Raw genomic sequence first — 72,089 nt, 5'->3', positions numbered from 1 at the left:
CTGCTTTGCAAGTCCTACATGACCCTGCATATCAGTGTGGTACCCTCAATGTTACTAGGGCATTAAATGCTCCTGGAACTCAGAAAGGGAGGGAGGTGTGCTGAAACGTGCATGCTCAGGGAACACAGTTTCTGGAAGACAGCTGGGGTCTGGACAAGGAGAACAGAGAGTCGCTGCATAGGGGCTGGAGTCCAAGCCCCCATCACACAGCAATGTTCACACCTCAAGGGGCATAAGGAGAGCAGAATAGGGTTCACAGGGAATGAAGCTTGCCTCCAAGCTTTGGGGAGCCCTGTGAGAAAAAAGAATATAATATGCTAAATACAATACTAAGAATGAAAGTAAATGTTTCTTTAAATATTTGAAAAAAGAGGGCTTCCCTGGTGGCGCAGTGGTTGAGAGTCCGCCTGCTGATGCAGGGGACGTGGGTTCGTGCCCCGGTCCGGGAAGATACCACATGCCGCGGAGCGGCTGGGCCCGTGAGCCATGGCCACTGAGCCTGCACGTCCGGAGCCTGTGCTCCACAACGGGAGAGGCCGCAACAGTGAGAGGCCCGCGTACCGCGAAAAAAAAAAAAAAAAATTGAGAAAAGAAAACAACAAATATATAAAAGCTAACATACAAATATCATAAAATCTAGATAATAGCAATGGTTTTATAAATTATTTGTTTATATCTCTATAAGACATTTTTCATACATTTGGGGCTGCACACTTTTTGATCACTTATTCATATGATAACTATTTTGCAACAGTTTCTGGAGAGAGAATAAAAAGGTAGATAATCCAGGTTTTCCTCGAGGATCGTTGATGGACATTTATTTATTTATTTATTTATTTATTTATTTATTTATTTTTTCTTCCTTTTTTGCGGTATGCGGGCCTCTCACTGTTGTGGCCTCCCCCGTCGCGGAGCACAGGCTCCGGACGCGCAGGCTCCGGACGCGCAGGCTCAGCGGCCATGGCTCACGGGCCCAGCCGCTCCGCGGCATATGGGATCCTCCCAGACCGGGGCACGAACCCGTATCCCCTGCATCGGCAGGCGGACTCTCAACCACTTGCGCCACCAGGGAGGCCCCATTTATTTTTTTATAACGATAGTTGGAGAGCAGGAATCACGTAGCCTCGCACATGGATGCACCTGCTCTCCATGCCTGTGCCTTACAAACACAGGAATTTTAAGTTCCATTTTGCATAATTTCTGCCAGAAAAAAATATATGTAGCATTTATAATTGCATATGCTACACTATTGAAATATTCCTGGCCTAAAAATATCTCTATGTCAAGCTGTCAAGGAGAATTAAATTTTCTGCTTACAATGTTACCCCTCTGGTAACTGGAAGAATCTCCCATAGGCTTTTTCCAAGCCTTTTCTCCTCCACTCCCCACATACTTCTAATGCCAGGCATCATAGGCGCTATATCCTGATATGACCCCAGCCTTCCACAGTTTTGAATTGCCACAGCAGGTGACAGGAATATTTCTAGAAGCCACTTCTAGCCAAGGTTGACCAGCCTATAACTTAACTATTCATAGAAGTGACTGTAAACCACATGAATCTATCACACTAAATACAAATTGAACATATCCCCATCTCAGCTTTTCCTTAATCAGGTCCCCCAAATTCCTACAGCCACTCCAAAGCTATTTCATATGAGGGAAAGTTTTGGTAGAGTGGAAATCAAGTGGCAAACAACAGTGGTCTTAATCAATTGCTGATAAAATATTTTACTTCCATAAATATTATAAAATCTATGACGATGTGAACCCATCACTGCTTCCCCTTCCAAGGGCTCAGAAGAAGCCCTGAAGTTGAAGCTTCGTTAACAGTACGGTAAATTCAACTCCAGGTATGAGATACTTCAGCCAAGACCAAGGAGGGCAGGAGGACAGGGCAAGGACCAGTGCCTTTCCCAGGGATCTAGAGCTTACCCTGGGGGCAGGAAAGGGGGCAGACACACTGACTTACTCTGGAAAAGACGAAGATTTAAAAATGAATAAGAAAACTTGAATGAGCAATCTAAGTTCTTCCCCATTCCTGACCAGAGCTGGGAGGGGCTCATGGACCAGTTGAGTTCAGTTACAGGAAATAAAATTACATTTCAGCATGTCTAAGTGGTGACATGAAATATATACCCCCTACATATGAAAAGAAAATGACTGAAACAGAGACAAGTCAAGGAATTTAACTCTCTGTCCTCAAAAGATTGTGAGTTAATATGAAATGCTAAAAAAAGGAAGAGATAGCAGCTTAGATAGCTTTAAATAACTTTCTGTGGTAACCTCTGAATCTCCACGGTTCTGGATGATTTTGACAGAGACCTGGACCCAGAATGGGTTTATCTTGTTTTGGTTTGAATGTGACACCGGTAATTCGGCCAGGTTTGGAAACACCACCTGGTGACTGGCAGTGAAGCTTACCCCTATTTTAACCCTGCTCTCACCAGAAAGAGTGAGGGATACAGCTGGAATAAACTACTCCATCAAAGATAATGTAAAGAATGAGTTCGGTTGGTCCTTGTTGTGGACTGAATTGTATTCTCCCCAAGCTCATATGTTGAAGCCCTACAGCCAGAACCTTACAATGTGACTGCATTTGGAGACAGGGCCTTGAAAGAGGTTAAAATGAAGGCATATGGGTGAGCTCTAGTCCAATATGACTGGTGTGCTTATAAAGAGAGGAGATGGGGACACAGACAACTTAGACAGAAGGAAGACCATGTGAGGACACAGTGAGAAGTCTTCTATCTGTGCACCAAGGAAAGAGGCCTTAGAAGAAACCAACACTGCAACTACCTTGATTTAGGACGTCCAGCCTCCAGAATTGTGAATAAATGAAGTTCTGTTGATTAAGTCACTCTGTCTATGGTACTTTGTGATAGCTGCCTTAGCAAACTAATACAACCCCAAACTGGGGTCTGGGTGGGGTAGAAGTTTCCCTTTATGCTCATAAATAACCATGATATTCATGAAAGTTTTTCTAATAGCTTCACACCTATATCTACCATATCTACTATTTTTTCCCCCATATCTACCAATCCCCTCTGGGCACTGAAGAGCCTTTTCAAAGGGGAAATATACCAAAAATTAATGTTGCAACAGGGCCTACACCTCCTTAAGACCTCCATTGGGTGTCTTAAGCACACACCGTGAATCCTGGGGACTCATGACAATTTCTATGTAAAAATTATTCTTTCCCTGTGATTTCTCTTCCTTTCTCTGGCAATTTAATATTTCTCTGGGAATTTAATATTTTTACCTTTGAACTAAATTGCTGAGCCTATATTTGAGATGGGTTTTTCCTCTATTATTTTGTAAAAAGTATATATATATCTGTATGTGTGTGTGTGTGTTTGTTATATAAAATATCAACACTTCATTTTAGTGCCAAAAAGAAAGTTGTCAGCATTTGAGGCCAGACACATGTTTTATAAATCAAATACGGGGAAAAGAGTTAACTCATTTTTTTTATATTTTGCAAGCTTTTGTGTAACATGAAATCTCCTTTCCAGTAGAGAGTCATCACTTAAACATAGTGCGAGATGTGGAAAGGCTAGACTGTTGACTGTGAAGATGGAGCAAGGGGCCAGTAGTCAAAGAACACAGCTAGAAAAGGCATGGAAGTGGATTTTCCCTAGGGTCTCCGGGAGGAACATAGCTCTACCCACCATTTTAGACTTCTGACCTCCTGAACTTTCAGATGACATATCTGTGTTGTCTGAAGCCCCTAAATCTGTGGTGATCTGTTACAGCAGTAATAGGAAGCTAATATTCAGTGTATACTGCAGTGCACCCCCAAAGCCCAAGCCCTTTCCTGGTCCTGAAAACATCATGAGAAGGCCAGGAAATGTATCAAAACTCTAAGTTCCACTCTCCATCAGAACATGAATTAAATGATGCCCTCAATCTGACCCAGTAAATAGCTCACTGAGGAGCAACACGGCAATTTTGTAGCCCTTGAACCCACATCACTTCCTGTCCACTTCTTCTTCCCCAATCTGTGTGGGCCTCTTCTGGACACTGAGCTCCTATCTGGACCCACACTGGTCCTATCTTGACAAAGGCTCCAGGCTTTCAGAAATACCACTACCCATAACTTGGGTAAACTCAGCCCCATGGGGAAGGAGGGCCCATACTGACACAGAGCAGGGTCCTAGCAAAGCAGAACAGAGAAGCAAAACCCTTTTAGGAAAGAATCAACATCCTAAGCCACAAGCCTGAGAGCAACTTCTTAAGATTCAGTCTAGCAGAAGGATATAATAATGGCTAATATTTCCTTGAGTGCTCAATTTGTGCAGGGGACTTTACAGGAATTATCTTATTTAATCCTCAGGGCAATGCCTATGAGGAGGTATTTTATTCCCCTCATTTTACAAATGAGAAAACCAAGTATTCACAAACACCATTACTTTGACTAATGTTACGCAGCTGGGCTTGAGCCCAGGCAGTCTGACTCAGAACATCTACAAAGACTTCTAGCCAGCAATGCAGTGAGGTTTGGGGCAATGTATTATATTTTAAAGCTACACAAGTAAGATTGTCAGCAGTCATCACTTCCTAGGATGCTTTAAGAAGCTAAGTGAGGAGGGGACGAGAGTTTTAGGGACCCAGGTCAAGGGGGCAGGGGTGGGGAGTCCTGTACTGGGCTCCAGTTCCAGAGATACGAAGAACAAACGCAGAAGGGGAAACAGCAGAAAGGCCACATCCCCAATAGGACCTGGAGAAGAGTGGAGCTGCGGGGAACCAGGTAAACTAAATTCCCAAACTGTGACTTGGGGTGGGGAGGGGTTGAGGAAGCAGGCACTTTTTCAGACTTCACTGACAAGAGAGAAGGACCATCTCATTACATCTTCAGGGCTGGTTTTCCTTGACTTGGGGCCCAAAAGGGGCTGAAACTTTTGGCCCTTTTGGCTAGCTACAGGAAAGGGGCTGGAGTAGGGAAAGGTGGATCATGCTGATGAGTGTGGGCAGTGGGGCCCCTCTTCCTGGGCTCAAATCCCACCCTGCTGCTTGAGCTGTGGGACCTCCAGCAAGTTACTGACTCAGTCCTCAGTTTCCTGACTACAAAATAGGGATAATAAAAAAAACCTACCTGGGGTTTCCCTGGTAGCGCAGTGGTTGAGAGTCCGCCTGCCGATGCAGGGGACACGGGTTCGTGCCCCGGTCCGGGAGGATCCCACGTGCCGCGGAGCCGCTGGGCCCATGAGTCATGGCCGCTGAGCCTGCGCGTCTGGAGCCTGTGCTCCGCAATGGGAGGGGCCACAAGAGTGAGAGGCCCGCGTACCGCAAAAAAAAAAAAAAAAACAACCTACCTGATAAAGCTTTGGAAGAATTAAATAGAAACTACAGGTAAAAGGCTTAAAACCATGTATAACTCATAATAAGCTTGCACTAAATATTAGCTATTATTATCATCTGCCTCTTGGAAGTTTCTTCCCTGCCCATCCCCCCTCGTTTACATGTGGAATTTCCTAACGAACAACCCCTTCCTCCCAGGTGCAGCATGTAAGCTCAGGTGGATTCTCTCACCGCCCCATGTCCCCATCGGGGTCTGGCTCAGCTAGGCCACGCCCAGTTTCCATCCATCCCAAACACCTGTGTTCACTGCAGGCCAGCAGCTCACACATCTTAGTTAGTTAGGAGCTCCCCCAGGCTCCTCAGGAGCAAGGCTGAGCCTGGACAACGGAACTGATCTGAATTCTCAGGTTTGGAAACTTGAGCCCAGGGTTTGATTGTCAAAGGGCAAACTCTTGCCAGCTCCCCAGTTCAGGATTATAGCACGTGCTAGGGCATCCCTACAAGACTTAGGGAACACTGGATCATCTATCGCTTTTAGGATCTCTGGGGGAGGAGGGTTGTTAATGTCCAGGAGAATTTCCTCCGTTTTTTTAAAAAAAAAATTCTGCATAGCAATACAGATTATCTGAAGTGCACTTGCCAAGATGATTCTCTGACATAAAATCCTTGCACTCTGCCCAGTAACACTGGAAAAAGGAAACCTCCTGGATAGGAGCCTCCTTAGAAGCTCATGAAAATCCTCTTCCAGAAAACACACTTACAAACGTGTGCTTGAAATTTTGTATAGAATCTCAGAAGGTTCACATCACCCCTGAAACTGCCCAAGGACCCCAGGTTAACTCCTAGTCGTCTGTTAAAAATCATTTTCTTTTTTATTATTCTCTAATTTTTCTTTCATTTTTCTCCCATCTCAATCACTTATACTTCCTGCCAATTTTGTAACAAGTAGACCACATACAAACATATCTGTACATATTCTGCATCTTGATTTCTAAACAAGTATCAATCCAAGAAATTCTTGAGCATCTGATTGTAGGCTTGGTACAGGGCTACTGGACAGATAAAATAGTGAATAAGAAACATTCCTTGCCATTAAGGAGCTTGCAGAGAATCTTACTTATCCGTAGCTGATATCCCTCTATAAGAAGGGGATTGAGAAGAGATAATAGGTTCAGAAGCATATCCATTTTGGCTAATTAAATGAAACTTGATTTAATGATGAGCAGCCAGGAAAGAACATCTTGAAATGATGCAGATTTCATGTTGGCAACTTTGCTAGTCTGACCTCACTTTGCCTTTGGTTTATGTTAAATTAAAATTAACTTCAACCAGCATCGATATATTTAAAAATATTGGAGTTTTCCTTTGAGCTGAATCAGTGAAAAGGCCTAATGACTTTAGAACAAATTGATCAAAATGTTATTTCAAGCCTGACATTAAAGCAGAACATGACAAGTAGCTTACTTGCCCTCAAGGAAAACTTAGACATAGAAGTGCTGTAATTTAAACTGTTCTTCCAACAGTGAGAAAGCTTGTTTATTGAAATAATGATAATGATGATGAGAAAATCTCTCATCCATTGAGCATCACGCATACACCAGACACCATGGTAGGTTCTCCACATGCATTATCTCTAGTCCCTGCAACAACTTGGAAAGGTAAGGTCTATTTATTTTATATATGAGAAATCTGAGATCAAGTAACTTGCTTAAAATCACATAGATAATATATGGAAGAATGCACATAAATGTGCAATATTTACATGAAAGATAAAAGTCATTTTGATTTATTCACGTATTTTATATTGTACATTATAGAAAGGCCACCTATTTCTGTTTTCTCTTACTCTTGCAACTTATATTTTTACTTTTAGATATTAAATCTCTATGTAGTATTTTCCAAAAATTCTGAGAAATGATAGACATCTGTTGTTTTTGCCTACTCAGCATTCACACATCCTTCAGATAATAGTACCTCTAACCACTTTCATTCCATGTGATTAGGTGGGCCTGACCCCATCACCTGGCTCCAGATTTAGGCATGTGAGTCATGTCTAGACAATCAAAGCACTGAATTACTCTGACTACAGGGTGTCTGCTTTTAAGATGGTCATATGACAAAATAGGGCAAATGAGAATTGTCCTCCAAATGTTTGTTGGAACTCTTGAGAAAGAAAACCTTTCTTTCTACTGGCATTGCTAGAATGATAAGGCAAAAACCTAGAGACAAAGAAACAACCTGCCTGAATTTGAAATTAGCACAGAGGAGTGAAGTGTCATGTGATAAAGAAAGGCAAATTCCTGGATCCATCTGTGCCTGAAGCCATCTGAACTTCTCCACTTAATAATTTAATGAATATCTTTTTTCCGCTTTATCTCAATTTCTTAATTCAATCAAAGTCATCTAATACAGAGCATAATTGCAGTCTGTAACTTTCTATTAGACACTAGTCATGTTTTTTGGTAACACTAATACAATAAGAATCAATAAGCAGATTCTGTGGCAAGCAAAATAATGACACCCCCCCCCCAAAGATATGCACGTCCTAATCTGTAGAATGTTATCTTACAAGGAAAACTATCTTTGCAGATGTGATTAAGGATAAGAACCTTGAGATTAGATGGCCCAATCTAATCATGTAAGTTCTTAAATGCAGATGTTGGAAGCAGAAGAAAGGTCAAAAAATGAGATGTAAGAAGAATAAGAGAAGAACCTAAGCATGAGAGGGACTCCACCTGCCATCATTAGCTTGAAAGACGGAGGAAGCAGGCCATGAGCCAAAGAATGTGGTGTGCTCTAGAAGCTGGAAATGACCACCAGAAGGCAGCAAGAAAACAAGAACCTCAGTTCTACAACCACAAGGAACTGAATTCTGCCAACAACGTAAGTAGGGAACATAATTTCCCCATAGCCTGCTGGCACCTTGATTTTAGTCTGATGAGACACACACCAGGCTTCTGACCTTCAAACTGTAAGATAATAAATTTGTGTTGTTTTAAGTCACCACATTTGTGGTCATTTGTTCCAGCAGGAATAGAAAACTAGTATGGATTCTGATCACTGTTTTTGCCTTGGAGAGTCTGGGGAATCAGACCATAACACCAAAGGTTCTATTAACAGGATCTCCTGGGTTTTGGGGGAGGAAACTTTGGGCCCAATCTTAGCATCCACACAAAAAGGGAGAGTAGGAGGAGAGGCCTTAGAATCAGAACATAGAGAAGGCAGAGATCTTAGGCTGATAAAACACATGCCTCATTTTGTGTAACTCAGCAATCACTGAAGAGAAATATATCTGCTGTGCTAACCTTGGGCTTTGGTAATCATATCCAAAATTCCTAATACAGAATTAGTAAGGAAAAAGCAGCCAAGTAGAGCCTTGGAGGCCTAGAAAGCCTTTACCAGTGATACAGAAACTTCTCTCCATCATTGTTAGTTCCAATGTCAGAAGTTTTGACAAGGGAAAATAACAATAGGAAGAGGATGCAACAAGAATATTGAATGGGGGTGGCAATAGCAGCAACACTTACAGGCCTGGAATGATCTAGGCATTGGCAGCAGCAAAGTTGTAGCAGCCACTGAGAAAGAATATGAAGTCCCCAGAACCCTTGAAGTGAGAGAGGAAAGAAAAGAAAGGGTGGGGTTTCCCATGAGAATTCTGGGGAGGGAGCAGAGAAATTAAGGAAATACTATTGCAATTATTGTACAAGACCTCAGTGGCCCCAAGACCCCACAGTCTGGCAACATATGGGTTACTGTGCACACAAGTTTATATTTTCAGAACCTTCTCAGAATATACTAAATGAGCTCATGCCAGCTTTTTCAAGGATGTTGCTGCCTTTGGGATGATGCTTTGGAGACTCTCTCAAGGTCCGCCATTCAAGGTTCACTAGTCTGTTCATGATGGTTTTACACTGCCATGGCAAAGGGTCCAAGGTTCCAAACTCACGACTCCCTTGTGCTGATTTGACACAATGAAGAGAAGGCTTAGGTACTTAAGGAAGAATGTTCCTTCCATTTCTCAGTATACCTGCCTCCTGATGTCTCCTGAAGGGAATTAATCAGGGAGTTCCTTAGTCATAAATCTCTGAAGATAGTACTCAAGAGAAAGAAACAAACCTTAGAAAGTGGAACTCTTAAGAAACATATTTTCTCCAGTCAACGAAAGTAGCATTTATAACTAAAGCATTGAAACCAACTTTCTCTCTTACATAAATCACCATTTTATTTTCTTTCTTTTTTGTAATGTGCTAGGATTATACTCTTAAAATGCAATGTTGTGTCATATGAAAGATTAGCCTATATTCAAAAAATCCTAAATATTTGAATTATTCGTTTAATTTTTCAAAAATATCCAAACACTATTTAAAGACACTTCTAGCTACTTGGACTTTGATATTACGTGGGTCAAGAAAAAAAAACAACCGAGAAAATAACAATAGTAATAGCGGCAAGAATTCATTAGGTCTATGCTACTTTGTACTGAGGAATCAAGGAATAAACACTATATTTTTTAAAGTTATGGCTAGAAGTTTTATCCATGTATTCTTTTACTTCTTTGCTCATATATAGCTACAAAGCCTTTATTCATTAATGACTCAGTTGGCTGATTCTAGAAAATCTATTACATGGGGGCCATTGGCCTCTCAAAATACACAACTTGGAAGAAAGCATTCTGGTTCATATTTCTTATAGTCGTCCGAGCTTGGGAAATTTTAAAGAAGACAACTGGAAAGAGTTTTTTCTGTAATACTATATTTAGTTTTATTTGTTTATCTTCCTTCCTGCTTAATTGAAATGTGAACATAAAATAATCTGATTTCTGGTTACCCAATCTATATCTACTAAACAGTAAACAACAGCATGTCCTTTCTAACCTCCAGGATTCTCAGAGTCGTCTTACAAGTTACCCAATGGTAAAGAGCAATGCACTGCCTTTCTTTGATAATTAAGATTCATTATTCTTCTTTTAAAAAAAAACATCTTTATTGGAGTATAATTGCTTTACAATCGTGTGTTAGTTTCTGCTATATAACAAAGTGAATCAGCTATACACATACATATATCCCCATATCTCCTCCCTCTTGTGTTTCCCCATTATTCTTTGTAATTCTCAGAAATGGCTATCTGTAAGGTTAGTAATATATAGTAGCACAATGTGGATTTTTCTGCTCTTTGTTTTTCTTAACAAAAAACATTAAACTCATGCACTGGATGCACTCAAACAAAAAACTATTTTGTGAAACCCTGTTTTCCTATGAATTTTGTTCCTGGGTTTATGAGAAGTCCTTCTACGTATCAGGAGATTGGATTTTAAAATTATTTTTAGGAACTCTGGGCAAGGAACATGCCTGGCTTTTTCTTCACTGAACTGCATTACAGAAGAGGAAGTTGAGGCCCAGTGACCATTATCACTCCACCAGCCATTAAGGGAGCAGGGCTCCTAACTTCCTGTCCAATTTTTATTTCCTGCATCCAGGGTCCCTGGAGGATGTGAAAGTTCAGAACAGTAATCAAAATAATGATGCTGATATGATATTAGAGCTAAAGGAATGTAGTCATCTAGTCCAACTCCCATATTTTCTAGCTGAAAAATACAAGACCCAGATAGATTGCAATTTGTCTGAGGTCATATGCTTTGTCAGAGGAAAAGCAGAACCCAATAGTGTTGCTTTCTGGCCCCCATCACCATCAGAAGTCAACATGTTCTTTGTAGTGGGACCTGGAAAAGTGAGACCAATTCCTGGGACCTCGATAGCTCTTTCATCTTTTTGTATCTCATAGATGAGTCCTGTGTAGGTGACTTTCTCCAAATGGAGTTAGTAAAACTACTTAAAATGCCAAAATAATGAAGAGCCTCAAGACATTCCTAAATACCTTGGGTGAATGATGCCATACAACTGGCCTTTGAAAAGAAACACGTTAACCTGCCTTTCACTCCACCCTTCTTGTTGTACAAGAACAGAGCCATCTTCTGCCCTAATTTGGGGCTGAACATCATAATTACATTCTGGATACTCTAATAGTAAATAGAGGTTTTCAGGTGCCATGGGAGCATAGATCCAACATGTCACATTTTTGCTAAAAGAGAAAACATGTCTTAGGGGAGGGGTAGTGTTTAATGGATCAAAAGAAGGAGACTGTTGCTTTTAATTGTACTTTTTACTTAACCTATTATAATGCAATGAATTGTACTTTTTACTTAACCTATTATAATGCATTGAATATTTGTTTCCCCCCGTGATTCATATGCTGCAGCCCTAACCCCCAATGTAATGGTACTAAGAGATGGTGCCTTTAGAAACTATTTGGGTCATGGGATATATCCCTCATGAATGGGATTAGTGCCCTTATACAAGGGACCTCAGAGAGCTCCCTTGCCCCCTTTCCATCATGTGAGGATACAGCAAGAAGACAACTGTCTATGAACCAGGAAGCAGGCTCTCACTAGACATCAAATCTCCTGGCACCTTAATCTTAGACTTTCCAGCCTCAGAACAGTGAGAAATAAATGTTTGTCATCTATGCCAATCTTAGATCTGGTACAGATCTTCTTCCACTTACGATGGGGTTACATCTGATAAACCCATTGTAAATTGAAAATATCACCAGTTGAAAATGTATTTAACACACCTAATGTACAGAACACCATAGCTTAGCCTAGTCTACCTTAAATGTTCTCAGAACACTTACATTAGCCTACTTTGGGGCAAAATCGTCTAACACAAAGCCTATTTTATAATAAAGCATTGAATATCTCATGCAATTTATTGAATACTGTACTGAAAGTGAAAAACAGAATGGTTGTAAGTGTATTGGTTGTTCACCCTCATGATCTCATGATTGGCTGAGAGCTGTGGTTCACTGCCACTGCCCAGCATCATGGGAGTATCGTGCTGCATGATGCTAGCCCAGGGAAAGGTCAAAATTCAACATTCAGAGTATAGTCTCTACTGAATGCATGTTGCTTTCATACCACCGTAAAGTCAAAAAATTGTAAGTTGAACCACTGTAAGTTAGGGACAGTCTGTATTTTTGTTATAGCAACCTATAACTAAGATAACTATTTACGTTTTCAATAGGAAGAACAGTGAAATCCACATTACTAGACTCTCAGATTTGGCAGGTCATTTGGGGACCTTGGTGAGGAAAGCATTGAGTGAGTTTCTTAGGGATGACTTTCTCACTGGATGAAGACAAATGTTGTCACAGCCAAGTTCTCTAGACTCCCTCTCTTATTTACTTGATACTCCAGAAGTATGTGTTTTCCACCATGGCTCTGAAAATTTTAACTGTTTCTTAATTCATTTATAAGCCCTGCTCTCTCTGAAGCAAAAAATAATAACAAAAACTGCCATTAAATGAGCTCTGCTTTTGTGTAGGTACTGTGCTATGTGCTTTAAATACATTATGCCCATTCTTATGATAAATTACAAGATAGATCTTATGACACTCCCTTTACAGATGGTAAATCTGAGAAGCCCAGAATTTTTTCTTTTTTAAAATTTATTTATTTATTTTTGGCTGCATTGGGTCTTCATTGCTGCTCGTGGGCTTTCTCTAGTTGCGGTGAGCAGGGGCTCCTCTTCGTTGCGGTGCGCGGGCTTCTCATTGTGGTGGCTTCTCTTGTTGCAGAGCATGGACTCTAGGCATGCGGGCTGCAGTAGTTGTGGCATGTGGGCTCAGTAGTTGTGGCTCATAGGCTCTAGAGCGCAGGCGTAGTAGTTGTGGCGCAAGGGCTTAGTTGCTCCGCGGCATGTGGGATCTTCCTGGCCCAGGGCTCAAACCCGTGTCCCCTGCATTGGCAGGTGGATTCTTAACCACTGCGCCACCAGGGAAGCCCCCAAAATTTTTTCAACAGGTAAGTTAAGGATATAGATTACTTCCACTTGTGTCTCACCTGATTCAGGTGTTCTTTACGGATTCTTCTTCTCCTCTAACTTAATTCTAGTTTATAATCTTCTAGATGTATTACACCTAAACTGAAGGTTTGGAAATGATGTACAGCCTTGGAGAGACTGCCCCTGCTCTGGCTTGCTTGCTTTCCGTTGTTAGGGTCTTAGTAACAAAGAGAAACCGGGGAAGCCCAAAATGAGAGACTGTTGATTTAGTTGTGCTTTTTACTTAACCTATAGTCTACATTTTCAACAGGAAGAACAGTGAAACCCACATTACTAGACTCTCCAACTCAGCAGGGCATTTGGGGACCCTGGTGAGATAAGATGTGAGTGGGTTTAAGGAGATGTTTGAGCAAAGGAAAATTTAGAGATTGAAGCTTGACACTTCTTAATCAGAATAATATTCAAATCCAAAAAAGTGGAGCAAAAATAAGTACTAACTATGGGATAGAGTGGGAGAAGGAAACAATAAGATTAAAAAGGTTTTAGAAATACTCAGTAAGATAGAAGGAATGTAGGAGGTGATGAGGGTGATAGTGTGGTTGGCAGGGGTGGAGTTTTGGCATAATTTTCAGTGTATACCTAATAAGATTTAAACGTGAGCTGTCAGAGGAGTAGTTTCTAGGTTAGAACAAGGTATATACAAAGACATGAAGGATCAGAGATTTATTACTGTCTCTTAACTTTTGTAAAATATTACATAATTATGTTGACTCCCCCAGCAATAAAAATTGACCTACCCTTCACATTAACATAGAAGTTAAATCCTGTCCAGAGTTATTCAACAATGTTGTAACATTGAGATATGGCCCAAGAGAACTTAGGCTTTATGTTTTCAGTAAGACTAATGATTGAGTTGTTTTATATATTAAATTTGTGCAAAAATAACTTTCCTGAATCCAGTGTCTTTCTTCTGTTCTAGTGATGAAGGGATCTCTCATCTGTACCCAAGTAGCAGTGGAATATTTATTCTCAAAGGCAATAGTGGACCATAACTGACTAAAGGTAAAGAGTACATGATTGTAACCCATAAATAAAGAGTGTATTGTCTCTTGTTTCCTAGGACTCAGATATGAAGCAACATATGAAAGAAGAAATCTTATTACTATTCACCCTAATGTGTACAGGTCTTATGTCTATGGTAATCATATTGCCAAAAACTTCTCTGAGCAATAGACATTGTTATAGAGCATCTAATCCATCTATAATCTAATAGGTAGGTAGGTAGATAGACAGACAGAGAAAGATATGCATATGTCTGTGTCTCTGTGTGATGTATATGTACTTAATTATTTTGATCAAATTTGGTTAATTGAAATATTTCTAGACTTCAAAAATTTAAATCCCCATTACTCAGCTTATATATGATTATTTGTAGTCTCTGGGGGTTTTGTTATTAGAAAATGTTATAAGTTACAAAATTAACCTATGTTGCCACAATCAGAGAAAACTACAAAAAAGAAAAGAAAACAAATACCCTTGCCCATAGCCCTCCATTCCCATAGACCATCCATACCCTGGGGTAACCTTCATTGTCTTTTCACCTCTTTGTGTGGTGGTGAGCTCAGGTTTGGGATGAGTCCATTTATCTCAATGTACCTGAGAGTTTTTAATGCTATTTTGTAGCCATTGGATGACAGAAATGTGTGGCACATATCCCCAGGTTTATGTGTGTGCATAAAGTTCCAAAATTTAACATCAAAGAATTCTCTTTACACTTCAGGAAGCTCTATGAAAGCTCAGATTTCTCTGTCCTCAGATCACTAGAGTATCTGAGGAATAGGTTCATCAATTTTAAGTCTTCCTCCAATGACACCCTAGGGTTAAGGAGGCCGATCTGGGGAGCCTCCTAAAAAGGAAACATTTTTAAATGTTTGATCTCAGCCATTTCAACCTCTGTGGGTTAGTAATGTCACTCAACCAGTCCAGAGTAAGACATGTCTTTCTTACCATTACTAAGTAAGGTTGTTTTAGACCCATTTTTATATTAGCCGTTTATATATTTTTATTTTTTTAGATAAGAGATGGAACATAAAGTGCCACTCCATGTTCCATAGATCTTCCTTTTCTTATTAATGATTTTGTTGCTAGACAGTATACTCTAAAATCATTAAAAGTGCTGTAGAAAATCAGTGGGTATTTTATTCTTATCCCTTCGCATACTTTTCTGTTTCCCATGATGCCATTTCTGGGCTTTTTGCCCACTCTGAAGACTCTCCTTTAATGAGCCCTGAAGCATTTACTTGTACAGAAGTTGCAGTTAAGAGGCAGGTAAATATCTTCCAAAGCCCTTTACGCTCTGCATAAAATACCTACAACAAAGTCTCCAGAGGTCACCTCTGTTATTCCTGATCTACGAAGAGTTCAACAACAAGGTGGCCCTTAGCATAAGGGAGGATCAAGGATAAGTTGTGGGAGAATCAGTGAGAAAAGTCCATATTTAAGAAAGCAATGTGGACAGAAATCTTTTCCATCCCAAGAGAGAACTTTGCTGGGCATCTTCACCTAAGTCAGCAGTTGGCAAACATTGTCTGTAAAGGCCAAGATGGCAAATATTTCAGGCTGTGCGGTCCACACAGTCTTTCACAGCTACTTATTAACTCTGCCACGTTCCAATTAAACTTTCAATTTACAAAAATAGGTGGCAGCCAGACTTGGCCTGAGGGCCATAGTTTGTTAACCCCTGATATAAATAATCACAGTTTCAAACTGATATCATTAATAGAGAAGAAAATAGAAGGGAAGATAGATTTCATGAGAAAAAATATGAGTTTGGTATTAATAAACATTTGATTGAATATGACAAATATTTCCTGAGTACTTACTATATTCTAGGTGTGGTATTAAGTGTAAGGGGTTAAAAAATGGACAAAATATGAACTCTGCTCTCAAGAAACTCACAATCAATCATACAGTGTGATAAGATCATATCATGGAGCCACAACGTCGGGGAAGTTCTGTGTCTTGAAATAAGCAAGCCATGAACACGGCCTCAATAAAGGGCCTCCATTCAAATCACATTAATCCTCAAAACATGCTCATGGCTCAGTGAGCTGGGCTGAAAAGGGCAAGTTGAAAAATTTGCCAGTGAGTGTTGGCTAAATGAAGATAGGAGTGTTTGATGACTTTTGAATCATGTGGATGGAAATGCGATTTAAAAATTCAGACAGACCAAGCCTAAATTGTTGCTGACAGCTGAAGTTACGCTTATTCCTTTAAGAGGAACAGTGGAAGCTGAAATGGAACATGACACTTTAAGTGTAATAATATCATAAGGATATGGACGAGTGATAGGTAAGCATATCATCTACTTTAAACAGGATGTGTTCTGTGTACCACAAACCACCATTATAAAAAGAGAAAAGGATGCACCACTGATGTCACCACAGGTTCTGAGTATTCACTCAAAAGAGTTTGCCTACATGTCAAGTTTGTGGATTTGATGGAGGAACCAATCCCACTCCTGGAGAAATTGAAAGAAAAAGGGAAGTACCATTATGATTATCTAGTACAATGATTTTTAGTATTTGACAAGTTTACAGACCCTTAGAAAATGTAATAAGAAATAGAGATAAGATTCCCCCTAAAAAAAAAAAGTGTGTTTATACATACAAACAAAATCTTGGATGTAAATCCAGAGGACCAGAGATTCATTGAATCCTATCTGTGGATCCCCTGGAAGTCTGTGTACCAGAAGTTGAGAAACCCTGCCTACAATAAGCCTAATGCTTTTCATATTTATCTCAGATGATCCTCAGACAACAGATAACAACACTTGACAAAGATCCTATTATCACCATTTTACAGAGATGAAAGAACGAAGGATCACAGATGCTGAGCAATTTGCCTGAGATCACAGGCTAGAAAGTGGTGAGGCTGAGTCTGTGAACACCCTGCTACCTAGTAAAATAGAACTCATGTGTGCCTTCTTGTTGTAGCAGCCTATCTGCCAATTGGAAGAGAGTAAATGAAATTTTTCTTTTATAAAACAACTTCTACGACACTCCAACTGAAGCTTACCCCAGAGGGAAATAAGTTCTTTGCCCTTAAATATTGAAAAAGTGTGATAGGGTGAAAACTTGCTCCCTACCTCCCCCAAAGATATTCACAGCCTAATCCCCAGAACCTGTGAATATGGTAGCTTATGTGGCAAAAGGGATTTTGCAGATGTGATTAAATAAATGATTTTGTGATGGTGAGATTATCCTGGATTATGCTTGTAGGCCCAATAAAATCACAAGAGTCCTAATAAGGGACTCAGGCAGATCAGAGGAGAAGAAACTGTGATGATAGAAGCAGGGGGTGGCGTGATTTGGCCACAAGCCAAGGAATGCCAGCAACCTCTGGAAGCTGGAAGAGACAAGAAACAGATTCTCCCCTAGAGCCTCCAGAAAGAACTAGCCCTGCCAATACCTTGATTTTAGCCCCATAAGTCTCATTTCAGAACTCTGACCTGCAGAACTAGAAGAGAATATATTTGTGTGGTTTTAAGCCACTAAATTTGTGTTACTTTCTTACCTTGGCAATTGGAAACCAGTACCAGAAGTAAAACCAAGCTAAGTTATATTATAATTTCATTTTTTTCCCTGAGCTCCATAAGGGCAGGGAGTTTTCTATCTTAGCACCTAGAACAGTGCCAGAAACAGAGTATATGCTCAATAAAAACACAATGAAGCAATGAATGTTCATAGTGGTATAATGTACACTTTACAAAGATAGGAGAATTAAAAGTGAACCTAGAGGAACATTCCTACAAGGAGAAAAAAATGTTTAAAACTACTGTTGGAAACTATAGTATAACTATATCTTTGCCATGTGTTTACACCCAAAAGGTACAGGTGCAAGAGAATTATTATATAAATTTTAAGGTGAATTGATTAATTATTCAGCCAAATTCCCTAACACGCCAGTCCTTTTCTCACATAATCTTTTGTTATTTATGAATGAGGTGGTCCAAACTTCAGTTCTGCTTAGTAAATAATTCTATTTGTCTTTTTCTGCACTCCTGCTCACTCTGGCTATTCTTGGAAGTGGGCAGGGAAAGAATTAGGGAATAATGAATCAGTTAGGAGTTGCTGTAGGGAGGAGGCTGAAGCTGGTGATTCCTACAAGCCTTGAACTTCATGTCCTTACCTCTCAGCATCACTAAGACAAAAGGTGATTATCCCCCTTCTCTTTAAAACAAAAGCCTTCAGATTGATCTTCTGTGGCCATTTTGCTTCTTTAAGGTTTTCCCTCCACAGGGGGGCTGATTGGGGGGGGGAGTATAGGATAAAGAATGAAGAAAAGAAAATGAACTCAAATATCAAATTCAATAGATGCCTCTTTTCAAGCCCCACCTACTAAAAACTTCATTAGAGTCACTGGCTGCTGGCAATGCCTGGAATTGTAGCCATTATAGGCAGCATCATTAGATAGATAGTGTGAGTGTGAAAGATTTCCAAGGGCAGGAGAGAAGAGGATGGGAGAGAATAATTCCAGATCTTGTGACTTAGCATAGTTAACTGTATTTTTTGTTTATACGAAGTACAGAGCAAATGTTCCTAGTCCATGAGCAGTCTTCCATGTGCTTAGTTAGGGACGCAGGACTGCTCAAGGCCTTGGAGTCCTCCATGAGACTGGAAATCAGAGAGAAGCGGTAATCATGCAGAACCTTTATGTAAGTAAGTCTGGGAGTAGTATACAGCATTTTTACCACATCCCAGGGGTTAGAACTCTTTCATATGGCTACACACCCCTACCTGCAAGGAATTCTGGGCAATATATAGTATAGCTCTGAATGAGAGAAAACAACTTTGGTAGAGATAAGTGTTCTATATAACTGGCCTCTGGCCACTTCTACCAACTCATTTCCTGTCATTCTTCCCCTCATTTACTGTACCCCAAACATTCTGGCCTCCTTGTTGACCTTTAAACATACTAAGCCAAGGTCCCTGTCTCAGAACCTTTGTACAGGCTATTCCTAGTAACTGAAGTGCCGTTCCACTAGATATTCACACAGCTGGCCCTCTAACTTTATTCCACTCAAAACCACTTCTTCAGAGAGGATTTCCCTGACATCCACCCCCATCTAAAAACAGCACCACCAGGGGCTTCCCTGGTGGCGCAGTGGTTGAGAATCCGCCTGCCGATGCAGGGGACCCGGGTTCGTGCCCCGGTCTGGGAAGATCCCACATGCCGCGGAGCGGCTGGGCCCGTGAGCCATGGCCGATGAGCCTGCGCATCTGGAGCCTGTGCTCTGCAACGGGAGAGGCCACAACAGTGAGAGGCCCGCGTACCGCAAAAATAAATAAATAAATAATTAAAAATAATAATAAAATAAAAATAGCACCCTGTCACTCTCTAGTCCCTCACCCTGCTTTTTTCCCTATATGTCATTCATCACTATCTGACGTTATAATATAATTTATTTGTTCATTCCATTTTTCTTGTTTTTCTCACTAGAATGTAGGCTCCTGAAAGGCAGAGACTTTTGTCTGTTTTGTTAGCTGCTGTATTTGCAGCACCTAGAACATTGCCCAATACATGATAAAACACTCAGGAAGCATTTTATTGAATGAACTGTGTTTCTTAATAAAGACATCAAATATGTAATAGTGCAATGGCTCTATTTTCTAATGACCCATTTTGAGCACAGCCCAGGATATCCTCTCACACAAATATCTCCTGTTCATTCCACTTCTTCATCTCATTAACTCCTATCCATCTTGGATTTAACTCGTTTCAAGGATCCTCTCTTTGCACAAAACTCCAGCTGCCCTGTACTCCACAGTGCCTCATGCATAACTCATTCTTATATGGAAATCAACTGATTATGTGTCTGTCTCCCCTACAGAACAATGAATTCCCCCTGGGCAGGTCTGTGTATTATTCAACTTTGTATCCTCGTTGCTTAGGGTAGTATCTGGCATTTGGTAAAATCTTAACAAATATGTGTTCATCAGAACTGTTCAATAATTTTGAAGACTACTTGCTGCAGGAAAACTTAACAAGAGAAAAAAATATCAACCACTCAAACTTCCCTAAGCAGTTTTAATAAGGATTTGGCAAAACATTATTCTTCTCAACTCCTTCCAAATTGTAAGGATGCAAACAAAATTGTTCTTTGAATCATATATAATTAATGCAATGGTTATTAGAGCTGGATTATTCATTTTAAGTAAGTCATTATGATACAGTACAGTTATAATAGTTTTATTATTATATATGTACTGTAGTACATTGAGATCCCATGAATAATTGATGTACACAACCTATTTATGTCATTTTATAAAATTTAGAACATAATCTTATTTTAACTGACTGTAGAGATTTTCGTATTTGTTAGTTTTTAACTTTGAGTCATTTTGTTGTTGAATTCATGATCAGAGAAGCCAGGCCTAATGGTAACATTATTGTTATAGGAAAAAAAGATCCATTTCACACTGACATGCTTTACGATATAACTTCCAGGAATGTCTTATAGAGAAGTGTGGAGATTGCTTATAGTAAATGGACAATTAGAGAGACAAATTAATCCTGGAAATAACAAACAGAAATAATAACCCATTAGATGATTAGGAAAATCAAGTCTTTTTCTTAACTAGAGAAGTCTTTTTTTGCATTCATCTTTCATGTGCATAAAAGGTTTCCAGAAAATATGGTAACATTTGGAAAAATGTAAATCTTGTCAGAGACACCTTCAATCTATAAAAAATAAAACATTATCTATGTATCTAGACTTTGTGGATCCCCTATGTACATGTATATATTTTCTGTGATACACACATATATTCATATACATCTATATTTGTACATAAAGCATTTTCTCTCTCTTCATATATACATATATATATATATATATTAATATTTATCATGGTTAATAACCATGCCTCTCAGGGTAGGGAATCATGACTTTTAGAAATCCTGTTCCACCATGTTATTTGCACTTCATGGACCGATTAGATGTTTGGTTCTGCCTTCACCCATGCCAAAAGAGCAGGGTTAAGACACAGCAGCCAAACTGGATGTGAGTTTACAAAATGCATTTGTCCCATTTCTATTTTGATACTCACCTAAAAATCAATCATGTCCCGGCTACCAGCTCGTGGTGAAGACCAGCCATAGGAAACTGAGCCAATTGGATGTCATAATATTAATACAGTTATCAATGCATATGAGTCTATAAGACCATAAAAACCAAATATAGCTTACATTTCTCTGGAATCTTGAGTAGGCATCAACCCCATTGACTCATCAGTAAAGTGTGCTGTAGTGATTTCAGTTTTCAGAAAGTAAAGTGAGACACCTGGTACAATTCTACCCTTGGGTGAAGGAAGGGGAAAGATAGGATATAAAGAACCACTTTTTCTTTGAGGTTCCAGGTTTTCCTACCATTCTAACAAATAAATCAGATTTTCCATTTTGTTCAAATTTGGAAAACACCATTTACATAGAATACAAGTTAAGTTGTATTCCTTGAGTTGTGCAATTTCATGATAACTAGATAAACTTAACCAGTCTGGGGCAAACAGGATACCTTCATTAATCTACAAACAATATTCTTATGACATGAGTTTATTCATTCATTAATTCAGTTCTGATGACTGATGTAGTGGTGATGTTGAAGGCCAAATCACTGTTTAGTCTTGCCATGGTTTCACATCCATTACAGAAGACAAAATCAAGAACTATATCTTATTTTTCATTTATTTTTGGTTTCTTTTTCTTTTGTGATATGATACTGCACATTCCCAGCAGGAATCTTTATAGTTCTGCACTGAAAAATAATATTCCATCTAATTTATTGTAGCTGAGACCTGTCAAAAAGAAAGAGCAAGAGGCCAGCTGGCTGACTGGTTAATGATTTTAGGGAGGGTCTCTTGGGGATTCAGTACCTGTGTGAGGCCAGGGGTTTAGCTTTGTGGTTTGCTAAAATTAATTCTATCAGTTCATCCCAAGTGTGATCAAACTCTGGGGAAATTATTTGGACTGGAAAAACTCACAAGAGATGGGCATGCAAACCAGAGTATCAGTTTATGTGCATGGTTGACATATTTGGCAGGGTAAGTATCATTGATTAGGATAAAGCACTAAGGAAACTGAATTAGAGGTGAAGTGGTTGTTTGTGTGCTCAGCCTTAGAATAATAGGAGTTAAGAATTCTCAAAAAGTATTCCATCAGTCTAAACTAGTTGTTAAAGTAATATTTTTAAACAGCTTTATTGACATATAATTTACATGCCATACAATTCACACCCTTTTAAAGTGTACAATTGAATGTTTTTAGTGTATTCACCCCTATCTAACTTTAGAACATTTCCATCACCTCAAAAAGAAATCCCATACCCATTGCCAGTCATTCCCCATTCTCTCCTCCCCTCAGCCGTACATCCCAAGGCAACAACTAATCTACTTTCTGTCTCTATTGATTTGCATATCCTGGATATTTTATATCAGTGGCATCCTACAATATGTGGTGTATTGTGGCTGGCTTCTTCACTTAGCTTGTTTTCTAGGTTTATCCATGCTGTAACGTGTATCAATACTTTGTTACTTTTTATTTCTGAATAAAATTATATTTTATGGATATACTGTAAATATAGAGTATATGTAAATATACATTTTATTTATCCCTTCATCAGTTGATGGATATTCGGGTTAATACTATTTTTTGGCTACTATGAATAATGCTGCCATGAACATTTACATACAAGTTTTTGTGTGAATAGATGTTTTAATTTCTCTTGGGTATATACTTAGGATGGAATTGCTGGGTCATAGGATAACTCTGTGTTTAACTTTTGGGGGACCTGACGAATTCTTTTCCAAAGGAGCTGCACCATATTTAATTCCCATCAGCAATTATAAGCATTCCGATTTCTCCACATCCTCACCAGCACTTGTTATTTTCTATTGTTTGTTAGTAGACATCCTAATGAGTGTGAGGTAGTTAGGATCTCATTGAGGTTTTGATTCGCATTTCCCTAATGACTAATGATAGTGAACATGTTTTCATGTGCTTATTGACCATTTTATATCTCCTTTGGAGAAACATCTGTTCAGATCCTTTGCCCACTTTTTAATTGGAGCATGTATGACTACTTCATTCATTTTATTGATGAGTAATATTATATTGTATGGATATACCACATTTTATGTATCCACTTATCAGTTGATGGACATTGTGGAATAATGTTTGTATTTTTATGGAGAATGTTGGTGATGTCAGCAGGATAGAGAACCAGAGAAATGTGTACTATGGAAATTAATTTGGTTTATAGGCCTAACTCAGAAAAAAGTAATAGTGCCTGGAAAGAACACAGCAAATTTATAACATACAGCCAACATCTTTAAGGTAGGGGGAAGGTGGAGTAGTCTTAGAAGTCTCTGCTCCCCTAAGAAGGTGGAATAGTCTTAGGCAAGGCAGCCAGTTTCTAGAGAGTGGTTATACCTGAAGCCACATGCTAGTTGCATTCTCTTTCCAGGAGGTCTATCCAATGTAGAGCTGAACTTTACCCAATTACTGGAGAAAGTTGCACCAAGTACCATTAGCCCACTGCCCTTGGAGAAGAAGGACTGGCAAGGGATAAGCAGGGTCGGGGCCTTAAACAAGCAGGCTGAAATGCCAGCAGATGAAGTATTACTGAGAAGTCAGGCAGAAGTGGGACCATATCCATATGAACCAGGAGAACATGGTGGAGAACAGAGATGAAGGTTGATCATCATTGTAGACATGGTGGCTCAGGGCCCACCTCAGTCATTTCACGTTCCATGTGGAAATTTAGTGAACTTACTTCCATACTCCACCAGCTGGAGGGTGAGAGTCTACTGCCTGTCTTTGTTAGACTTGGCTTTGGATCTGAAAACTTGAGTATATATGGCGAAAAGCCTGAGGTCTGTAGCAACATTGTACAAGAGAAAGGTAGGGACTTCCAAGCCTCTGCAATCAAAAGATATATTCAACACTAGCTCACCTACCTGTCTGTCAGGCTGTCTATCTATCAATCATCTATCAATTTTTCTCAGAAGAAAGTAGTATCTCCTCTTTTGAACCTTTTCTTCCAGCATTGGAACAGATGTCTGAACCTTTGGTCTAATACCAAAGCAAGTCATTGATTGTGTTCAGGTGCCATAATTTATGGGAATAAAAGGACCTTTAAACACCAGAATACTCCCCAGTCTGTCAAGAGAACTCTGCTATGAGAGCCTTACTGAGGGAACAGCAGGTTTTTGTCTCTTATCTCATGCTAACCCCGGGTCAAATGCTAAATTGTGGAATGTCATGCCCTAATACCTGTATCATATGAATTGTTATTGCTGTATTTCTCTCACCATCCCTCCCCAATACTATGTATTTATATTTACATAAGTTAAATGGTCATATGAACTTTCAACTCACGCTACACTTTTCTTTACATTAGTTGTATTCCAGTCCTTTTCCCGATGTTACACCTTGAATATGTTGAGTGAACTAATTTTGGAGATCCCTTGCTATTTTGGTCAATGGTATTTCTTTTTTTTTTTTTTTTTTTTTTTTTTTTTTGCGGTATGCGGGCCTCTCACTGCTGTGGCCTCCCCCGTTGCGGAGCACAGGCTCCGGACGCGCAGGCTCCGGACGCGCAGGCTCAGCGGCCATGGCTCACGGGCCCAGCCGCTCCGCGGCATATGGGATCCTCCCAGACCGGGGCACGAACCCGTATCCCCTGCATCGGCAGGCGGACTCTCAACCACTTGCGCCACCAGGGAGGCCCTCAATGGTATTTCTGATAGAGACTGGGGATACACCCTAATCTAACTGTCAATTATTTTATTCAATAGTTAACAAATATTGGTTTTTTGTATTGACTATGTGCTATGTACTACGCCAGATGCCACTCATAAACTAAGAAGAAAGTCCTGTCCTCGAAGAAATTACAGTCTAGGAGTTGTGGTAAAGAGGCAGACAAATCAATAGGCAATATAATACTAAGTGATGAACAGGTAGGTGCTTTAGGAACACAGAGGAGAAGTACTTAACCCAACCCCAGAGACTCAGATAGCCTTTTTAGAGGAAATGGCTTTACCTAAGACTTGAAAGATATGTAGACATTGGCCAAAAAAAGGGGGGGGGGGGAGAGGGGCAGATCTGGGGCAGGAAATCATGCCAGAGGGAACGACCTACAAGAAAGCACTTCAGAAAAAATCCAGGGACTTCTGGGGAAGATGGCAGAAGAGTAAGACGCGGAGATCACTTTCCTCCCCACAGATACACCAGAAATACAGCTACACGTGGAACAACTCCTACAGAACACCTACTGAACGCTGGCAGAAGACCTCAGACCTCCCAAAAGGCAAGAAACTCCCCACGTACCTGGGTAGGGCAAAGCGGAGAGATTCCCGCACAGAGGATCGGTGCCAACCGGCACTCACCAGCCTGAGAGGCTTGTCTGCTCGCCTGCCGTGACGGGCGGCGCTGGGAGCTGAGGCTCGGGCTTCGGTCGGAGCGCAGGGAGAGGACTGGGGCTGGCGGCGTGAACACAGCCTGAAGGGGCTAATGCGCCACAGCTAGCCGGGAGGGAGTCCGGGGAAAAGTCTGGACCTGCCGAAGAGGCAAGAGACTTTTTCTTCCCCCTTTGTTTCCTGTTGCGCGAGGAGAGGGGATTAAGAGCGCTGCTTAAAGGAGCTCAAGAGACGGGCGCGATCCGCAGCTGAAAGCGCGGACCCCAGAGACGGGCGTGGGACGCTGGGGCTGCTGCCGCCGCCGCGAGGCCTGTGTGCGAGCGAAGGTCACTGTCCACGACCCCCTTCCATGGCGCCTGTGCAGGCCGTCACTGCTGGGGTCCCGGAATCCAGGGACGGCTTCCCCGACAGAACGAACGGCGTGCCTTGGGCTGGTGCAACGTCACGCCGGCCTCTGACGCCGCAGGCTCGCCCCGCCTCCGTGCCCCTCCCTGCCCCCCGCCTGAGTGAGCCAGAGTCCCCGAAGACGCTGCTCCTTTAACCCTGTCCTGTCTGAGCGAAGAACAGACGCACTCCGGCGACCTACACGCAGAGGCGGGGCCAATTCCAAAGCTGAGCCCCGGGAGCTGTGAGAACAAAGAAGAGAAAGGGAAATCTCTCCCAGGAGCCTCAGAAGCAGAGGATGAAAGCTCCACAATCAACTTGATGTACCCTGCATCTGTGGAATACATGAATAGACAACGAATCATCCCAAATTGAGGAGCCAGGAGTCAGTGCTGTGCCTCTGAGGTGGGAGAGCCAACTTCAGGACAATGGTCCACAAGAGACCTCCCAGCTCCACATAATATCAAACGGCGAAAATCTTCCAGATCTCCATCTCAACACCAGCAGCCAGCTTCACTCAACGACCAGCAAGCTACAGTGCTGGACACCCTAAGCCAAACAACTAGCAAGACAGGAACACAACGCCACCCATTAGCAGAGAGGCTGCCTAAAATCATAATAAGTCCACAGACACCCCAAAACACACCACCAGACGTGGACCTGCCCACCAGAAAGACAAGATCCAGCCTCATCCACCAGAACACAAGCACTAGTTCCCTCCACCAGGAAGCCTACACAACCCACTGAACCAACCTTAGCCACTGGGGACAGACACCAAAACCAACGGGAACTACGAACCTGCAGCCTGCAAAAAGGAGCCCCAAACACAGTAAGATAAGCAACATGAGACGACAGAAAAACACACAGCAAGAGAAGGAGCAAGATAAAAACCCACCAGACCTAACAAATGAAGAGGAAATAGGCAGTCTACCTGAAAAAGAATTCAGAATAATGATAGGAAAGATGATCCAAAATCTTGGAAATAGAATAGACAAAATGCAAGAAACAGTTAACAAAGACCTAGAAGAACTAAAGATGAATCAAGCAATGATTCAAAACACAATAAATGAAATGAAAAATACTCTAGATGGGATCAATAGCAGAATAACTGAGGCAGAAGAACGGATAAGTGATGTGGAAGATAAAATAGTGGAAATAACTACTGCAGAGCAGAAGAAAGAAAAAAGAATGAAAAGAACTGAGGACAGTCTCAGAGACCTCTGGGACAACATTAAACACACCAACATTCGAATTATAGGGGTTCCAGAAGAAGAAGAGAAAAAGAAAGGGACTGAGAAAATATTTGAAGAGATTATAGTTGACAACTTCCCTAATATGGGAAAGGAAATAGTCAGTCACGTCCAGGAGGCACAGAGAGTCCCATACAGGATAAATCCAAGGAGAAATATGCCAAGACACATATTACTCAAACTGTCAAAAATTAAATACAAAGAAAACATTAAAAGCAGCAAGGGAAAAACAACAAATAACACACAGGGGAATCCCCATAAGGTTAACAGCTGATCTTTCAGCAGAAACTCTGCAAGCCAGAAGGGAGTGGCAGGACATATTTAAAGTGATGAAGGAGAAAAACCTGCAACCAAGATTACTCTACCCAGCAAGGATCTCATTCAGATTTGATGGAGAAATTAAAACGTTTACAGACAAGCAAAAGCTGAGAGAGTTCAGCACCACCAAACCAGCTTTACAACAAATGCTAAAGGAACTCCTCTAGGCAAGAAACACAACAGAAGGAAAAGACCTACAATAGTGAACCCAAAACAATTAAGGAAATGGGAATTGGAACATACATATCGATAATTACCTTAAATGTAAATGGACTAAATGCTCCCAAAAGACACAGATTGGCTGAATGGATACAAAAACAAGACCCATATTATGCTGTCTACAAGAGACCCACTTCAAACCTAGAGACACATACAGACTGAAAGTAAGGGGATGGAAAAAGATATTCCATGCACTGGAAACCAAAAGAAAGCTGGAGTAGCAATTCTCATATCGGACAAAATAGACTTTAAAATAAAGACTACTAGAAGAGACAAAGAAGGACACTACATAATGATCAAGGGATTGATCCAAGAAGAAGATATAACAATTGTAAATATTTATGCACTCAACATAGGAGCACCTCAATACATGAGGCAAATACTAAAGGCCATAAAAGGGGAAATCGACAGTAACACAATCATAGTAGGGGACTTTAACACCCCACTTTCACCAATGGAAAGATCATCCAAAATGAAAATAAATAAGGAAATACAAGCTTTAAATGATATATTAAACAAGATGGACTTAATTGATATTTATAGGACATTCCATCCAAAAACAACAGAATACACATTTTTCTCAAGTGCTCATGGAACATTCTCCAGGATAGATCATATCTTGGGTCACAAATCAAGCCTTGGTAAATTTAAGAAAATTGAAATTGTATCAAGTATCTTTTCTGACCACTATGCTATGAGACTAGATATCAATTACAGGAAAAGATCTGTAAAAAATACACACACATGGAGGCTAAACAATACACTACTTAATAACGAAGTGATCACTGAAGAAATCAAAGAGGAAATTAAAAAATACCTAGAAACAAATGACAATGGAGACACGACGACCCAAAACCTATGGGATGCAGTAAAAGCAGTTCTAAGAGGGAAGTTTGTAGCAATACAATCCCACCTTAAGAAACAGGAAACATCTCGAATAAACAACCTAACCTTGCACCTAAAGCAATTAGAGAAAGAGGAACAAAAACACCCCAAAGTAAGCAGAAGGAAAGAAATCATAAAAATCAGATCAGAAATAAATGAAAAACAAATGAAGGAAATGATAGCAAAGATCAATAAAACTAAAAGCTGGTTCTTTGAGAAGATAAACAAAATTGATAAACCATTAGCCAGCCTCATAAAGAAAAAAAGGGAGAAGACTCAAATCAATAGAATTAGAAATGAAAAAGGAGAAGTAACAACTGACACTGCAGAAATACAAAAGATCATGAGAGATTACTACAAGCAACTCTATGCCAATAAAATGGATAACCTGGAAGAAATGGACAAATTCTTAGAAATGCACAACCTGCCAAGACTGAATCAGGAAAAAATAGAAAATATGAACAGACCAATCACAAGCACTGAAATTGAAACTGTGATTAAAAATCTTCCAACAAACAAAAGCCCAGGACCAGATGGCTTCACAGGCGAATTATATCAAACATTTAGAGAAGAGCTAACACCTATCCTTCTCAAACTCTTCCAAAATATAGCAGAGGGAGGAACACTCCCAAACTCATTCTACGAGGCCACCATCACCTTGATACCAAAACCAGACAAGGATATCACAAAGAAAGAAAACTACAGGCCAATATCACTGATGAACATAGGTGCAAAAATCCTCAACAAAATACTAGCAAACAGAATCCAACAGCACATTAAAAGGATCATACACTATGATCAAGTGGGGTTTATTCAAGGAATGCAAGGATTCTTCAATATATGAAAATCAATCAACGTGATTCACCATATTAACAAATTGAAGGAGAAAAACCATATGATCATCTCAATAGATGCAGAGAAAGCTTTCGACAAAATTCAACACCCATTTATGATAAAAACCCTGCAAAAAGTAGGCATAGAGGGAACTTTCCTCAACATAATAAAGGCCATATATAACAAACCCACAGCCAATATCATCCTCAATGGTGGAAAACTGAAACCATTTCCATTAAGATCAGGAACAAGACAAGGTTGCCCACTCTCACCACTCTTATTCAACATAGTTTTGGAAGTTTTAGCCACAGCAATCAGAGAAGAAAAGGAAATAAAAGGAATCTAAATCGGAAAAGAAGAAGTAAAGCTGTCACTGTTTGCAGATGACATGATACTATACATAGAGAATCCTAAAGATGCTACCAGAAAACTACTAGAGCTAATCAGTGAATTTGGTAAAGTGGCAGGATACAAAATTAATGCACAGAAATCACTGGCATTCCTATATACTAATGATGAAAAATCTGAAAGCGAAATCAAGAAAACACTCCCATTTACCATTGCAACAAAAAGAATAAAATATCTAGGAATAAACGTACCTAAGGAGACAAAAGACCTGTATGCAGAAAATTATAAGACACTGATGAAAGAAATTAAAGATGATACAAATAGACGGAGAGATATACCATGTTCTTGGATTGGAAGAATCAACATTGTGAAAATGACTCTACTACCCAAAGCAATCTACAGATTCAATGCAATCCCTATCAAACTACCAATGGCATTTTTCACAGAACTAGAACAAAAAATTTCACAATTTGTATGGAAACACAAAAGACCCCGAATAGCCAAAGCAGCCTTGAGAATGAAAAATGGAGCTGGAGGAATCAGGCTCCCTGACTTCAGACTATACTACAAAGCTACAGTAATCAAGACAGTATGGTACTGGCACAAAAACAGAAAGATAGATTAATGGAACAGGATAGAAAGCCCAGAGATAAACCCACGCACATATGGTCACCTTATCTTTGATAAAGGAGGCAGGAATGTACAGTGGAGAAAGGAGAGTCTCTTCAATAAGTGGTGCTGGGAAAACTGGACAGGGACATGTAAAAGTATGAGATTAGATCACTCCCTAACACCATACACAAAAATAAGCTCAAAATGGATTAAAGACCTAACTGTAAGGCCAGACACTATCAAACTCTTAGAGGAAAACATAGGCAGAACACTCTATGACATAAATCACAGCAAGATCCTTTTTGACCCACCTCCTAGAGAAATGGAAATATAAACAAAAATAAACACATGGGACCTAATGAAACTTAAAAGCTTTTGCACAGCAAAGGAAACCATAAACAAGACCAAAGACAACCCTTAGAATGGGAGAAAATATTTGCAAATGAAGCAACTGACAAAGGATTAATCTCCAAAATTTATAAGCAGCTCATGCAGCTCAATAACAAAAAAACAAACAACCCAATCCAAAAATGGGCAGAAGACCTAAATAGACGTTTCTCCACAGAAGATATACAGACTGCCAACAAACACATGAAAGGATGCTCAACATCATTAATCATTAGAGAAATGCAAATCAAAACTACAATGAGATATCATCTCACACCAGTCAGAATGGCCATCATCAAAAAATCTAGAAACAATAAATGCTGGAGAGGGTGTGGAGAAAAGGGAACACTGTTGCACTGCTGGTGGGAATGTGAATTGGTACAGCCACTATGGAGAACAGTATGGAGGTTCCTTAAAAAACTACAAATAGAACTACCATATGACCCAGCAATCCCACTACTGGGCATATACCCTGAGAAAACCATGATTCAAAAAGAGTCATGTACCAAAATGTTCATAGCAGCCCTATTTACAATAGCCCAGAGATGGAAACAACCTAAGTGTCCATCATCGGATGAATGGATAAAGAAGATGTGGCATATATATACAATGGAATATTACTCAGCCATAAAAAGAAATGAACTTTAACTATCTGTAATGAGGTGCATGTACCTAGAGTCTGTCATACAGAGTGAAGTAAGTCAGAAAGAGAAAGACAAATACTGTATGCTGACACATATATATGGAATTTAAGGAAAAAAATGTCATGAAGAACATAGGGGTAAGACAGGAATAAAGACACAGACCTACTAGAGAGTGGACTTGAGGATATGGGGAGGGGGAAGGGTAAGCTGTGACAAAGTGAAAGAGAGGCATGGACATATATACACTACCAAACGTAAGGTAGATAGCTAGTGGGGAGCAGCCGCATAGCACAGGGAGATCAGCTCGGTGGTTTGTGACCGCCTGGAGGGGTGGGATAGGGAGGGTGGGAGGGAGACGCAAGAGAGAGGGGATATGGGAACATATGTATATGTATAACTGATTAATTTTGTTATAAAGCAGAAACTAACACCCCATTGTTAAGCAATTATACTCCAAAAAAGATGTACCAAAAAAAAATAAAAATCCAGTATTTTACATTAAGAAACATCTAACTAGTTTGAGATACTTAAAAAAAAAGAAAAGAAAGCACTTCATACATTTAAGGGAAAGTATCAAGTAGTCAATCAGATTCTCTTTCTTGGGAAGCTTGAACGCAAGTTGTGCAGAGAAAAAGAAGAATTCAGGGAATAGTGGTGTAAACAGAGAAACAGAAAGAAAGACAGTTACAAGGTCCTTTGCAGGCTTCAGAAAAAGAAGCAACAGCAAATGGCTTCTTCTTAAGGAATAGTGTGACTAAGTCACCAGAGCTTCTTGTTGGACCATAAGCACCATTGCCCATCACTGCGTCTGCTGCTCCATTCTGAGGGACATATGATGTCTTTCTGTGCCGCTGTTACAAGAGCCTATAAGAACTCTTCCCTTGCAGGAGACAAACCCACCTTGAAAATGACTGAGCAGTATAAAATTCAACAGTAGAACTTGAATTCAAGGATGGCTGAAGGTAGAGGTTTAAATGATATCACCAGAAATAGAACTCTATCTCTTTCTCTCCATCTCCCAGCCCTGCTTTCCTTTCTTTTGTCTTCATGTCTCCCTCATGCAAGCTTCTTCCAAGTGGTCCCCACTAGCAGCCTCAGTTTTCCATTTGACTAGGCAGGAGACCCCATCCTTCCCAAGAGTTCCAGCCATAGTTTGGCTCTTGCACATATCCGTGAACCGATCACTATGGCCAGGGACAGGTGGTCCTCCTATTGCTCTATCCTAGGTCCTATATGCACCCTGGATCAAGGTCAGCTCCACCTAATCACATGCACTGAGGTGTGGTTCCTCAGTGGATCCTCCTCAGTGGAAGTTTAGAAGACAGAAACAGCAGCTCTCTTCCATAAATGGGTCCCTGTGTGTCCTTTCCTCTCTGCATCTTTCAAACAAGTTCACAGTAGCTGATGTCAACTCAGCATATTTGTGTGTGTGTTGTGTGTGTGTGTGTGTGTGTGTGTGTGTGTGTGTGTGTTCTCCTCATAGCCTGAAAGTTCCTGGGAAAAATAATCACTTGAAAAAATGGTCCAGTGTGAAATAGATTTTGTACGTGTGTGACATGTAAGTTTTAAATGGAAGGTGATGGTTATCCTTAAAAGCATGTGGCAAAACTTGGCCAAGTACAAACCAAACACTGCCCCACTGTGGAGCCATGAAGATGGCGTCAGCACAACCACCGTTTTCAGAGCCTAAAGTAATTCAGGACTCCTCCTTTGTCTTAAAGTTAGCTGGATGTCTTTTGTTGTAAAAGGATCATTCCATCTTCTCTGACTTTAATTGAATAGAGTAATAAACTTTAAAATGCCTAGCACAACGACTGAAGCAGTCAGTCCTTTTAAAAATTGAGCCGGCCTGAAATTCTACAAATGTTAACAATCCATAGGCAATGTGCCAAGTTTGACAGCAGAAAATAATATAATACAAAGACTTGTCCTCATGGGACTCAGAGTTTATTAAAGGAGAAGAACAAATAAAAACACGAATTCTGGTACAGTGCTTTAACCAGAGCAAAGATTGATACCGGGTGCAGACGTATCACAGAGGAAGAAGTAATTAAATATGGGGCTGGGTGGTCTGGGCAAGGGTTCCTGGAGGAGGGGATAGCTAAACTAGATTTTGCTAGAGGAACAGGAATTTGATAAGTGGCTCTGAGGAAAGGGCGTTTTGGGAGGTGGTGAGGGGCGGGTACAAATCAAAACAAAGTCATGGGCTGTGGGAAAATATACTCCTGTGCTTTACAAACTACTGGGGCAGGAATGGAAAATGTGAGCTCGGGGAGCAGCAAGAGAGACACTGGTGTGACAAGCAGTGATCTGCATGTCTTTTATCCAATCAACTGGACAAGCCTATCTTAAGACTATTGCAGATGGTGAGAATCTAAACCTTTGACAATAGGGCACTGATTAAATATACAGTGGAATACTAACTATGACTAAAAATGATGCTGCAGAGGCTATTTAGTATTAGAGGAGGGGAGGGAAGGAGGGGGAGGGGAGAAGGAAGGAAGGAAAGAAAGAAAAAAGAAAGAAAGAAGGAAAGAAGGAAGGAAAGAAAGAAAGAAAGAAAGAAAAAGAAAGGAAGAAAGGAAGAAAGGAAAAGAAGAACAAGGGGGGGGAGGGAGTAGGGGTGGGACCGAGAGAGAGAGAGAGAGAGAGAGAGAGAGAGAGAGAGAGAGAGAGAGACGGGAGGAAAATAGGTAAGAGCCTGACTTATATGACTGGCCCTAGTTTTCCAGAAATCCAAAGGCAGTCAGGTAACATCAAAATGGACCTTACCGTGAGTCTTCAGTATTTCTATACTGATTCTCTGTGAAAGACACTACTAAGGGCTGATCCTAGAGCCTACGTTCCTTCTCTCTTAATAACAGAACCTTGGTTATAATTGGAGCACCAGGACAACTAGCCTAGAAAAATCAAAGCAAGCCTGTTCCTCCTGGCTAGGTGCTCACTTTCACAGCCTCCTTGGGTGATTTGGTGACTGAATTCTGGCCAATGACTTGGGAATAAGAGAGCGGGTTCTGGAAAATATTTTTTTCTTCCATAAAAAGAAGAGGTTCCCTTTTCCACTGGAATTCTTTTCTTCCTATTATATAGGAGGGGAAAAAACCTTTTTCCTCTATCCCCCTAGGGTCTCTAATTGGGGCCCTGAAAATTAGACAGTCAAAATACAGATTAACAGGAGAAAAAGAAACAAAGTTTATTAATACATATGTGCATCAGGCGTAGATGCAGAAGAAGCACAGTGATGAGTAACTCAAAGGGGTGGTTAGAACTTGGGCTTATATAGCCTCTTCACAAAAACAGTAAATTTGTATAGAGATAACAAGACAAAGGAAAAAGGGGTTTAGGCTCTTAGGGGCAGCAAACTGTGGGAAGGCAAATATATAGGGGGAAACCTAATTAAAGATGAGTTATTTTAATAAGATTTGTTTGCAGACTTATCTCGGGGCCAGCTTTCTGTTTTCTTCGTGGCCTTAAAGCTGCCCGGGAGAGGGGATTTAGGGTCATCCTCCCTTCTCAGAAGTTGCTGGTTTTAGTCAGATAAAGGAAACTCCAAGAAGGCTTCTGTCTGCATCTGTTGGTTCTCATTTTCCTCCAGCTCAACATAATCCTTACGCCAAAGTGGCATAGTTTGCGGTGGCATATTTGAATCCCCTACCCAGTCTTGAATGTGGTTTGTAAGGATATGATTTTTAAAGCAATGGCAGCCATTTTGTAACCATGCGGTGATAAAATCTATTTAGAGTCCAGTACTGGGCAGAATGCATGGATATTAAAAAAAAAAAATAGAAGTTATAGTCCCTGAGCCCAAAAAGTGTAATACACAGCGTCAAGACACACATATGAATTAACCAGAGAACAATTACAAAACAACTTACAATATTACTCAGTGCCAACTAATGCAGGAGGGATGGCAGCCCTCCAGAATCTACCGCTGCTAACTCATCCTGCCAGTGCCTCTTGCCAATCCAGCTAAAATGATGAAGCTTTTAGGAAAGATGTGACATTTAGAGAAGAGTGTCATTTTTTAAAATACAGTGCTGCCCCTGTCTAAACAGCCCTAAGAGCTTTCACTCAGAAAGGAAGTAGACTATCAAAAAAGCATTTGGCTGGACACAGGGCTTTGGTCTTGGTAAAGGAACTGAACAGCTGTGGAACGTAACAAAGTTTATTTAAACATCTGGGATTTGATTCCTGATTTATAAATTGGGGATAATGATTCATTCAACTTACCGAGCCCTTACTAAATGGTGCGCACTGTTTTAGGTGATAGGGATTTAGCAGAGAACAAAAGACACAAAGTCCCTGCCCTCATAGACAGTAGACATACAATAAACAAATAAACACAGAATGCAGTAGGAAGTCTGATGGATAAACATAAAGCAGGGTAAGGAGGATAGGAAGAATGATGGGTAAGTGGGGAGGGAGCTGCTATTTTATAGAGAGTGGTTGAGAACACCTCCTTGATAAGAAGCTTGCATTTCGTTCCCCATGCGATGTGAGGGGTGTATGTGTTCGTGTATTTGTGAGCATGTTGGCCTGCTTCTCTGGGGGTAGAGGGAAGGAACTCAAATAACTGAAAATATGTAAAAAGCACTTGGTGGGCTTCCCTGGTGGCGCAGTGGTTGAGAGTCCGCCTGCAGATGCAGGGGATGCGGGTTCGTGCCCCGGTCCGGGAGGATCCCACATGCCGCGGAGCGGCTGGGCCCGTGAGCCATGGCCACGTCCTGCACGTCCGGAGCCTGTGCTCCACAACGGGAGAGACCACAACACTGAGAGACCCGCGTACCGCAAAAAAAAAAAAAAAAAAAAAAGCACTTGGTAAATTACTCGGCACTATGTGAACATAAGGTATTGTTATTGTTGTTATTATTTCAGGTTAAGTCTAAACTCTGTAACTTGACATTTAAGATCCTTCACAACACAACTTTCTAACCTACCTTTCCAGTTTTATTTCCACTCCCCTATATAAACCTAACTTCCAAATAAAGTTTTCACTTTACCTAATTCACTTGGCAATTAACCATGTACCATCTCACGTTGATTCTCCTATTTCTTCTGTTTAAATCCTTTATTATTTTCATTTTCCATAAATTCTGTGCTCCTAATGAAATGTTAAACTTGTGCATGTCAGAGTCTTTCTATAAATTCCTTGAGGCGTTCAATCATATGATTTGGCTTTGTTTCACATACTGGTTTAATGTTTATCATCACTCCGATAATTATTACTCTTTGGAATTTGGTGTTTTACTCAATTTTGTATGAGTTTTGAATTGCCTTATTCATCATAGAACAATGTACCCTTGAGAAGCAGAATTTTTTAAAAAAAATTCTGTATTGCTAAAGTGAGCCTATAACTGTGGTTAGGACTTCCCCTAAGGATTACCTCAGTGCCATTCAGACCAATAAGTATCTCCTAATCTTATGTGTCCACTTCACAATCCTAGGCATCCTCATGGCTTTTTCAGGGCCTCGGGGTATTTCTTGCCAGTATACATTTGTTATTGTCTCTTGAATGACTTTCAAGTGAATATTTCCATTGAAAGAACTTCCCAGCAGTCTGAGAAATCAAGCAGAAGAGAAGGATGAGTAAAATACAGTAGAAACTATAGGATAAGCACTAAGTGAAGTTTTGGTAGATATAATGACCCTCACAAAGTATCTACATCCTAATCCCTGGGACCTATGAATATGTTACCTTGCATCGCAAAAGAGCCTTGGCAGATGTGAATAAATTAAGGATTTTGAGCTGGGGATGCTATTCTGGGTTATCTGGGTTGAATGAACATAATCACAAGAGTCTTTATAAGAGGGATGCAGGAAGGTCAGAGTCAGAGTAGAGGACAGAAACAGAAATCTGAGTGATGTGGTCACAAGCCAAGGAATGCAGGCTGCCTCTAGAGGCTGGGAAAGAAGATGAAGGAACACATTCTCCCCTCAAAGCCTTCAGAAGGAATGCATAGCCCTAATGACCCTTTGATTTTAGCCCTGTAAAACCTATTTTCAGGCTTTGGATCTCAAAAACTATAACATAATAAATTTGTGTTGTATTAAGCCACTAAATTTGTGGTAATTTGTTACAGCAGCAGTAGGAAACTAATACAGTGGTATAATAAAAAAAAAAGTCCTGAGCTAGGGATCTGTCACAATCTAGTCCCCACCACATGTTTATTAATTGTGTAATATCAGAAAAATCACTCTACCTGTTTCCTTTCCTGTAAAGTAAAATTATACCTGCCTTACAGCGTCGTTGTGAAGACAGATAAAATTATTCATGTGAGCACTGTGCAAAGTGTTTTGTGTTATACAAATGTTAGGTGTAAAACTTTGACTTAATGTTTTCTAAACAAGGGTGAGGACTGGAATGAAGACGTCCATCTTTGAATGTTACATCATAACCACCCTCAGTAACTGACGTGTCATTTTAGCAGTGGTAGAAGTGGCCACCTGGCACCCTGGTCACAAATGTCCCTGCGTTAACCAAGTTGAACATGGCTAATGGACTGCAACATTCTTTGCCCAAAAGCCAAGACACAGCCTTAGAATCCTTCTTAACCCACCTTTAGGAAGTTGCTGTCAATCACCCAGAGCTGCCGTGAAAGAAGAAACTTATTAAAATCCCTGACCTAGTGGTTTAGAAAGTTTTGTCCCTTGGCCAGCATCACAGGCACCCCCTGTGCGCTTGTTAGTAATGCAGATCCTCAGGCCCCCTCTGGGCATACTGAATCGGAATCTACAATTTAATAAGATCCCCAGATGATTCCCATGGGAGAGAGGATATATTTTGCAGCGTTTTGAATCCCAACTGTGCAGGTCACTACCGTGTGACCTCAAGCAAAGTGTCTGAATCATCAAAGCCTCAGTTTTCTCATCAGTAAGGTGGAGAATAATACTCACCTCACTGGGTCGTTATGAGAATTACAGAGGCTGCATATAAGGCATTTCACACAGTGCCTGCCAACAAATACTGAATGAATATGGTTTCTTTTCATTGAATCATTTGCACCATCTCCAGCTGCTAACCATACTACACATCCATTCAGTGTTGCTGGAGCCGCTTTGAGTGGACACTTTCCAAAGCCATCCACGCCCAGGAGAGCGCAGTGGGGCGGGGGGGATAGGAACACTAGTAACAATGCCATCTCAAAACACGCAGGTAGCGTACATGTTGCAACACACAGGAAACGTTGGGTGGTCTCCCTGCTTTCATATCTCCGCTGCGCGTGGCTTTATGAGAAACCGTCTTGTGGAGTCTAGACACAGCATGGAGTCTGGTGACCTGTGGGAGGGAGCAACAGCCAGAATCCCTGCTGCGTCGCTCTCGGCCCCAGCCCTCTACCTTAATCCTCTTCTTAACTTTCCATCTGCTGCCGGTCCGCCCGCAGGGGCTCCGCAGCCCGCCAGCCCGTGCCCGACTGCCCCCCGTCCGCCCCGTAGCAGCCGCCGCAAGCCCCTCCCCAGGGACGAGCGGGCTGGGCGGGGGCGCGGCGGGGGCGGAGCTCGGCGGCCTGCCGCCGCCGCCGCCGACCCCCCCCCCGCCCCCACCCCCCGCCCCTTCCTCGGAGGCTCGGGCGGCGCAGCACTGCCGGCGAGGACAGATGGCCGCAGCCCGGGCCTGACGGATGAGCTGTCGGGCACGTGAACTCCCACCTCCAGTTTGGCTCAGTGCCCGGCGGCGGCGGCGGCGGCGGTGGCAGTCCCGCCGTGCCCCCCGCCGTCTCCGCCCGGCTCCTGCGCGCCGCCTCTGCTCTTTGCGTAGTAATTTCAGTTCCTGCTAGCACCCAGCTCGCTCCCGGAACGCGTCTGAGGAGGACCGCCGCCGCCGAGCCCGCCCGAGCCATCGGTGTGGCGCCGGGAGCCGCTGCTCGGGATATGCGACGGGAGGCCGCCGGCACAGCGCAGGCAGTGGCCCCGCCGCGCTGGGGAGAGCCGGCCGACAGCAGGTAGGCGACCGGCGGCCGCGGGGAGGAGCCGCGCCCCCCGCCCCCGAGCCACCTCTGCCCGGCGTCCAGCCCTAGAGGACCGGAGCTCTGCGGTGTGCTCAGTACTGATGGGGAGTGGATTCGGTCCCACGTTTTTGCCAGGTGGTCCTTTTTGCCTGTTGCTCTCGTCCCCATCCCAGCCTGAGCTCCAGGAGGGGCCGTCTTGCTCGCAGGTGATGAATTTCTCGGCAAGGTCATTGCTCCCTTAGGCTCTGGCTTTGAAGGTAAAAGAGAGAAGACGCCTGCTGTTCTTGTTCTTGGGAGAAGTATTTATAATCAATCAGGTCTGCACACTGTGAATATCCAGATAAGAGTGTGTGTGTGTGTGTGTGTGTGTGTGTGTGTGTGCGCGCGCGCCTGTCTGGCAATACTACACAGGCATTTTTCTCATTTTCCTACGCTTATTCCCTTTAAGGGAAACATACTATCGTTATATATAATATACATGCGTTTGTGTGCATGTGTATCCCCGCATTTACACATATACAGTTGTTCTTGAGATAGGCGGAGAGAGAAGGGCCGGCAGAGGTTGATAAAGGGAAATCATTGCAGAGACCTGTTTAGTATCTAGAGGTGAACTTTGGAACCACACTGAATAAGGGTAGAGACTAGAGGCTATAAACAGTCCTTCGGAGATGGATTTTAGAAAAGAAATCACTGAAGAACACTGTCAGCCAATACGCAGACAGATCCTGATGCCAACCAGGCAGATCTGCAAGATTCAGGCAAAATTTCAGACGCAACAATGGACAGTGAAGTGGGGGGGGGGGAGAAAGGAATTTAAACACTGGAAAGTGAATTTTGGGTGGTGGAAGGCAGCAAAGCCCCAAAAGGTTTCAAGGGCTTTTCAGAGGGGCATTGGGAGAAATCTCGGCTTGGGGTGTAGGTAGTTCAAGGTTAAGATGATGGGAAGGTCCAGAAAGCAGCACAGGTGGTGGGAAAAAGGCAATGACTTGGAGGAGGAGGGGAGAAATGAAGCTCTGAAAGTCACCAAGAAGCAACCACCTTTTTTTAAGGTATCCTCTTCTTCCTGTTCAGGCAATACCTTGGATATGCTCCATGTAAATATTTTTCATAGCACATTTGTTAAAGATCCATTGGACCATGTTTTCATTTTGTTTTTGCAAAGAATCTGGGTCATGGTGGGACTGGAAGAAACTGAAGCGTTTACAACACCAGCAAGATTTGGAGAGAGAGTTGATTAAGGCTTTAGCTTCATGAAATATTTACACATCTCTTGCGTGGGCTTTTGTTTGCTCTTCTGGTACTGCTACATATTTTACTTTGATAATGCTTTGAGTGTACTTCTCCGGAATGGGCCTATTTTCCAGTTATAAACTATTCTTTCTCTTCCATTGTGTTCACCATTGGCCTGCCCTGAGTAACAACTGTGGGAATAAAGATACATGAGTCACAGCTTAAAGAAGAAAATCTTCTCTGTTGTTATCTGGGAATGGCAGGAATTTATATTAGAGAATATTCTTTTGAAATAGGATCACGAAGAACATTTTTCAAGCTTTTTGGTGCGTTTAGTGGAGGGGATAGGTTGTTGACTCATAAACAGAAAAAAAAGTAGTAATTGCCATGGCAAGCCTAGATGTTATATCATCGGAATTTATTTTGGAAACAGTGCAGAGGAACTCATAGAGATCCTTGTAAAGTGTGTTTTGGTGTGGTGAGGCTTCACCTAATCATTAATTAGACTTTTATGAAAATGATGAGGGCAAAATTGCAAGTGTATATAGCTTCATATTGGAAACAGAGGACTGAGGCATGATATGAATCAGAAATGCCTCAATTGGAGGGCAGGGTGGGTTCCAACAAGCAGTTTTAAAATCTGGGTGTTTTTTTTTTTTAATTGCCTTAAAACACATACACTTGCCCAATACACTTAATTATTTGTCCTTTCAACATTTCCTTGGTTGTGCCCTAAATGAACTTGAAAGAATGTATTAGACACAGCTATCCTTCACTGTATGAATTTCCAGTGACAAAAGCTGCAGCCTTCAGGGAAGCACTAAAATATTGATCCTAGAATCACAAAATCATGAAAGGTTGGCCTCGGAGGGTCAGGACACACAATTCCAGTCCCAGATCACGCTCGAACATTTTCAGTGGCAGGTCTTTATGCACTCTCTTATTGATTCATTTATGCCTTCTACATATTTTTATGTCCTGAACTCGACGTGGTCCTAGATTGTGGCATAGAAGAGTCTCGGCCTGCAAGACTTGGGAGGGAGGGAGGAACAGCTAGTTAAGTGCTCTGACAGGGAGAGCACAGGGTGCTGTGGAAGCCAGGGTGTGGACCAGGAGAGGAACAAGCACAGTTCCCAGGGGCCTGAAGGATGAGGAGGTAGCCTGGTAAAGACGAGAGCGAAGGGTACTCCTGGTATAGGGACCAAAATATACCGAGGCCCAGGAAGAACAAGCAGCTCTAGGTAGTTGAAAACCTGTGAGGATCTAAAGATGGAAAGATGGCGATGGAGAAGGAAGTGGATCCATCCTCAAACCGAAGTCCAGAAGAGCTGCTAACTTATCTGGTCAGGAGACCATTTGATCCACACAAGTTAGGTAAATACATTCATATTGAGTCTCTAAGTTGTTCATATTACCCAAGTTTATCTCTTTCAACTATCTAGAAACCATATTTACCTTAATTTACAATAGCCTGATCAAAAGGGAGATATGCCCTTGAGAAAGTCAGAATTCTCTGTGCCTCAATTTCTTTATCCACAAAATGTCTACCAGCTACTGTGCATACTGCGAAAATAAAAGAGAATGAGGGAATGGAGATTGGAGCTTTACAGAAATGCAGGGAATCTTTATGACAGCATTGCTCAGGGCAAAAGAATAGAAAATAATTGTAAATTCCAAGCATTTAATTGTCCCAGATGACTCCAAAAGGCAAAAAAAGGAAAAGCCCAAAGGCCACAGATAATTATAAAATTATTTAAAGTGAAGGAAATTATATACAGCAATCCCAGAGTAATCAATAAGTGCCCTTCTAGAACTGGTCACAACCCATTGTGAAGTCAGTTTACTGGGTCTGATAGCACTTTTATTGTTGAAAAACAAAATAGAGTAAAACAGAATAGGCGAGTAAATAACTATGGTTCTTGGAACTTTTAAATAGATAATCTATGTGTATATACACATCAGACTATGATAAAACGTATATCTTACTATGCATCATTTCAGAAAGTCCAAAAGCTACTGCTTTAAGTGATACAAAGAAGAGATGCTTCCAGTTTGCAAAAACCCGAGAGTCAACTAGAGATCTACTACACAAGCATTTATGCCATATTCTGAATAGCAAACTGGTCTTGAGAAAGGCAAGGCATCATAATTTACCAGTAAATTCATGGCAGTAAAGTCAGAAGAGAGGGAGATCCTTGGGGACTGAATTAGTCTAGAAAAAGTTCAAAGTGGAGGTGGAACTTGAGGTAGTTTATGAAAGATGGATGGATCTGGGTGGGCAGTGAGCAAGGGGTGGTGATATAGGAGGAGGAAGTAAAGAAGGAGGTGGCGTAATGTGAGGTTTATTTAACAGTCACTTAGAAAAGAAAGAAATGAATATTGAGTTGGGAGGGAGAGAATTACAGCAGAATTTCTGTTTAGACTAAAATATGACTCAGAAATCACTTATTTCTATAATTTATTGATTTATTTCTATCTAAGATTTATTTTCCTAATCCTGGTACTTTAGGAAAATCTAGACAGAAGGGCCATAATATCAGTCATTAATCTCTTATTTCCTGCCATCTTTTTATTTCTTTTGCGATAATTTAATGGCTAAGGCTTGTTTCAAATGAATTTAATGGTTGAATTATTGAAGTTATGTGATACACCACATTATAGCATGATTATTTCATTTCTCAGAACACAAGTATAGTCATTGGCACAGAAGGTCAAGGGTGATCAGGTGATTGCCATAAATAGAGCAAACCCTTCTATCGTTTTCACCAAGTCTTCTTTCTTGAGTGCCTTGTAGGTGTAACACCCTGTGCTAGGCACTGGCAGCTCTGTGAAGATGAATCAGACCACTTGGTACTCAGAATCCCAAAAGGAACGGCAGAAACTGCCAGATTTTCTCTTTCAGTTGCTCTATGACTTGTCCACCATTTTTGCTAAATATGTAAATATGTTTACATGCATTTTGAGAAATTAACATCGGAATGTTTTGCTATAGCTAAATAGTTATAATATTAGAGAAAAAAGTCATTACTTGTGTTTCTGAAAATTTTTGGTGGGCTACTCTCAGCTCTTGCTGTCTTTCCTAAGCAATAAGACAATCTTATGATATTGATATCCTCTTGAATAAAGCTGTACCTTTAAGCAGGAGAACCACTGCCAGTTAAAATAGAGACTCATGTGCGTCAATTAATTGATTTGAAAGGCAGTCAAATATGGAAATTCACTTTTTTTTTTTGGTGGTACGCGGGCCTCTCACTGCTGTGGCCTCTCCCGTTGCGGAGCACAGGCTCCGGATGCGCAGGCTCAGTGGCCATGGCTCACGGGCCCAGCCGCTCCGCGGCATGTGGGATCCTCCCGGACCGGGGCACGAACCCGTGTCCCCTGCATCGGCAGGGGAACTCTCAACCACTGCGCCACCAGGGAAGCCCGGGAATTTACTTTTTTATAAAAATGTCCTGGACTCCTCTTTCATCTTTCTCCACATCAGAATGTTTAGACTAGTGATAATCTAACTTTTTTGCATGAGTCAAGTCTGGAATAATAAAAACATTTAGAGGCTGCATTTGAATTGAAAAGGCATTTGTTGAATTTCATGGGGGAAGATGTATATACATATATATACATACTCTTACAATTCAGATTACTGTCTTGAATGCTGGTGAGAAAAATTTTCACAACCTCTTATCTGGGCATGTTAGAGTTGGCAATACAGTAGCAGCTTTCTAATTTTTCATGTCTGTAATTAGACTGTCAGCTTTACTTTGAAGCTAGCAGCGTAATTGAGGGCCCGAATTATTATTTTCAGTCAGTAATAACTGACCCTTAGCTGGAGGGTTAAATGCTATGACCTATGGAATCTGACTCCAAATCTGTAGGTAGGGCTTGAAATCTGTATTCAATAATGGTCCCCAAAGGATATCAATAGCCAGCCTTGGACACCCCTGTTTAGTCCTGCCTTTATATACAAGGAAGTAGACAGATTACAGGTGAGTCCCAGACAAGTTAATAAATTGTCCTAAATTAGAACTGGGGCAAAACAATCTAGACCTCCTCTTCCTAATTCTCCACTGATTCTCCACTAAGGGGAGGAGGAACAGGACCTGAAGTGAGGGTCTGAGGGCTCCTCAGTGGTAGGGGGAGGGAAATCAAATTACTCCTCCCAAATTGCGAGTCAGTGCAGTGATCTCTGTCTCAAGGGTCTGAAGTGGCAGAAAAATTGTGGCGATCAGCTGTGTGATCTGAGGCCAGGTGCTTTCTTGGCCTTACACACCAGATTCAATTTTAAAATGTTAATTCTTGGGTCCTAAACCCAGTGGGTACCCAAGCCATCCCTAGGAAGACTGCTTTAGTCAGTAGTCACAGCCTGTGACATTGGCAGAAGCAAGCAATCCCTGAAAAGAACTCAAGGCCAGAGAGTAAAAATCCACAAAGTCATAAGCGCCTCTAGGGACCTCAGGACTGTTGCTAATTCAGTAACAGACAACTGGACAGAGAGCTCCAGAGCTCCTTAAAAAATCTAATTGCACCTACTAATTTTCTGGAGGCATAGGAGTTGCAGAGAATCCTTTTTTTTAAAGCCTGAATTGCAAATGGTCCAACAAAGTGAGAGACCTAGTTTAGGGGGAATACTCAAGATGTTTTATGTGGACAGATACGTGATTGTTTTTTCAGGATATTGACTTCTAAATAGACTCAAATTAAACTAACCATATTGTGTCTATGGGAGGCTCTTTCTTTATAATGTAAAACTTGGGGTAAATGAAATGCTTGAGGGAGTTAAATGTTTGTGTTCAGTATATTTTCTGAGGAATCAGAGAATCTTTTTGTTTCAATTCTTGTTGACAATTTTCTAAAATCTAATACCCTGTGCCTGTATGTCTGCCTTGATAAGGACAGTATGGCAAATATCAGGATTCAGAATTTTGCATCGCATCTGGGTATTTGTTCTGAATTACACCTGTGTAGGGCAGGGCTGCTGAATATAATATAGAATTTTTAAACTGCTTTTCTTTTTTTTTCACTCTGATGTGAATGTGCCTTCTCATGATACAGTTTTTAAAAAATTGTTATTGTTCAAAAATGCAAAAGATATTTGATTCCTTGTGGGTTCCACTTTGTTGGACTTTGGTCTTTGCCTTTGCCATTACAGCATTTTGGAATGTGTATTTCTTCATCTGAAATTAGTTTCTCAATCCCCTCAAAACATGGTTTAAAGCTCAATTATTTCAGCAAACTCTCCATGCTTCTTTAGACCTGTTTCTAACTACTGTTTTATACATAGCATGAATTTTTTTTTTAATTTATTTATTTGGTTACACCAGGTCTAAGTTGAGGCAGGCAGGCTCCTCAGCCGAGGCTCCCAGGCTCCCCAGTTGCGGCATGTGAACTCCTAGCTGTGGCATGCGTGTGGGATTTAGTTCCTTGACCAGGGATCAAACCCAGGCTCCCTTCATTGGGAACACATAGTCTTATCCGCTGCGCCACCAGGAAAGTCCCCATGGCATGAATTTTAAATTTATCCTTACTTGTGTTGTTTTCTAAGCATGCCTTTCCTTGAAACCTATAAATTATTTCTCCTTGAAATATGCAGGCAAAAATGAAGTGACTAGAATTTTAATGCTAATGAGAATTTTAACCAGAACTAAGGTTAATAAATAGATGTACATTTCCCCCTGCATCCTTGAATATGTAAAAATTGCTTATGACAAATGGGTGTGGAGGATTGGTTTTGTTTTTCATGTTGAACAAGTTCTGAAAGCAGTCAGAGAGCAGAAATCTGTCAATGTCAGGGTCAGGGGCTAAGCTCTCACTGAGTGAAAATGGCTATGCCTTCTCCTTTCACATGGGGGATGATTTCTTGTCTACATATGTAGATTCTCAGAGCAAAAGAATCCATTGCCATCAGCATCTGAGGGATCTGCTGCACTTCACTTAAACTGCCCAGACAGGTTTGAGGATGTATGCTACAGATCAGAAATTGAAAACTGGCAGTCTGTGGGCCCAGCAGGAGGATCATGTTCTACTTGGCCTGCAGGTATTTCTTTTTAATTAAGCCAATATTTAAAAATCAGAAGATCTGGGCTTCCCTGGTGGCGCAGTGGTTGAGAGTCCGCCTGCCAATGCAGGGGACACGGGTTTGTGCCCCGGTCCGGGAAGATCCCACATGCCGTGGAGCGGCTGGGCCCATGAGCCATGGCCACTGAGCCTGCGCATCCGTAGCCTGTGCTCCTCAACGGGAGAGGCCACAACAGTGAGAGGCCTGTGTACCACAAAAAAAAAAAAAAAAAAAAAAAAAAGAGACTAGTGGAAATTTTTGTTTGCTTGCTTTTTACTCTACCACGTGTTGCAAAAAGCAAAACAAACAAACAAAAATTTGATCAATTATTTATTCTTTAACTTGACCAATGATTACAGTTTTACATTGGATTGCTTTTTTTTTTTTGCTTTTTTTTAAATTGAGGTATAGTTGATTTACAATATAGTGTTAGCTTCAGGTGTACAGTAAAGTGATTCAGTTATATATATATGTGTGTGTGTATATATATGTGTACATATATGTATATATATATTCCTTTTCAGATTCTTTTCGCTTATAGGTTATTGCAAAATATTCAGTATAGTTCCCTGTCCTCTACAGTAGGTCTGTGTTGTTCAGCTTTATATATTTTAAATGCACCATATCTTTGTTTTACGTACAGCTCTTTCCATAGACACTACACATGCATAGCCTCCTGAAAGCCCAAAGCATATCTCGAGGTTTCAGTAGATGGTACATTCTGTTTGGTAGGCAGGGCAGTTGAGAATAAACTGTCAGGGATGGTATCGACTTGTATCCCAGTTTGTAGCTGTGGTCTGCATACCTGAGGAAGGGTCACCTAACGATGGTAGTTGGCTGTGCTTCCAACCCGTGGCTGCAGCTGCCCAGATCCCTGTGCAGTCTAGCTACTTGATTGTGTGGAACTGCTCTGTTCATGTGGCTGAAAATGAGGTGACTCTGTCAGGGTTGATTTATTCGTGTTGTAAATAAAAACATGCCCTTTGGAGACAACAAGATGGAAAACGCAGGCAGATCACTAAAGTAGGGAAAGCACTTCCCAGCTCTGACATCTCTCCTACTTTCTCAACTCCAACTGCCACTCTCCTTCCTCGTGCACACTTCATGCCTGCCACCTCCACATCGTGCCTCCCACTTTGCTTCTAAAAACGTTGTCGCACCTAATTATTAAGCCCAAAGTATCAGTGCTTCAGCAGCTTCATTCCAAGAAGACAGTGCTGAGAATAGTATCAGTGGAAGCCAGCAGAGGACACGGTGCTACATCGACTCCGTGCTTTCTTGGGACAGAGTGTATTTCCTTCTAGAATAATGTCCAAATCTTTAAGTAGTAGGCATCACCTGAAGTGTATTGATAATACGTACAAAACCAGAGGTGTTCAAATTCTTTAGCGATAAAGTTATTTTTTTCTTAGTGATTTTAAGTACCTTAAATTTAGTTACACTGAAACTTTTATGCTCTCTCATGAAACTATTCTCCTATTCCCCTGGTGGTTATTTTGATGTTTAAAATTGCAGTGATGGGCTTTTAAAGATCATCCCTCTGGGGTTTGTGGCTTTTGAGTGGTGAGTCCAAGTCTCAGGAAGGGATGATCAAAGTTAATCATCTGAACTGGACTGGGCTGAGGGTACATCAGTACTTCTGCTTGGTAAATCAAATAAAAGCATTCCTCAAACCGGAAGTAGGCATTTATTTAGGAGTTGAAGGATAGAATGTGAGAGAAGGCTGTCAGAAAGCCCTGATTTAAGGAGGATGGATGCTTGGATCACTTCATAAGTTGGTGTTGAGTACTTTATATCTTAGACCCTGTGCTATGTGCTAGGGATTCAAAGTTGAATAAAACATAATCTGAACTTTCAAAATAATTCCCAGACTACTGGATTAGATGAACTTATTGATAAATGTGGCTCAGCCAAGTTACAGTGGACTCTTCTCCTGGTCAGGATCTCCGGGATTTCCCCAGCAGCCTAACAACCAGGCTCCTTTCTCAGTCCCGACCAAGCAACCCCTGTACCTCCCTCTTCCTTCCTCAGGCCCTAGCAATTCAGCTCCATTTCCGTCCGTCTTCACAGCTTCACCACCTTCTCGCCACACCTGGGTTTCTTTTTTCCTAACCAGGCCGACATGAAAACTAGAAGTCTTTCCCACACTGTACTTCCTTCATGCCATCAAAAATACATAGACACATGTATTTTCAACTTCATCCTGCTAAAAACAACTAAGAAACCGAGGGTCCCAAGAGTGACTAAGATGGGGCAGATATAAGATTAAGAAATCTTCTAAGGTTCTGCTGGCGGCTAGTCTGAATACTATAGGACGTTTCCTCCCCGTGAGTATACCAGAAACTCTGTGTAACTTCATCCCCTCTCTTTTCTATTCAAGAAAACATCTACAAATGCAAGCGAGATGAATGAAAGTAACATTATTATAGAAATGACTATTATCAAGATTGGCATAGCTGACATTAGAGAAAACTGCTCTAAATTATTCTTTTAATACATCATTTGTTGTCATTGGTACTTTATCATTGCTCATAAACAGTTTGTGATACACTAGTGTATTATTAGATGGTTTAAAGGTCATGGTTCTACACCATTACTTAGACTCTCAGGGACTACCTCCACCCTGGGGGGGATGATCTTGAGTCAGATCATTATTAGGTAATGTACCCATTTCAGGGTACTGAAGATACCTGGCTGTTTTCATAGTTGCTCAGTGAAATGCCCCGTGCCCTCATACTATCTTTTTTTTTCTCAGGTGGTGCTCATCACTTTACCCTGGTTTTCCTCTCCAGGGTTAGGACCCTGAAAGTTCAAATGGTAATTCATGTCTCTGCAAAGCCCTGGGGAATGGCTGCATCTCTGTGTGTTTACCCCTACTTAGCGGAGAACTTCCTAGCCTTGCTGCCCAGATGGTAGTGGCAGAGGGAAAAGGGGGGAGGGTACCTGGATTACAGAACTAATGATGATGAGTGGGAAAGAACAGAAGACCAGCCGGACACATGAGGGAAGAGGAAGTAAAGCGGGCTAAATGGGCGCAAGAGACCAAAGGACCCACTCGGGCCACTTTGCCGTCTTGGTTCTGGGGCGCGAGAGAACGGAATACATTTCCCTTGATCCATCTGCTTTCCACTGTAAGGAAACCAGACATGGGTAGATTATAGATGTGTATAATTAATGACCTCTGACTCTTTCAAAACTTTATTCTTTAGGCTCCTCTGCCAGTAGCATCTGCTAAACTCATGTCTCATTTAAACAAATCTGTGAGGTTTGTACTATTATTTTCCCCATTTTAGAGAGGAGGAAACAGATTCAGTAACTTGCCCAGAGTCCCTCAGATACTAATTGATAGAGCTGTGTGAGAATCCAGAGTTGTCTACAACTTCAAGGCACTGGGCTACATACACTGCAATATATGAACATTATTAACATTAATTCTATGAGTCAAAATATGAGGAATGGGCAGGATTTTACAGACTGCTCTTTCCTATCTCAGATTTCATTTCATGTTGTTTAAAGAGCAAATGTGAAAGCTTCTAGATCAGTGATAAGTCATTCTTCCAGCAAACAGGGGGAGCTCAAGGACAAACATTTTAGGTTGAAACTTTATAAATCTTTGTATAGGTGGTAAACTTGCAAAACAAAACATTTTATCAGAATATCCAGGTGGCACATATGTCCTACAAACAACATGTCTGTTTCTTGAAAGAAAAACCAGTGTCACACAGTCACGTGCATGCACATGTGCACATACACACATATAACAAGAAAGAAAACCAGGCATGAGTCTGTGTTTAGCTTTCCCAATGGACTTTGGACCTAGAAACTATTTATAGAACTAGTGTTTCCGTGATTGATGTTTTAATCACAGACATTCATTTACTTATGAAAGTGAGCGATTCCTTATTATAGCTTGCAGCTAAGTGTTCTGGTGGCAAATTGAAGGCTGAACAAAAGGTAATCTATGTACAGGAGGCCCATTTGAGACAAATTCCTTCTTAAAACTCTATTTCTGACAAACTAATGGTGCTTGACAGGAGGATGGATATACATATATTTGTCCATTTCAAACATGAAAATCCACTAATTGTTTTCAAGTCGTGACTTCTGCCTTAGTTTTTTAAAGTAATGAGTGACTGATTTTTTTCCTAGTGAAAAAGAAAGAAAACAGAAGTCCCCTACAGGCACTAGGCTTGTCACTGGACTCTTGTCATCAATATGGAATGTCTTTACCACTTTGTGTTGTTTCAAAATACAAACTCTGTTCCAGAGGGTAACACAGTAGAATGCACTGCTTTTCAAAGTGCGGGAGATTTCCATCAGTGACCTGTGAGATGATCGTAGGTAGTATATGGATTTACTTTGTATTGAATAGTTATGAATTTCTTTTAATATAAAAATACTTAGAATAAATTTTAAAGTATATATTTTAAAATATGCTATATGAAAAATATATCACTGTCACAACAAACCTGTGATCTTACAGGTATCATTTCTTAAGGCTAGGCTAATATTTTTAACTAGTGCGCCAGTTACAGTCAATTGAATGAAAAATATTAAGTCAAAAATCATTTAGATAAGAAGTACACAAGACAGAAATCATGAGAGAGGTACACAGGTGTCACAATCTGTGAAAATGGTACATGAAATCATGTCATTGCCCAAGACACCTCAGGTTCTCTCTAGAAATGAGAAGGTTACTCCAGGAACCCCTAAGATCAATTCTAGCTCTAATGTCCAATTATTTATTTATTTACTTATTTATTTATTTATTTTTTGCGGTACGCGGGCCTCTCACTGCTGTGGCCTCTCCCGTTGCGGAGCACAGGCTCCGGACGCGCAGGCTCAGCGGCCATGGCTCACGGGCCCAGCCGCTCCGCGGCATGTGAGATCCTCCCGGACCGGGGCATGAACCCGTGTCCCCTGCATCAGCAGGCGGACTCTCAAACACTGCGCCACCAGGGAAGCCCCTGTCCAATTATTTTTAACAGTCTTTATTCTTGGGCCTGTCTTCTAAATTTTGGTTCTCTTCAGCCTTTTCGGGACCTTAAAGATACCCTTCTTACCTTCCCCCTCCGTCAGCAGCAAGCATTCATGCATTCATTCATTTACGCCACATACTCCTGAAACAAACATTCTATGGAGAACTTACATACTAGGTAATGTGGGCAAACAAGAAAGCTACAGAATTCTGTATCTCTGACTTCAGTTTTGAATGAGTATACATGTCTGTTATTCCCATTGAAGTTAAAGCCCTCGAAAGCCCTGGACTTCCGCCATAATCTTTTTTTTGTACTTCCTGAACAACTAAAAGATCTTCAGTGGAAAGTCCCTTCATTGATAAAAACACATTATTAAGGTTCACATTACAAATTTAAAACATGTGTTGTGCAAATCCTGAATGGGATTACACATGAGAATGGACCAAAAGGGCTTTCTGTATTTCATAGCTAGAGTGGTCTAATGCTTGGGATCTTTTGAACACAAAGGGAAAAAAAATAGTACTTTCTTGATTTTTGAGTACAGGGCAATGCAGTTGGTCAGCTAGAAATTTTTACAGGTCTGAGTGAAATGAGGAATTCATCAGGTGTTTTTTTTGAATTCAGTTACGTTGAGGGAGGAATTGAGTTTCAGTGGTATTTATTGTTTTTCTATATAATTTACCCCCAAACACATGGTTAAGGTATAACTATTATTATGACTATATTTCTTTGGGAATTTGTCCTTGAGAAACATTGCAAAAATGTTGTAAAGCCCCTGAGTGTCGTAAGTAGAAATTGTCACAAACATCTGTGTAATGTCAGTAGAGCTCTTTTATGCTTGCCAGCAATTCATAAGATTCTCCTATACTGGCAGAAAGGATATAGCTGTGGTTTCCTGCTGGAGTTTCTGTATAATAGTGAGAAAAGCATCAGAGGATGCAGTTGCTTGTGGTTGTTGGTTCATGCACTGCTGTGCTTTTCTTTCTTGTAAAAAACAGGAAGCTGAAGTTTGTTTTTTACTCAGTTCAATAGATGTTTAATAAGGAGGTATCCGTGTACCTCTATGGGAGGATGTAAAGGTGAAAAATGCATCCCTGCCTTCAAAGACCATAAAATCTTAACATTAAGAATAAGAGGTTGAAACATTCACGGCAGTATTTATCTACTTTCAGTGCACATACATTGTGATAAAAATTAATGGCAATTGTTTTCAAAATTTTAATGTTTATGTTTTGTCATGGCAGGTATAACATTCCAAGTGTCACATTAAAACATATTTTGAAGAAACAGCTAGTTAGTGCGGGTGGTTTTTCATGCTAGTAATTGCACCAAAGTTCACATTAGTTTGTTAGTTTTTCTGTATTCTCTGGTGATGCATCAAACTTCTAATTCCCTAGCCCAGTAGTTCTGAGGGGAATTGGGCAAAAGAGCATATTCCAAGTCCCTTTCTCAAAGAGAAGGTAAAATAAAATGATATACTTAGGCTTAATAAATCAGTATGATTGCACTTGACACTATCATACATTTCAAAGAAAGAAAGAAAGCCATGCACAAAAAGAATATTTGTAACCAAGTATGTATTCTGAATAGAAAGGATTTTTTTTTTTTTTTTTTTTTTGCGGTATGCGGGCCTCTCACTGTTGTGGCCTCTCCCGCTGCGGAGCACAGGCTCCGGACGCGCAGGCTCAGCGGCCATGGCTCACGGGCCCAGCCGCTCCGCGGCATATGGGATCCTCCCAGACCGGGGCACGAACCCGTATCCCCTGCATCGGCAGGCGGACTCTCAACCACTTGCGCCACCAGGGAGGCCCTGAATAGAAAGGATTTAATGGAAGCCATATCAGTTAGGAAAGCCGAACCACGATGGTGATATGGAGTAACGGATTTATTATACGTTTTAGACCTTGCACAGTTGTGGGAGCTTATAGAAAAGTTAATGAGCAGTGGTTGCTTTTGCATCTGGTATTGGGTCTGAAGTCATCATAGGTTAGCAGAGCTGGCAGTGGAAAGAAAAGCTGGATGTGAAGTGGAGACAAGCAAGGACAGACCAGAACCTGTGTGGGACTCCTGTCTCCTCCAGCCTCAGTGACCTGGGAGAACTGTGGAAGGAGCTGGCACTCTGCACTGCAAAGCTGTTTGTGCACCTGGGCCACAAGGTGAAGATGGGGATCTGGTGGGAGGCACAGGACCAAAGCCTGGCTGCTGCCCGACTCCACCAGGGTGAACCGGAAGATCAGCGCCCAGCACCTGTTGCACCACACTGTCCTTCTGAAAGTAGAAACACTGCCGCTTCACTTCGGCCTTCCAGACCTCACCTAGGTTTCCCTTGTAACCAACTGTAACGAAGAACCATTTAGAGAAGGGAATTCTGGGAATGGATTTCCATCTGAGCTAAATTGACAGCTGGTACAAAATCATCACAGAAACTAGCCAATAGGAAGAGAAATGTCTAAGGTCAGTCAGTCCCTTGTTTTCGAATTCTGCAAGAATCCTTCCTGCTAAAGGACTCAGAATCCAATCTGCTCGTGGATTAAGTTGCAGACGTTTTATTCTATTTTATACAAATTTTCTTCTATACGCAACTATAAGTTGTTGGTTTACTTACACTCAAAAACTAAAGCTTCAGAAGGAGCATTTATAAAAAAAAGTTCCAAGATTTATGTCATTTAAGCCACTGAGCTCATCTCTTCAAAATATATATCATCTTGCAATATAAAAGTTAATGAGATTAACTCAGCACATGTCTGGGTGATATAACGATAAACGTATTTTTCTGCCACAGTAGATTCCAAGCACCATTTTTAGATTTCTGTAGGTGCTACAGAAGGTTCGTATAATATCATGTTACAGAAAAGCAAAAGCTTGTTTAGAGAGAGAAGCTGCCTTCCTGATGTTTCTTTTATTTATTTTTTGCTTTTCTTTGAGACTTTTTTTTTAACATCTTTATTGGAGTATAATTGCTTTACAATGGTGTGTTAGTTTCTGCTTTATAACAAAGTGAATCAGTTATACATATACATATGTCCCCATATCTCTTCCCTCTTGTGTCTCCCTCCCTCCCACCCTCCCTATCTTTGAGACTCTTTTGCTTGTAAGGATGTATACAGTGGTGCTATATGAAGTGGTGAGCTTATTAAAGGTAGAAGGATTCAACCAGCTGCTACAGCCAGAATTTCTGCAATGACTGGGAGGTTGGCCTTCAGAGCTTCTGAGACTCATTCCACTTAGGAGATTCTTTGAGTCATTATCAGTGACTCTCAACCCCTTTTTTTTTTTTTTTTTTTTTTTTTTGTGGTACGCGGGCCTCTCACTGTTGTGGCCTCTCCCACTGCGGAGCACAGGCTCCGGACGCGCAGGCTCAGCGGCCTTGGCTCACGGGCCCAGCCGCTCCGCGGCATGTCTCAACCCCTTTATTTTTTTGGCCCCCAACTCACTTGATAAATGATGTCTACAGTTGGGTACCCCTTGTAATTCCAACTTTTTCTCTCTCACTTAAAAAACACATTAAAATGCAAGAAGCGATCTAACTCAAAAAACAAAATTATAAATAAATATCCATTATCCCTTACTTAAGTACTAGGAAGAAAAATCTTGTCTTTCATATACGCACAAGAAATCCGTCAAAAAACAGATCACAACCATATTTTGCCATGCTAACCATATTTTCTAATTTACTTCTTAGTAAAGCAAGAAAACAAAAATCTATAGTTTACACAAATAAAAATGGAAATATCCATAACAAGGAAGGAAAATGCATAGTTTTATAAAAATTCCTGTGGTATACAACAACTGATGAAATTGGGCAATACTGTCTTAATGTTTTGGATGCATTAGTTGTATTGTTGTGTGTGTTGATCTAATCTGATCATAGAGATGCATTTATTGAAGAAGCATGTGGTATTGGCCTATTGTTGCACATCTCTGCACTTGGGCTAGGGTAACAGTGCAGCATGTGTACACAGGTGGCTAGGATTTACTCCTTATCCACTAATGAATCTGCAATCTAGTAGGAGAGAGAACACAGAGATTCAAGCAAAGGGAGAGGAGGAAGTGCTAAGTGTGTGCTTAATATGGAAATGGAAATATTTTGGTTCTAAAAAGATGAAGTTTTAAAATTCTGTTCCACACTATACATCTAGAATGACAAAGACAAAACAAAAAAACTTGACAATACCAAGGGTTGGCAAGAATGTGAAGCAACTGGGGCTCTCGTATGCTGCTAGTAGGAATAGAAAATGGTACAGCTACTGTGGAAAATTTGGCAATTACTTATAAAGTTAAACATTCACTTACCATTTGACCTGGCAATTCCACTCCTATTTAGTTAAGTGAAATAAAAACCTATGGTAACACAAAGACCTATTTCTAGGTCATAATCAACCAAAACAGGAAATACTGAAAATATCCCTCAACTAGAGAATGAATAAACAGACAGTGGCACACCTGTACAATGGAATACTATCCAGCAGTGGAAAGGAAAAAAACTGTTGATATACACAACACAGATGAACCTCACATATAGTATGCCAAATGAAGAAGGCAGCCCGAAACAGTTCCGTACTTTTATCGTCACACGACAATCGGGAAAAAGCAAAACCAGGAGGAGAGCACAGATGAGTGGGGGACAGTGTGACTACAGTGGAATAGTCAGTTCCCAAAGGAATTTCTTTTCGGGATGATAGGATAGTTTTATGTCTTGATTGTGGTGGTGGTTATACAACTGTGTATTTGTCAAAACTCATAGAACTGTATACCAGAAAAAGAAAATCTTACTGTACATAATTTTTTTTTAATTCTTAAAAAATAAATTTAGCCTTGAATCATGGTCCAAATTTTAGCATCCTCCTGCTTCTGAAATCAGAAAAGCTGGCCATATGGGGAAGATGCTAATCCTATTCTCTGTTTATTGACACAGAAAAATGTGCAGACTGAACAGATTTGTGCTCTGATGTCCAGAAATCTTGGGTTAGCTGAGATCTCAAAACTCTCTTTAAATGGATAGAGGCCCTGGATATCAGCTGACAGTTCTGTTGCTTAAAATTATGTTATGTTAACCATCCGGTGGATGTGTGTGAGAGTATTGTGAGCTTTCTGTGTCATCTACTGTCTGTGTGTAAATGGGCTGCCCACCCCTTTCCCCAATCTCATATTCACAGACCCTGAAAGTAATTATTTACAATCTGATTTATTAAGGTCTTATAATATGAGAAGTGCTGCTCTATATGCTGTGAGCACTAATACCAAGCTACTTAGAATCTCTGTCAAAGGTGGTGCTTACAACCTAGGGTGAGAGATAAGACGTGACTCAATAACTATAATTTAATCAGATTATGATAAATCCTATAATAGAGGTTTTCTCACTGTATTATGGCTGTTGAGAGGAGGAAGTCATCACTTCCCACCAGGAAGCATCAGGAAAGGTTATTTTGCGGAGAGGGTGGCGTTTGTCCTGAACTTTAAGATTCTTAGTTCCTAAGCTCTTTGAGAAATGGGTCTCTTCTATCTTGTTTACTAGTTTTCCCCCATATCTAGTCCAGTCCCTGACACACTATTGATACATCAATATTTCTGAATTAATTAATAAGAGAAAGAAAAAACAGAGACAGAGAACACTCTCCAGGGGTACATGGCCTGAGCACAGGAATGCAGGCAAATGCTTGAGAAATGCATGTTTGAGAAACTGAGACTTGTTCAGTTTGGCTGGAGTATAGGGTGCTTTGGGGAAGCAATGTTCCAAAACGGTGTTGAAATCAAACTGGAAGTGTTCTTCTGAACATTTTTCGGTACAGGAAGCCACTGAAGGATTTTGAGCTGAGAATGATATGATCAGTCTGTTTTAAAACAATGTAATTTGACAGTGATTATGAGACAGTGACTTTTAGTGATTATATAAGCTGTACTGGAGCAAAGCAGAAAGACCACACCTGAGGCACCTACACCAGCCCAAGCATGACTTGGAGAAGGCAGGGGTTGGAAGATTGCAGAAGGCAGAAGCCCTGGGATCAAGTCCTAACTCTGCTACTAAGCTATGGGACAAATCACATAAGTTTCTGAAGCCTCAATCTTTGTATTTAGGAGGTTAATGTGGAAATTATAAGAAAGAATATCTGTGGGAGCTTTGTATATTCTAAAGAGCTATATAGGGCTTCCCTGGTGACGCAGTGGTTGAGAGTCCGCCTGCCGATGCAGGGGATACGGGTTCGTGGCCCGGTCCGGGAAGATCCCACACACCACGGAGCGGCTGGGCCCATGAGCCATGGCCGCTGAGCCTGCGCGTCCAGAGCCTGTACTCCGCAACGGGAGAGGCCACAACAGTGAGAGGCCCACATACCGCAAAAAATTTTAAAAAATAATAAATAAATAAAGAGCTATATAAATGTGAGTCTCGGCTATGGTAAAGAAAGTTGCAAATATTTCTGGCAGAGATGTGACACGAATTGGTAACTGCATGATTATGGGGGATAAGGGAGCTGAAACTGTCAAAATCACTACAGGATTTTAAGCCAGACCTGGCTGGGAGACCATTGGTGCCATTAACAGAAACAGAGCTGTCAAGAGGGAAAGTTCATTTTGGCATTGATTGACTGATGTCCAATCCTAGGTTGGATGTTAAGTTTGGGATACTGGCATGACATGCAGGTCCACAGCTATAAAATGGAGAAGGACGGCAATGTTGGTGGAAAAAGTGGTGCCTGAAATTACAGCCATTAGGTCAGCACCGTTAGATACCCTAAGTGTGAAAGAGATTTCCAAGGACAGGAAAGAAGAGGACTGAAGAGAAGAATTCGTAGTAAAACCCAGATATAGGGGTCAGAAAAGGAAAAAGTTTGATCTAAGGCTACAAAGGGACCATCCAAAAGTGGAAATGAAAGTCAACAAGGAAGAGTGTCAAGAAGAGGCGAGCATCAGCAGGGAAAACCATCTTCTAGACAGATGAATAAAATTCAGTTTCCTCATTTTGAACTTAAGAAAATAGGGCTTCCCTGGTGGCGCAGTGGTTGAGAGTCCGCCTGCAGATGCAGGGGACACAGGTTCATGCCCCGGTCTGGGAAGATCTCGCATGCCGCGGAGCGGCTGGGCCTGTGAGCCATGGCCGCTGAGCCTGCGCGTCTGGAGCCTGTGCTCCGGAACGGGAGAGGCCACAACAGTGAGAGGCCCGTGTACCGCAAAAAAACAAAAAAATAAATAATAATAATAATAATAATACTTTCTCTGCTGGCTTGTTGTGGAGAATAAATAAGAAACAGTATGTAGTGCAATATACATAATAGGCTTAAAATAGGAGCTATTATTAGCATTGCTACTGGAAATTCATTCCCGTTTTCAATATCCTTTAGGAATTTTAAAAAATGTAAACCAGGCCTTGTGAGTTTTACATATGTGTGATGTTACTTTCTTAAAAGTAAATCATAGGCTAAATTGGCTGCATAATAACATCTCCCAACCTTTAAAGTGTAAAACCTAGTTCCACCCCGGTTTCAGAAGAGCTCCATACTGTCCTGACAAGAGCATATTGTTTTTCAGTAACTCATGAAGGTGCCCTGCATGAAAAACATTTCTCCCATCCCTGCCAAAGTTAAATCATAGCACAGGTACCCAGGGTAAGAAGAGCTTTCCCATCTGCTTCCCACTGCCCTAATGTGGAATGTATCATTTATATGGCATTAATGCAACATTTCAATCCTGAAGGTGGCAATGTAAAATAAACTTAGTTGACCCAGAAAGTCACTAGTGAAGGTAAAAAAATTAAAAGAATATTGGTTTGATGTATACACTTTTACTTTGTCTTAATGAATAAGTGATCAGGACAGCAAATAACAGTCATAAAATCTATCTGTGCCATGCCAATTATTTTTTAAATTTTTATCTAAGAGGCTGAGCATCTCTGCTTTGATTCAGGTAAAAACCAGTTTGCTTTTAAAACAGGAAAACAAAAACAAAGAAACCCCTCTCTTCCAGGATCACATCTTGCATCTCATCTCAAACCAGCCACCTTGAAAACGTACAAATGTACACAATTAAGGAAACGTAGTGAGAAAGCAGAAAAGGCTCAGGGACATCTGCAGTAACTCTGGGGAAAACTATCCAAGGCAAGGCGCAGGATGCCGTGGTCTTTCAAGATCCCTGTGGCTCTGAAATTCAGTGGCACATTATTGCATGTGTTCAAATGATTAATCAAAAACTGTAGAGGGAAGGTGGCCAAGATAGCAGAGCAGGAAGACCCTGAACTCCCCTCCTCCCACAGACACACCAAACTTACAGCTACTTACAGAGCAACTGTGTATGAGAACTACCTGAAGACTAACAGAAAAAAAATTTTCACAACTAAAGACACAAAGAAGGAACCACAGCAAAATGGGTAGGACAGGCAGACACACAGTATAGTCAGAACTCACATCCCTTGACTAATGACCCACAAATGGAAGGAATATAACAATCATAGGGGTCCTTCCCAAGGAGCAAAGGGTCCAAGCCCTACAATGCACTGAGCTTGAGGGTCCTGCACCAGGAAGAGAAGCCCCCAGAACATCTGGCTTTGAAAACCAGGGGGCTTATGTTCAGGAGAGCCCAAGGGCCATAGGAAACAAGAGACTTTGCTCTTAAAGGGTGTGCCCAAAATCTCATACTCTGAGTCCCGACACAGAAGCAGTAGTTTGAAAGGAGCCCGGGTCAGACCCACTTGCTGATCTTGGAGAGCCTCCTGGAGAAACGGGAGGCAACTGGGACTCCCCCTGGGTATGAAGATGCTGGCAGCAGCCATTTTGGGGATCTCATTCTACCGAGATAACACCAGTGCTGGCAAGCACTATGTTGGGATTCTCCCTATAACCTATTAATACTAGGGACACAGCCCTGCCCATCAGCAGGACAGTGTCAGCCCTGAGCACCATGGGGTCATGCAGACAGCTGCATAGGGACCCAACTCCACCCTCCAGCAGGCCAGCACCAACCCCATGGCCCCCTGTGCCGTGTAGCCAACTGCACAGGAAGCCTACCCCACCTACCAGTGTGCCCGCAGTAGTCAGTTCTGCCATAACAGAAAGGTGCACACAGTCCACATAGGGAGCACCCCTAGAGCATATGGCTCTGGTGGCCAGAGTGGAGAAGGCTGCTGGATCCCATAGGACATCTCCTACATAAGGCCGCTTCTCCAAGATCAGTAAATATAGCCCACCTACCTAACATGTAGAAATAATCACAGAGAATTGGGCGAAATGAGGAGACAGAGGAATATGTTCCAAATGAAGGAACAAGACATAACTTCAGAAAAAGAACTAAACAAGTAGAGGTAAGAAATCTACCTGATAAGTAATTCAAGGTAATGATCATAAAGGTGCTAACCAATCATGGGAGAAGAATGGATGAACACAATGAAATTTCAAGGAAGAGTTACAGGGCTTCCCTGGTGGCGCAGTGGTTGAGAGTCCACCTGCCGACACAGGGGATACGGGTTCGTGCCCCGGTCCAGGAAGATCCCACATGCCGCGGAGCGGCTGGCCCCGTGAGCCATGGCCACTGAGCCTGCGCGTCTGGAGCCTGTGCTCCGCAACGGGAGAGGCCACAACAGTGAGAGGCCCGCGTACCACAAAAAAAAAAAAAAAAAGAAAAAGAAAAAAGTTACAAAATGTAAAGAACCAAACAGAGCTGAAGAATATAACAACTGAAATAAAAAATACACCAGAAGGAATCAACAGTAAATTAGATGATACAGAGGAACATATTAGCAAACCAGAAGACAGAGTAGTGGAAATCACGGAAATCAAACAGAAAAAAACAAGAAACTAGGACAGTTCAAGAGAACTGTAGTGGAAAACACGGAAACCAAACAGAAAGAAACAAAAACAAGAAGCTAGGACACTTCAAGAGACCTCTGGGACAACATCAAGTGTACTAACATTCACATTATGGGTGCTGGTAGGAGAAGAGAGAGAGAAATGGGTGGAGAACATATTTGAAGATATAATAGCTGAAAACTTCCCCAACCTGAAAAAGGAAACAGACATCCAGGTCCAGGAAGTACAGAGTGCTAAACAGGGTCAAGCCAAAGAGAACCACAACAAGACAGTCATTAAAACAGTACGTTACTGGCATAAAAACAGACACATAGATCAGTAGAACAGAATAGAGAGCCCAGAAATGAACCCACACTTATATGGGGAATAAATCCACAACAAAGGAGGCAAGAATACACAGTGGGGAAAAGACAGCCTCTTGAATAAATTGTGTTGGGAAAACTGAATAGCTACATGCAAAAGAATCAAACCGGACTACTCTCTCACACCATGCATGAAAATTCAAATTAGATTAAAGACTTAAATGTAAAACCTGAAACCATAAAATTCCTAGAAGAAAACATAGGCTGAACACTCTGACATAAATCGTAGCAATATTTTTTTGGATCTGTTCTCAGGGGAAACAAAAGCAAAAATAAACAAATGAGACTACATCAAACTTAAAAGCTTTTGCACAGTGAAGGAAACTATCAACAACATGAAAAGGCAGCCTACCAACTGAGAGAAATTATTTGCAAACGATATGTCTGATAAGAGGTTATTATCCAAAATATACAAAGAACTTATACAACTCAGCATCAACAAACAAACAAACACAAGTGAAAAATGGGCAGATGACTTTAATAGACATTCTCCCAAAGACAACAGTTGGCCAACAGACACGAATCATTAGGGAAATGCAAATCGAAACCACAGTGTGATCACACCTGTAAGAATGGCTATCATCAAAAAGACAACAAGTAACAAGTGTTGAGGAGGATGTAGAGAAAAGGGAGCTCTTGTGCACTGTTGGTGGGAGTGTGAATTGGTGCAGCCACTATGGAGAACAGTACGGAGGTTCCTCAAAAAATTAAAAATAGAATTTCCGTATGATCCAATGATTTCACTTCTGGGTATTTACGCAAAGAAAATGAAACACTGATTTCAAAAGGTAAATGAACCTCAATGTTTATTGCAGCATAGCTTACAGTATCTAAGGTAGCAACCTAAGTGTTCATCAGTACATGAATGGATAAAGAAGATGTTATATATACAGTTGACCCTTGAACAAAACGAGAGTTAGAAGGCTGACCTCCCCACCCCCATGCTGTTGAAAACCTGCAGATAACTTTATGGTCAGCCCCTCCTTATCTTCAAGTTGTACATCTGTGGATTCAACCAAGCAGATTGTGTAGCACTTTATTTAATGAAAAAAATCTGCATGTAAGTGGACCTGAGCAGTTCAAACCAATGTTGTTCAAGAGTCAACTGAATATATAATGGAATATTAGTCAGCCATAAAAAAATGAAATCTTGGCATTTTCGACAACATCGACAGATCTAGAGGGTATTTTGCTAAGTGAAAAAAGTCAGAGAAAGACAAATACCATATGATCTCACTTATATGTGGGAACCTAAAAAGCAAAACAAAACGAAATGAAAACATTCATAGATACAGAGAACAAATGGGTGGTTGCTAGAGGGGAAAGATTGGGGGGGGAAACAGGTTAAGGAGATTAAGAGGTACAAACCTCCAGTTATAAAATAAATAAGCCACTGGATGTAATATACAGCATAAGAATATGGTCGATAATATTGTAATAACTTTGGTGACAGATGTTCATTAGACTGGTGGTGATCATTTTATAATGTATGCAAATGTCGAATTGCTGTGTAGTATACCTGAAACTAACATAATATTGTAGGTCAACTGTATGTCACTTTAAAAAATTGTGGGACCTCCCAAGGAAATTGATAACACCTTTTTGTCATCATTTGATATAAGTTGCTGTCCCAACACTGAAACCAAGGCAAATTTTCTTCTATCTTTACAGTAATCAGTAAAAATCAGTATTATCATGGAATCGGCCCATCAATCTTTCTTAACTTTAGGATTTATTATGATTTTCAAACATTTCTAAACATACACATTTCTCTCTCTACTTTCGTTCCACATTTTAGTTATTAGAGTCATGTATTTTTCACTTACTTCAAAGTATGGAACTTTGAAATAATTTCTAGAATACAGTTTCTTAACTGGCACTGAAGTCTATTCATAATAGACTTGGGCCTAGAGCCATGTTCCCCAATGAGTATCCCAACCCATACCCTGTTTATACACTACTCCCAGCTCTCCTCTTTCATATACTCTTAAGTTCCAGGCATAATGGACCACAGTAAGTCTATAATTTCCCATCTTTGAATCTTTGCTTAGGCTTTCCCTTTTTGGCCCCAAAACTCAACTTTAAAAGCCCAGCTCAGATCTTTACCATGTGCTAGGAAATAGCACACAGTCCAATTTAGTCAGTTTAAATATATAAGCCAGAGTAGACTAACTTCTAATAACATATAACCCCAAAATGTCAAGGCTTAAGGAAATAACTTTATATGTATGTACTTTAAAAAATCTTACCCAGCACTTCCAAAAAGCCTTTGAATTTCACTCTAGTGTCAATTGAACATTTGCCCTCCTGTACTCCCATAGCACTTTCCTTTACATGCCTAGTATTATAGTTGTCTTTAGGGGTATATCTTCCCTAAAATGGTCAATTGTAGAGCATATCAGCCAGCTTTTCTATATCTTTCTATATCTTTGCATAGCCCCCCAACTTAACATAATGTCCTATACATAGGAATCCCCAGTAAATGTTTATTGAATTCAGTTCAGTTTTCCATTGAGTTCAGTACTGAATTCTTCAGGAATTTGAGACGAGAGTAGTAGATTAAAAAAATAATAATTTGCTTTATAAGTATTTTTGTGGTATTACCGTTCAAAACCTTGTAAAATTAACAGTTGAGTTTTTTTTTAAGTGGCTTTATTGTATCTAAGGTTTTTACCGTATTTAAGGTATCTTTAATGTAATGAGATAAAGCATATATTTCCCTGTCAGTACTTGGTGATTTTTCTTCCTTGAGATTTTTGTTTTCTACTCATTATGAAAGTAAGAAAGCTCCTGGAACCAATGATAAGGGATAAAATAAAAACAGGAAATTAATGTATAAGAGGAGATGTACATAGGAAATGGAAATACATTTAAATCGGAGTCACACTTTTAAAACATGAAAAAAAAAGACAAAAGAACATTAGTATTTTTTAAAGTAAGCTTTCCAAATATGAGGTAGATTCTCAGATGAAAAGAAAGTATATCCCATGTGTTAAAGACAGAATATAGGAAAGGCGAATTTGGCTGAAAAAGGAACATCAAAGCTGTTCTGAAGCCAGCCCCAGCCAGAGCACGAGGAATCAAAAAGTTGAGGGCAAGATTTTTGGGATCATCATTATACAATGGTTATAATGAGCATCACCCACCCGATACTGTCATCTGTATAACTTTAACAAGATGATCAGCAAAAACCATACTTTTGTTGAAGCAAGTTCAGCTTTTGAAATGAACATCTTCATATTTTGCAAACTGGTGTCCTTCCTGACTTCTACTTCTTTTCATTGCTCTTGTTAAAACATTCAGAGAATATGACAACTACCCAAGCATCATGTCCTCTTTATTTTTATGTATATTTACATAAGGAAAACATATTCCTTCTATTCAAAAAACTGAGTGTAATTGAGCAACCTCAACCAAAAGTAAAATGTCTAAAAGTTAAGGAAAAAGATATATTTTGCAAAAGGAAAAGGGAGAGAGCTGAAAAGATAAACAACTGATGAAGTCAAGCTAGAAAATGATGAATCTAAATGGAGAACTAGTGTATGACTTCCTTTTCCACTGAGGATAAATTAAGCAGTTGGAGCATCAGAGTTAGGGATTTAGGCAAAGAGTGGATGTTCTAACAGGCTACTTGTTCATAGTGTTTCCCTCTCAAACACCAGTTCCTCCGCCAATTCTTGGATGCTGACTTACTTTCATTTTATGTACAGGGAATCTTTAGTAATTTCTTTCAGGAATAATTATGGAGAAAGGACATAGTAAGATTTGAGAAAAGTAAAAAGAAGTGCATTGGATGATGGAGTAGAGAACTGAGGTCTTTGCAACGCAGGCTGAGGTTGCCAATGCATTTTCTTAATTAAAATGTCAAGTTATGGACCATGATCTTTTTGTTATTCTGTGATTATGGAGTGGATGGAGTGAGAGAAGGGAGGTGGGGAACGGTCAGTGGACATGGAAGGTCACCTGGCAGTGAGTTTACATTAGTCAGAAAGTACAGGCAATTGTACTATGACCATCACTAGTACTACTTATGCTGCTCCTAGCCAATACTGTGTGCCAAGCTCTCTTCTAAGAGCTCACAACAACCTCTATTTCCATCCCTGTGTTATAAGCCTCAGGCACGGAGGAGTTAAGTCATTTACCCAAGGCCATGCAGCTCATAAGTGGCAAGCCGGGTGTGAATCCAATCATCTGATTCTAGAAGCGCACTCTAAACAACTGTGCTGACGTAGGCTCTCACACAGAGAAATGTTTCCTGAAGGTAAGGGACACAGTAACTCCAAACTGCTAGTAGTTCTCTACTGTGTTGCGTTCAGTCTCCTGCCTCTGCTTATGCTGTTTCCTTCCCTTGAGTGACCTCCTTCCATCCATCCTCTCCTTCACACGGCTAACTCTTCACCCTTCAGGTCTCAGCTCAGGGGCCATCCTGCTCAGCACAGCTTTCCAGAACCCTCCTCAAGGTGGGTGGGGTTCCTTTCCTCACAGACGTGTGTGGTACCCTATGAGTACATCCATAATAGCATTTACCATAGCATCCTGATAGCACCCTTCTGCCTCATCTTGACACCTTGGACCCTCCTGCTCATTTGTCCTTCACATCTAGTCAATCATGGTGCACAGGAGATTTCACCTCTTCTAGTATTTCTAGACCAATCCCTTCCCCTCTGTTCCTGTGACCACTACCCTGGTTCTCTCAGTACCTCCTGCAGTCGCCTTCTGAGAGGTCCTTCTGCCTCCAGTGTCCACACACCTGCCCCGTCGAGCCCTCTGTGACCTGGGGAAAGGCCATACGAGGCCCAGAGCAGTCTTGTTTTGTTACTCCCTTTAGCCTCCTCTCTTGACAGATGGCTGCTTTGTGCTATCGGCCTAGGTAGGCCCTCACTCAGTTGCACCAACAGTGTGCTCTCTTCATGCCTTGTACCTTATTCTTTCATGGAGCTCATTACTTTATATTCCAATCATCCCTTTGTGTTTCTGCCTCCCCCACTAGAGAGGAACTTCTTGAAAGTGAGGACTGGTATATACTTATCATGATATTGTCAGTGCCTGGGGCATAGCAAAAGCTTGATAAATGTTTGATGAATTAATTAATGAGTTAATATACATGTTTAAATGTCACATATATAAATAATATTATTTCCACCTTTTATGCCTCATGCTTTACTACTTCTCCTTCCCCCTCACTGCTCATTAAACTTGGAGCTGTCCTTGTGTGTACCATGATCTGTGTGGTTATTTACATTGTTCCCGATGCTCCTCTTGGGCTCCTGTTGAAACCTCTGGCACTGAAATTGCCTCTCTCCCCAGCAGATGCCAACCCCTATAGGCAGGGATGGAGTTTTGCTCATTTTTGTGTCTCTCTAGTACCTACCAGAGGCTCAGCACTAGTATATGTTAAACAGTGTGGAATAGCTAAAAAAAGTAATATGTTTCATGTTTAGTACTTCAGGCCCTGTATTTAGCTGTGTTGAGTTGAGTGAATACAAAAAATAATTACTGTGAAGGCCCTGCTTTAATATCATCTCATAGCCTTCAATTAAGCAAGAGGTTTCACAAGCAACACACTAAGGCCCTTGGCAAGCTTTGTTAATCTTAATAACAGGTGGTCTTATTAGGCCTGAACAGACGTAGATGATGTTCTTACCACTTTTAGAAAAAAAATGGCCTCCATTACCATCTGAGAGTAATATAATTGCATATATGACAAATAATCAGATTAGTGAATTCTTAAAGTAAACAAGTCCAGCTTGTTATATCTTTTTTTTTTTTTTTTTTTTTTTTTTGCTGTACGCGGGCCTCTCACTGCTGTGGCCTCTCCCGTTGCGGAGCACAGGCTCCGGACACACAGGCCCCGCGGCCATGGCTCGCGGGCCCAGCCGCTCCGCGGCACGTGGGATCCTCCGGGATCGGGGCACGAACCCGTGTCCCCTGCATCGGCAGGCGGACTCTCAACCACTGCACCACCAGGGAGGCCCCTGTTATATCTTTTATTAGGCGAATTTCCACAGATTTGTGAGGTCTTTGATGTAAATTCATAGTTCCCATGATAACCAAGTGGGAATAACCCACTAAGCCACTTCAGGCCATGTAGAGGTCATTTTTAATTAAAAGTGCCAACACATCTGACAAGTAAGTTCTCAGGCTAGCATCCTACACACTTTGGATTGATCCTTTCTTAATGAACTCTTTTTTTTTTTTTTTTTTTTTTTTTACAAATTTAATCAGTTATACATATACATATGTTCCCATATCCCCTCCCTTTTGCGTCTCCCTCCCACCCTCCCTATCCCACCCCTCGAGGCGGTCACAAAGAACCGAGCTGATCTCCCTGTGCTATGCGGCTGCTTCCCACTAGCTATCTAACTTACGTTTGGTAGTGTATATATGTCCATGCCGCTCTTTCACTTTGTCACAGCTTACCCTTCCCCCTCCCCATATCCTCAAGTCCATGCTCTAGTAGGTCTGTGTCTTTATTCCTGTCTTACCCCTATGTTCTTCATGACATTTTTTTCCTTAAATTCCATATATATGTGTCAGCATACAGTATTTGTCTTTCTCTTGCTGACTTACTTCACTCTGTATGACACACTCTAGGTCCATCCACCTCATTACAAATAGCTCAATTTCATTTCTTTTTATGGCTGAGTAATATTCCATTGTATATATGTGCCACATCTTCTTTACCCATTCATCCGATGATGGACACTTAGGTTGTTTCCATCTCCGGGCTATTGTAAATAGGGCTGCTATGAACATTTTGGTACATGTCTCTTTTTGAATTATGGTTTTCTCAGGGTATATGCCCAGTAGTGGGATTGCTGGGTCATATGGTAGTTCTATTTGTAGTTTTTTAAGGAACCTCCATACCGTTCTCCATAGTGGCTGTACCAATTCACATTCCCACCAGCAGTGCAAGAGTGTTCCCTTTTTTCCACACCCTCTCCAGCATTTATTGTTTCTAGATTTTTTGATGATGGCCATTCTGACTGGTGTGAGATGATATCTCATTGTAGTTTTGATTTGCATTTCTCTAATGAGTAAAGATGTTGAGCATCCTTTCATGTGTTTGTTGGCAGTCTGTATATCTTCTGTGGAGAAATGTCTATTTAGGTCTTCTGCCCATTTTTGGATTGGGTTGTTTGTTTTTTTGCTATTGAGCTGCATGAGCTGCTTATAAATTTTGGAGATTAATCCTTTGTCAGTTGCTTCATTTGCAAATATTTTCTCCCATTCTGAGGGTTGTCTTTTCGTCTTGTTTATGGTTTCCTTTGCTGTGCAAAAGCTTTGAAGTTTCATTAGGTCCCATGTGTTTATTTTTGTCTTTATTTCCATTTCTCTAGGAGGTGGGTCAAAAAAGATCTTGCTGTGATTTATGTCATAGAGTGTTCTGCCTATGTTTTTCTCTAGGAGTTTGATAGTGTCTGGCCTTACATTTAGGTCTTTAATCCATTTTGAGCTTATTTTTGTGTATGGTGTTAGGGAGTGATCCAATCTCATACTTTTACATGTCCCTGTCCAGTTTTCCCAGCACCACTTATTGAAGAGACTCTGCTTTCTCCACTGTACATTCCTGCCTCCTTTATCAAAGATAAGGTGACCATATGTCCGTGGGTTTATCTCTGGGCTTTCTATCTTGTTCCATTGATCTATATTTCTGTTTTTGTGCCAGTACCATACTGTCTTGATTACTGTAGCTTTGTAGTATAGTCTGAAGTCAGGGAGCCTGATTCCTCCAGCTCCATTTTTCGTTCTCAAGATTGCTTTGGCTATTTGGGGTCTTTTGTGTTTCCATACAAATTGTGAAATTTTATGTTCTAGTTCTGTGAAAAATGCCATTGGTAGTTTGATAGGGATTGCATTGAATCTGTAGATTGCTTTGGGTAGTAGAGTCATTTTCACAATGTTGATTCTTCCAATCCAAGACCATGGTACATCTCTCCATCTATTTGTATCATCTTTAATTTCTTTCATCAGTGTCTTATAATTTTCTGCATACAGGTCTTTTGTCTCCTTAGGTAGGTTTATTCCTAGATATTTTATTCTTTTTGTTGCAATGGTAAATGGGAGTGTTTCCTTGATTTCACTTTCAGATTTTTCATCATTAGTATATAGGAATGCCAGAGATTTCTGTGCATTAATTTTGTATCCTGCTACTTTACCAAATTCATTGATTAGCTCTAGTAGTTTTCTGGTAGCATCTTTAGGATTCTCTATGTATAGTATCATGTCATCTGCAAACAGTGACAGCTTTACTTCTTCTTTTCCCATTTGGATTCCTTTTATTTCCTTTTCTTCTCTGATTGCTGTGGCTAAAACTTCCAAAACTATGTTGAATAAGAGTGGTGAGAGTGGGCAACCTTGTCTTGTTCCTGATCTTAGTGGAAATGGTTTCAGTTTTTCACCATTGAGGACGATGCTGGCTGTGGGTTAGTCATATATGGCCTTTATTATGTTGAGGAAAGTTCCCTCTATGCCTACTTTCTGCAGGGTTTTTATCATAAATGGGCATTGAATTTTGTCAAAAGCTTTCTCTGCATCTATTGAGATGATCATATGGTTTTTCTCCTTCAGTTTGTTAATATGGTGTATCACGTTGATTGATTTGCGTATATTGAAGAATCCTTGCATTCCTGGAATAAACCCCACTTGATCATGGTGTATGATCCTTTTAATGTGCTGTTGGATTCTGTTTGCTAGTATTTTGTTGAGGATTTTTGCATCTATGTTCATCAGTGATATTGGCCTGTAGTTTTCTTTCTTTGTGATATCCTTGTCTGGTTTTGGTATCAAGGTGATGGTGGCCTCATAGAATGAGTTTGGGAGTGTTCCTCCCTCTGCTATATTTTGGAAGAGTTTCAGAAGGATAGGTGTTAGCTCTTCTCTAAATGCTTGATAGAATTCCCCTGTGAAGCCATCTGGTCCTGGGCTTTTGTTTGTTGGAAGATTTTTTATCACAGTTTCAATTTCAGTGCTTGTGATTGGTCTGTTCATATTTTCTATTTCTTCCTGAGTCAGACTTGGCAGGTTGTGCATTTCTAAGAATTTGTCCATTTCTTCCAGGTTGTCCATTTTATTGGCATAGAGTTGCTTATAGTAATCTCTCATGATCTTTTGTATTTCTGCAGTGTCAGTTGTTACTTCTCCTTTTTCATTTCTAATTCTATTGATTTGAGTCTTCTCCCTTTTTTTCTTGATGAGTCTGGCTAATGGTTTATCAATTTTGTTTATCTTCTCAAAGAACCAGCTTTTAGTTTTATTGATCTTTGCTATCGTTTCCTTCATTTCTTTTTCATTTATTTCTGATCTGATTTTTATGATTTCTTTCCTTCTGCTAACTTTGGGATGTTTTTGTTCTTCTTTCTCTAATTGCTTTAGGTGCAAAGTTAGGTTGTTTATTTGAGATGTTTCCTGTTTCTTAAGGTGGGATTGTATTGCCATAAACTTCCCTCTTAGAACTGCTTTTGCTGCATCCCATAGGTTTTGGGTCGTCGTGTCTCCATTGTCATTTGTTTCTAGGTATTTTTAAATTTCCTCTTTGATTTCTTCAGTGATCACTTCGTTATTAAGTAGTGTATTGTTTAGCCTCCATGTGTTTGTATGTTTTACAGCTCTTTTCCTGTAATTGATATCTAGTCTCATAGCATTGTGGTCGGAAAAGATACTTGATACAATTTCAATTTTCTTAAATTTACCAAGGCTTGATTTGTGACCCAAGATATGATCTATCCTGGAGAATGTTCCATGAGCACTTGAGAAAAATGTGTATTCTGTTGTTTTTGGATGGAATGTCCTATAAATATCAATTAAGTCCATCTTGTTTAATGTATCATTTAAAGCTTGTGTTTCCTTATTTATTTTCATTTTGGATGACCTGTCCATTGGTGAAAGTGGGGTGTTAAAGTCCCCTACTATGATTGTGTTACTGTCGATTTCTCCTTTTATGGCTGTTAATATTTCCCTTATGTATTGGGGTGCTCCTATGTTTGATGCATAAATATTTACAATTGTTATATCTTCTTCTTGGATCGATCCCTTGATCATTATGTAGTGTCCTTCTTTGTCTCTTCTAGTAGTCTTTATTTTAAAGTCTATTTTGTCTGATATGAGAATTGCTACTCCAGCTTTCTTTTGGTTTCCATTTGCATGGAATATCTTTTTCCATCCCCTTACTTTCAGTCTGTATGTGTCTCTAGGTCTGAAGTGGGTCTCTTGTAGACAGCATATATATGGGTC

The sequence above is a fragment of the Mesoplodon densirostris genome, chromosome 1 (genome assembly GCF_025265405.1).
Source record: "Mesoplodon densirostris isolate mMesDen1 chromosome 1, mMesDen1 primary haplotype, whole genome shotgun sequence".
NCBI classification, from domain to species: domain Eukaryota; kingdom Metazoa; phylum Chordata; class Mammalia; order Artiodactyla; family Ziphiidae; genus Mesoplodon; species Mesoplodon densirostris.
Note: the sequence above shows the minus strand (reverse complement) of the source record.